We start from the raw sequence: 71,249 nt of genomic DNA on the forward strand, positions 1-71,249 counted from the left end.
GGGTACCCCATCAGACTGGGAGCCCGGAGTCCCCACTCCTGACACGTTCAATACCACCTCTGTCCCCCCTTCCCCAGACCCAGCCTCAACCAAAAAAACCAGTCAGCAGAGGCAGTGGTTCCGCTAAGAACACGTGCACTGGACTCACATGCCAACCTATGTTCTGACCCTGCATGGAACTTGGGCTAGGGTGTGCAACCAGAGCCCCGGTCCATACTCACAAAACAGGGTTGAAGACCTCTGGAGGCTTACAACAGTGAATGACACCGGCATAGGGCCGGGCCTGCTAACCTGCATCTGTCTCCACCTGGGAGCAAGCAGGAGCCTCAGGAGACACGGGTGGATGGAGGACGGGGCTGGGGAGGCCGAGCACCCATGCTCTCAGAGGAGCTCTGAGCATGGGGGCCCTGAGGGCTGTGTGCAGCTGCCTGGTGACCTTGGACAGCAAACCCGGGCTGGGGCAGGCACCTCTTCTGGCCCTACTGCGGGGCACTCACCACCTTGTGCCAGAACCCTGCGTCTCCATGCCAGGACAGAGCATACGTTTGACAGCCTCTTCACGTATTCAGTGACTTACAGGCACTGCAGCCCATTTCGTAGAATGGGGAACTGAGCTGGGAAAGGGGAAGCAGCACGTCTGGGGTCATGGAGCTGGAACAGTCAGAGCCAACCAAACCTCAGAATGCCTGGCTTGGGGGCCCACTCTGCACACTTTATTCCACCTCCTGGAGGTCTGCTCCAGCACCAAAACTAAAGCATGACACACCTTCCCCATCAAATAAGAACCATTATCACTGCTCATCTAAGATTACAAAAACAATGACAGCAGAGGTAGGACTTGACCCCAGGCCTGTCTGCTTCCAGAGCTCTCCACTAATCCACTACAGGTGTCCTCCCACCGACAAGAGAATTTAGATTAGGTAACTTTCTGTTGGAAAAGGGATCAGACATGCATTGGTATCAGTGAGAATCAGGTCCAAATGTTCACCCTGCGGCTAAAGCAGGAAGAACAGAGGAAAACGTACGTTTAGCCAAGAGGCTGAGGGTCTCATGGAGCAGATAAGCCCAGATAAACGGCAAACCCAGGACTAAGGCCAAATGTCTCCCAACAGGATCCCTAGCACTTCCCAACAGAAAACCGGGCAGTAACACTGAGAAAACAAACGATGTCACCCCTTTCCAAAACCCTGACCGTCCCCTCTGGAGTTTGCTAGGTCAGCTGTCTCCTCCCTGGAACTACGTATCAAGTTTTTGGCCACCCCGGGTGGTGACTGGGTCCGGATCTGCGTTTCTGCTCCTTGCTTCTGTCCCTGGTGCCCAGCACAGAACCTCGAACTGGACAAGCCCTGTCCACACTCGCCGCTGAGAGCTTGCCCGCGGATTTAAGCAAGGGGCCTTCTCGCATCTTTACAGACTGGGGTGTCTTTGACCGTCCCTCCCAGACCAGGAGTGGCAAATGGAAAATACACGGGCGAGGCCTCAAAACACTGACTGGGCTCCGGCCGCTGTCCTCGCCCGGCCCACAGGCCACGCGACGGCTGACCTTGGCCCGCTCCCTTCCCTCCCCGGGGGCGCGGGAACGGGAATGAATGAGCCTCCAGCCCGGTCGAAGGCCACGCGGTCCGGGGAGACCACCGGCCCCAGGTTCATTTGAAAAGGAGCAGTCCGGAGGCACAGGGGCAGAGGCTGCCCCCGCGATATCGCAGTATCCAGTCAGGCCCCACTGGGGCCTCCACTTCCGGCCAAGGCCGGTGGACCGGGTAGGCGGTAACACGGGGGGGGGGGGGGGGGGCGCCGCAGTGGTGCGCAAGCGCACTCGCCAGGCCGAGCGCGCTCCCCCCCGCCACCGGGCCGCACACGCGCACTCGCGCTCCACAGACCACGCTCTGCGCGCCTGCCCGTCCCCCTCCCCCATGAGACGCCGCTCACAGACTGCCTCGAGCGCACGCTCCCGCCGGCCCCTTGACACGCGCACGCGCACTCAACCGCGCCGCCCGGGACGCGCGCCCACTCACGCCCCCCGGCCGCGCGCACGCGCACTACGCCTGCCCAGTCGCGCTAGCCCTCCCGCCTCCCCCCCCCAACCGGGAGCCCGGAGGCCCGAAGCGCGCTCCCACCTCGTCCCGAAGGCGCACGCCCCCGCCCTCGCGCCCTCCCCTCACCTCCTCGGGCCCAGGGCCGCCGCGCCGCGCTCCTTCTCCTCTCTCCTCCCTCGCGGATGGTGGCAGCGGCGGCAACGGCGACTCAGACCCTGGGGTCAGGGGGACGGGCGCCCAGGCCGGAAGTGACCTTCCCGGCCGCTTCCGCCCGCGCCGCTCCCCCCCACCCCGGCCCCACCGCCCTAGGAATGCAAGCCCGGCGACCCGGCCTGGCCACCTCTTCCCTCCCCCGCCTCAATGGATTGGAGCGGGTGCCTTGAGGAGCCACTTCCGGGTGCATCTAGGACACACGGCCTCCGTCCATGCTCTATGGCGCCTTGCGCCGAGGGGCGCCGGGCCCCGCCCCCTTCCAGGACAGGAGGCGCGGGCTCGGCCCGTTAGGCGGAGACTTCCGGGTGTTGAGGGAGGTGCCCCCCTTCGTCCCGGTGCGCCTCGCGCCTGCGCCTGCGCGGGAAGCTCCGGGCCCGGTGGAGGGGTGGAAATGGGGCCGCTCATGCCACGCCGGGTCCTCCCGTCGTCTCTATCATTGTAACCCCTTCCCTGCCGAGCTTCCTCAACAGCTGCGTGACCAGAGGAGTCCCTTCTCTGACTCGCGACCCGCGTCTCCATCTGTCCCCATCTCCCCCCTCTCAGCTTCAGTTTCCTCTCTAAAGTAGTAACACGTCGTGCTCCTCCTCGGCTTTTTAGATGCTGTGTGTGTACATTATGTCTGAATGGGCCCTAATCAATAACTTGTTCCCATGTTAGTGCATGGATCCTGATCAATAACCTATTCCCATGTTATTGAGTGGGTCCTGATCAATAACCTAGTTCCATGCCCGTGATCCATAGATCACGAGATACAGAGAGCCCAGGTCACTTAACGAAGTCCCACGGAGAATGGCAGAGCCTGGGTTTGAACACGTGGAGTCTGGCTCCAAATCCTTGTATTTCACCTTGACCACACATACTGCCTCCACTAAAAGAATATTGATCATAGCAGCTAAGAATTCACCTTCTCACCTCATGCTAGACACTGAGTAAGCACTCGCTGAATGTTGGGTATAGTATTATTGTACAAGACAGATGTTTAAATTATTGTTTACACCATAGTGTCCTCCAAGGCTGGTCCTTCCCCAATTCTCTGCTCTCTCTCACCTAATCTCACCTGAAGGGTAAGATGATTTGTCATTACTATTTATGGTGCAGTAGTTAAGAACTCTACTGCTAACCAAAAGGTTGGTGGTTTGAATCCACCAGACACTCTTTGGAAACCCTATGGGGCAGTTCTACTCGGTCCTATAAGGTCGCTATGAGTCTGAATCGACTTGACGGCAACGCGGTTTATAACTTTTATTATCATCATCGCTGAAACTCAATAAACTTGGGAGTCAAAAAAAAAGTGATCTCAGCTGTCAGCAATTACTTTAAAACAAAAATGAGAATGTAAGTAGGCAGGGAAACTAATGGAAATGAAACAACCAGAATGGAAATATTGAGAGCATTCACACATTATGAAGAATGTAACAAATGTCACTGAACAATTTGTGTAGAAATTGTTGAATGGAACCTAAACTGCTGTGTAAACCTTCACTGAAAACAATAAAATACTAATTAAAAAAAAAAGAATAGGATCTGTATGTCAGTAGTTGTATACCCTGGGCAAATGATTCCAACTTTCTCAACCTCAGTTTCTTATCTGTGAAATGGAAGCGAATAAGCTAATACATGTAAAATTTGCTCGAGCACAACCTCTCAATAAAAATGGTAGCTATTATCATAACTTAGTAGAATTATTTCTACCACTGTGGTGTCTGTATACACTCAAGTCTCAGCATCAATTGTAACATATGCGTTGTTGATTTAATAATACCTTTCAGGAGAAAAATAAAGTACCATATTTAATGTACATGTCAATAGTAATTTGTATCTGTGTCCCACCTTCAGAAATATCAAAAAGATAAATGTTTACATCTTAGAACAGAAGGAATGGAAGCATCAGTTCCTCCTCTGTTATCACCTACCTTAATTCTCCCTGTGCTAGCTAAGCAGTAAAACCTTCGAAAGTGGGAACCTGTGTAAGACAGAAGCTTGTCAGAGAAGGAAAACTCAAATATTTTCCATTAGTAGAGAGTGATACAAAAGTGGTAAGACTGCTTCCTGTCAAAGGTCAAAAAGTTTCGAGACCCAGAGAAACAAGGCAGTCCTGTAGAGTTCTGGTTCTCACAGGTTTCGCTGTATATTTCCACAAAATAAATTATCCCAAAACTTAATGACTTAAAACAACAGGCATTTATTATCTCACAGTTTTCTGTGGGTCGGGCATTTGGGAGCAGCTGAGCTGGGTGGTTCTGTCTCAGGTCTTTCATGAGGTTGCTATCCAGGGGTCCTTGGGGGCACAGTCATCTAAATGCTTGCCTGGGGCTGAAGGAGCCACTTTCAAAACGGCTCCCTCCGTGGCCGTTGGCCAGAGGCCTCAGTTCCTTGCCACATAGAACTGCTGATGTCCTTTCAAAATGGCGAGTGGCGTCCCCCAATGTGCAATATCCAAGGGAGAGAGGCAAAAGGTGCTATGCTTTTTATGCCCTAGCCTCAGAAGTCAGCTTCTGGATCCCATAATGTCCTATTGGTCACACCAACAGTTGTCATGAAGTTCTATTCCAACTCATGGTGACTGCATGTGTGTTAGAGTAGAATTGTGTTCCACAGAGTTTTCAATGGCTGACTTTTCAGAAGTAGATTACTGGGCCTTTCTTCTGAGGCACCTCTGGGTAGACTCAACCCTCCAACCTTTCAGTTAGCAGCTGAGCACTTAACCATTTGTGCTACCCTGGGACTGGCCACACAGATGACCCCTATTTAATGTGGGAGGGGACTACACAGGAGTGTTAATACCAGAAGGCTTGGATCATTGGGACTGATCTTGGAGACCAGCTATCACACTCCTCAACTAGATTGAAACACAAAAGTTCTTGAGTTTCTTTATTTGGAGGTGTTGTTGCTATGTGCCATCGAGTCGATTTTGACTCATAGGGACCGTATAGGACAGACTAGAACTGTCCCGCAGGGTTTCCGAGGCTGTAATCTTTATGGAAGCGGACTGCTACATCTTTCTCCACAAGCCGCTGGTGGGTTCAAACTCACCTAGCAGCACTGTTGAAGAAGGGCCTGGTGATCTGCGTCTGTAAACTTATAGTCAAGAAAACTCTATGGAGCACAGTTCTACTCTGACACACACGGGGTAGCCATGAGTCAGAATCAATTTGACAGCAACAGGTTTGTTTGCTTGTTTTTTACTTGCAGTTGGGTTTCTGTCATTTGTAACCAAAAGAGTCCTCAATCTCCCACAGCACTTGGCCGGTTGCAGGCATCAATCAGAGTTGAAAAGAGTGAATGAACATGGGGTGGAGGATGAAAACAACCAGATGTCTCTCCGGCAACATGTAAAGCCTTCAGTGTTGCTGCACTCGCGGCAATTCCCAGGCATGGAGGCCCAAGGACAGATCCCACTCTAAAGCCCTTTACAAGCCCCCTCATATTTTTCTCCTGATGATATTTTCTTACACTGAGTGGCAGGAACAGCTGCAGTGAACAAATTGGAGAGGGAGAGTTTACAGCTGTTCAAGTAGAATTGCTGAGAAGTCTCCTAGTACACACACACACACACACACACAAGCAACCTAACCCGTTGCTGCTTAGGCAACTCCAACTAATGGTGACCCCGTGTGTTACAGAGTAGAAATGAGCTGTATAGGGTTTTCATGGCTGGAAAAAAAAAAAAAATTTTTTTTTTTTTTTAATCAGTTAGCAAGGAGCCCTGGTGGTGCAATCATTAAGTGCTGAGCTGCTAACTGAAAGGTCAGTGGTTCAAACCCACCACCCGCCCTGGAGGAGAAAAGAACCGGTCACCTGTTCCCATTAATATTACAGCCTACAACACACTATGGGCAGTTTTACTGTGTCACGTGGGGTCGCTACGAGTCAAAATTCACTGGACGACACACAACAAAAACAACAATCAGAAGCCCAGCAAGTTAACTATTTGTACCACCCATATATACTCTCTTTGGAAAAAAAAAAAAAAATTTAAGCAGAAGTATGCACTTCTTCAAGAATGAAATGCTTTTCCCTTTAAAATGCTTTTCTAGCAATATCTGTTAAACAAGGAGTGTTGTTAGGTGCCTTCGAGTCGATTCAGGCTCATAGAAACCCCACATACAACAGAACAAAGTGCTGTCCGGTCCTCCACTGTCCTCACAATGATTACCATGTTTGAGCCTGTTGTTGGAGCCACTTCGTCAATCCATCTCGTTGAGGGTCTTCCTCTTTTTCACTGACCCCCTACTTTACCAAGCATGATGTCCCTCTCCAGAGGCTGATCCCTTCCGATAACATGTCCAAAATACGTGAGACAAAGTCTCGCCATCCTTACTTCTAAGGAATTTTCTGGTTGTACTTCTTCCAAGACGGATTTGTTCGTTCTTCTGGCAGTCCATGGTGTATTCAGTATTGTTTGCCAGCACTATAATTCAAAGGCATCAATTCTTTGGCTTTTCTTATTCATTGTCCAGTTTTCACACTCATAGGAGGTGATAGAAAATACCATTGTTTGGGTCAGGTGCACCTTAGTCCTCAAAGTGACATCTTTGCTTTTTAACACTTCAAAGAGGTCTTTTGCAGCAGATTTGCCCAGTGCAATATGCTCTTTGATTTCTTGACTGCTGCTTTCATCTTTATGAAAGGAGCCCTTGTGGTGCAGTGGCTAAGCGCTCAGCTGCTAACCAAAAGGTCAGTGGTGGTTTGAACCCGACAGCCACTCCTCTAGGGAAAATGTGGCAGTCTACTTCCATAAATATTACAGCCTAGGAAACCCTATCGGGCAGTTCTGCTCTGTCCTACAGGGTCGCTGTGAGTCGGAATCAACTCGACAGCAATGACTAACCTTTACAGGAGCAGATTGTCAGGTCTTTCTCCAGTGGAGCAGCTAGTGGGTTCAAACTGCCAATCTGGCTATTACCAGATGAGTGATTAACCACTGCACCACCCAAAACCAAACCCGCTGCTGTGGAGTCGAATTCTGACTCATAGCGACCCTATAGGACAGAACAGAACTGCTCCATAGGGTTTCCAAGGCTGCAATCTTTATGGGAGCAGACTGCCACATCTTTCTCCTGAGGAGTGGCTAGGTAGGTTCAAACCGCTCATTTTTTGGTTAGCAGCCGAGCACTTAATCACTGCACCACCAAGGCTCTTTACCACTGATCCATTGCTGTGGAGTTGATTCTAACTCCCAGGGACCCTACAAGACAGAGTAAAACTGCCCCATAGGGTTTCCAAGGAGCAGCTGGTGGATTTGAACTGCCGACCTTTTGGTTAGCAGCAGAGCCCTTAACCACTTCGCCGCCAGGGCTCCACTCTGCCACTAGGGCTCCTTAAACAACAAATAAAAATCCCCAAATCATGTTGAATTGGTTATACTTTGCACTTTCTGTTCTCTAAAACTCTTGACACACAAGGAAAAAAAGATGAAGAAACCAAACAGACAAAAGCAAACCAAAAGACCTCCTCAGCTATAAAGGTTATCTTCACTAAGAATTACATATGATGACCCCTTTAAACTTGAGGTCATGTCAAGTGAAACCTGTGTTGGCAATTACACAATGCCATGAGACAATTAAAGAGAGATGATTATAATTGGTATTGGCTGCTGTAACTAAACAAACTGTAAAACCTGTTAAACTTTTTTTCTTCAGGCGCCGTGTTCCTAGAGGTATAAAATCAGTACAAACTCCAAGTGGTTATGAGGAGCACTTCCATCCTTTCTCTTCCTGTTACTTCAGGAGTTCATTTCAAAATAAAAGTGATCCCAGGCAGGTTTCCTGGCATTATCATGAAACATAAAATGTGATGTTTCCACTCTGTGGCTCTGTTCTCTCTCTAAAGTTGACACTAAGTGGGGCCCAGTCTTAACGAAGGTAAAGGAGTAAGATGGCCTGGGTCAGAGTCTCGGCTCCCTCCCTTGAGGGCTTAAAAACTTGGTGGGGGAAAGCCTTTGAGTCTCTCCAAGCCACTACGGAATGAAGCTAAATAACACAACCAAACCAAACCAGTTGCCATTGAGTCAATTCCGACACACAGCAACCCCGTGTGTGTCACAGCACAACTGTGCTCCACAGGGTTTTCAAAGGCTGTGATCTTTTGCAAGTAGATCACCAGGCCTTTCTTCTGAAGTGCTGCTGGGTAGATTGGAACCAGGTTGGTGGTTGTCTTAGTTGTCTAGTGCTGCTATAACAAATACCACAAGTGGACAGCTTTAACAAACAGAAGTTATTCTCTCACAGTTTACGAGGCTAGAAGTACGAATTCAGGGCACCAGCTCCAAGGGAAGGCTTTGGAGGAAGGTCCTTGTCATCAACCTTCTCCTGGGTCTAGAAGCTTCTCAGAGCAGGGACCCCTGAGTCCAAAGGATACACTCTGCTTCTGGCTCCTCTTGCTTGGTGGTAATGAGGTCCCCCTGTCTCTCTGCTTGATTCTATTTTTTATATCTCAAAAAAGATTGAGACAAAATGCAACCTAATCCTGTAGATTGAGTCCTGCCTCATTAACGTAAACAACTGCCTATAATTCTGTCTCATTAGCATTGGTTTAGTGGGTTTAGCATTTTAGAGATTAGGATTTACAACACATAGGATACTCACATCAGATCACAGAATGTACTACCCCACAAATCGGGAATCTTGGCCTAGCCAAGTTGACACACATTTTGAGGGGACACAATTCAATCCATAACGGTGGTGTTGTTAGGTGTCATTGAGTAAATTTTAACTCATTGTGCCTCCATATGTGTCAGAGTTGAGCTGTGCTCCATAGGGTTTTCAAAGCTGTGGTCTTTTTTTTTTTTTTTTTAATTTTATTGTGCTTTCAGTAAGTGAAAGTTTACAAACCAAGTCAGTCTCTCATACTAAAACTTATACACGCCTTGCTGTATACTCCTAGTTGCTCTCCCTCTAATGAGACAGCACACGCCTTCCCTCCACTCTCTCTTTTCCTGCCCACTCTGCCAGCTTCTGACCCCCTCTGCCTTCTCATCTCGCCTCCAGACAGGAGCTGCCCACGTAGTCTCATGTGTCTACTTGATCCAAGAAGCTCACTCTTCGTCAGTATCATTTTTCTATCCCATGGTCCAGTCCAATCCCTGTCTGAAGAGTTGGCTTGGGGAATGTTTCCTGTCTTGGGCTAACAGAAGGTCTGGGGGCCATGACCACAGGGGTCCTTCTAGTCTCAGTCAGACCATTAAGTCTGGTCTTTTTACGAGAATTTGAGGTCTGCATCCTACTGCTCTCCTGCTCCCTCAGGGGTTCTCTGCTGTGTTCCCTGTCAGGGCCGTCATTGGTTGTAGTTGGGCACCATCTAGTTCTTCTGGTGTCAGGCTGATGTAGTCTCTGGTTTATGTGGCCCTTTCTGTCTCTTGGGCTCATAATTACCTTGTGTCTTTGGTGTTCTTCATTCTCCTTTGCTCCAGGTGGGTTGAGACCAATTGATGCATCTTAGATGGCTGCTTGCTAGCGTTTAAGACCCGAGATGCCAAAGCTGTGATCTTTTGAAAGCAGATCACCAGGATTTTCATCCATAGTGCTTCTGGGTGGATTCAAACCAACAACCGTTCGGCTAGTAGTCAAGAGCTTACCTGTTTGTCATTATTATTATCTAAAGGAAAAATCCACACCTGCCTGTTAGTTTGTTGTACTGTATGACTTACGTATTACTGTGATACTGGAAATTCTGCCTACCAGTATTTCAAGTACCAGCAGGGTCACCCACAGTGGACCAGTTTCAGTGGGGGTTCCAGACTAGAAAGAAAGGTCTGGTGATCTACTTCCAAAAATTAGCCAACTGTTTCATATAAGACACGGATATTTGTAACAAAACATTGACAAAGCCACACCATGACCACAAAAATAATTAACACCCCCTTTTCTTGACTGGACCCCTGATGGAGCAGTGGTTAAGTGTTCGGCTGCTAACCATAAGGTCAGCAGCTCAAGTCTACCAGCTGTTCCTTGGGAACACTATGGGCCAGTTCTACTCTGCCCTATACGGTCACTACGAGTCCAAATCAGCTCACCAGCAATGCTTTTTTTTTTTTTGATTTGTAGGAGCCTTGGTGGTGCAGTGGTTGAGGTGCTTGGCTGCTAACCAAAAGGTTGGCTGTTGTAACCCACCAGCCGCTCTGTGGAAGAATGATGTGACAGTTTGCTTCCATAAAGATTACAGCCTTGGAAATCCTATGGAGCGGCTCTATTCTGTCCTACAGGGTCACTATGAGTCAGAATCATCTCGATGGCAATGGATTTGGTTTTTTATTTCTCCTGACAAAGGAGTCTCTGGATGGCATGAACAGTTAAGTGCTTGGTTGCTAACCGGAAAGTTGGTGGTTTGAACCCACACAGCGACTCTGAAGGAGAAAGACCTGGTGATCTGCTGTTGTAAAGATTACAACCAGGAAAACCCTATGGGGCAGTCCTACTGTGTCACACGGGGTTGCTGTGAGTTGGTATTGACTCAATGGCACCCAAAAACAACAGTCCTACCTCTGCCTCTCTCTTGCTGCATCAGTTAAGGAAAGTACACTGACTTTCCTGAGCCTCATTCTTCCCAACTATAAAATGGGCTGATGCTTTGATGTGCTCTGCCATCCCACAGCATGGCTGTGAGAACGAAATAAGCTAATAGGCAGTGTGATCCTATCATTAAATGACCCATTCATTAATCTAATTGTTCATGTTCCCAAATACTCCCTGAGGCTTGGGGACTCAAGGCACAAGCTGATTGCGCAAAGCTGCTAACCTAAAGGTTGGTGGTTAGAACCTGTGCAGGAGTACCACAGAAGAAAGGCCTGGTGGTCTGCTTCTGTAAAGATTTGTTGTTGGGTGCCACCAAGTCCATTTCAACTCAGGGTGACCCCATGTGACAGAGTAGAAGTGACCCATAGAATTTTCTGGCTGTAATCTTTACAAAAGTGGATCGCCAGGTCTTTTTTCTGCAGAGTCACTAGGTGGGTTCAAACCACCAACCCTTCAGTTAGCTGCCAACTGCTTTAAGAACTGCACCATCAGGGCTCCTTTCCCTAAACATTATAGGAAAACCCTATGGAGCACTTATACTCTAACACACAGGGTACCATGAGTTGGAATCAACTTGATGGCAATGGGTTTAGTTTGGAGGACCCAAAGAGGATTCACATGCAACCCTAGGATCCCCCACAGTGGGGTGCAGAGAGACACCCCAGTCACTTATCAATTGACTCACCCCTTACGTGCCCACTCCACACATCCACGGGTTTGTCCATCACCCATTTGTCCTGTAAACACCACCTGAGCCTTCCAGGCACCAGGTGCTAGAGATCCAGAGGTGAACCAAACCCCGTTCCTGGCCCGGGGGCTCTCGTGGCTTTAAAGCATCACACAAAGAGAAATAGTTAATTAGTATTTTGAGTAATAATTATGGTGGTGCTACAAAGGACCCAGGCAGCTTCAGGAGGGTATGAGTGTGAGGTGCTGCCAGAGGAATTCTCACCCTCAGGCCTAGAAAGTCAGGTAGTAACAACCACTTTCCTTCCATTCTTATTTACCCATTAACAGGCAGAGCCCAAGCTCTGAGCGGAGGGATGGCTGGGAACAAGGCGTAGTCTCTGTTACTGAGTCTGGGGGCAGTCACAGAAAGATAGCCAAAGCACGAGATGGAGGGAGACAGAGCACTGTGGGAGCTCAGATGAGACACTTCATCCAGGTTTATTGGGAGGGGTGGTCTGGGAAGGCTTCCTGGAGAAGGTGACATCTGAATTGAGCACTGAGGGCCATTTCAGGGAATCATTTCTTTATTGCATTACTCGCTGATGTTTACGGTGCATTTACTGTAAACTAGGACCTATCCTTAAGGTCCCTAGGTGGTACAAATGGTTTGTGTTCGACTAACCTAAAGGTTGATGAGTCAAGCCCACCCAGCAGTGCTGCGGAAGGAAGTCCTGGTGATCTGCTTCCATTAAGATTACAGCCATGATAACCCTATGGAGCTCAGTTCTGTTAACACATGGTGTCACCATGAGTCACAGTAGACTCAACGGCAATGGATTCCCTTAGATCTTCATTTGGGCCTCCACATAATCTGTACATCCCCACTATAGGACATCAATTGGCCTGTGCTCAGCTCATGGCTAATCCACAAACCACCACCAGATTATTCCATAATCCACCCTCCCTCTATATCAGGTACCCAAAGATATCGGGCAGAGTTCCTGGGTGATGCGACAAGTTAACTAACACACTCAGCTGCTAACCAAAAGGTTGGATGTTTGAGTCCCCCCAGAGGTGCGTCAGAAGAAAGTCCTGGCAATCTCCTTCTGAAAATCACCGAAAACCCTATGGAGCACAGTTCTACGCTGACACACGACACTGACAGCAATGGGATTTTTTTTTTTTTTTTAACTGTATACTAGGCCCTATCCCGGAGTTCTTGGGTGACACAGTTATACACTGGACTACTAGCAGAAAATTTGGAGGCTCCAGCCTACCCAGAGGCAACTCAAAAGAACGACCTAGAGATTATTTCCGAAAGGTTACAATCTTGAAAACTCTATGGAGCAGTTCCACTCTGCACACATGGGGTTGCCATGAGTCAGAACTGAGTCAGCTGCAACTAACAACAGGCCCTACCCTGAATGCAGGAGAAACGCTGGTGGTGTGCGGATATTGCACAAATCATCAAGGTGATATGTACATAACTAGTTATTAACGTGTGCGACTCAGTGCAGAATGACAATGCAGGACCCATATTCATAAAGTATTAAGAATTTCAAGATGGCCACAGTAAACCATTAAACCAAGAGTGGGTTCCTTTTGAGCATAGGGACTCTGTGGCAGGTAGTCAAAACAAACAAACCCGTTGCCTTTGAATCAATTCCGACTCATAGCGACCCCTTACGACAGAGTAGGGCTGCCCCATTGAGTTTCCAAAGACCGGCTGCTGAATTCAAACTGCCGACCCTTTGGTCCGCTGCCAAGCTCTTAACCACTAAGCCACTAGGGCTCCTTGGGAGGTAGTACTCCCCCAATTCACAGAAGGTGAGGCCAGACAGGGCGGTGGCTGGTGCAAGTCCACATAGGCGGGGCCAAACTGGGGCACCCAGGTGTCCCCTGCGCCACTGCTCACTTCTGACAGTGCAGCCGCCTCCCATCCAGATCCCCTGGCACCAGCCTCCTCCCTTATTTTGTCCTGCCCCTATGCCGGAGCGAGAAGAGAAATACAAGCCGTTGTCAAGGGGACGAAACTCGCAGCTCCGGATTGGCGAACTCTGGCCCGCTCCCCTCCTCGCCAGGCCGTTCCTCGAGTTCCGAGCCTCCGTTACCTAAACGCCCGGCACTGCCCACCCTTCTCCGGTCTCCACGACAACCCCCACCAAGTCTCCTCCTCCTCGTGGCCAACGCCTCGCCCTTCGACAGTTTGCTCATGCCCGAGATCCATCGCGGGCCAATGGGAAACCGTCATCCCCGCGATGCTTCCTGGGAAATGTAGTCCGCAGTCTGGCGACCACAAACAAGGCCGAGCGGCGCGAAACCGATTGCACTGGCGACGGCCAATGGGAAGCCGCCCTTGCCGCAATGCTTCCTGGGAAATGTAGTAACCCAAAGTCTACCACCCGGCAGTGAGGCCCAGTGGCGCTGAGAGCCGTTTGCGCTAGCTAGGACCAATAGGCTGGTGGCAGCGCTTTCTTCTTGGGAAGTGTGGTTTTTGTATTTGGCGGAACCATTTGGGGGCGGGCGCATATCGGAGACCGTCCGCACCCCGATGTTTCCAAAGAAACGGAGTCCCTCGTCTGGCAACAGGTTATGACCCCGAGCATCGGTGGGAGACCACGCCCTTTGTGCCGGCGCAGACCAATGGGAAGCCGTCCGGGCCGCGATGCTTCCTGGGAAATATAGTTCTAGGTGAAGCATTGGGCTGACTGATGGGCAGACCTCGGTCGCTGTGTGGGTTGGGGGCGGGGCACGGAGGAGTTTGGCGCAAGGCCTGCCGGGGCATGGAGTCCCAGGGAACGTGGTGCGCATGTGCAAGGAGGCGAGGGGCCTCGGGGGGCCTCGCCTCGGAGTTTGAGGTGAGCGAGAGGGAAAAGGAGGGAGGGGTTGGAGGGGTTTGGGTGAGGGAGAGGCGAGTGAAGGGGCTGTGAGACGGGGCTTGTGTGCAGGAAGAGGGAGGGATAGGGGAATTGGGAGGAGGGAGTAGGAGAAGACTGGGGTGAGGGGGGGATGGGGACAGGAGAGTGAATGGGAGGTGGAGGAAGCGGAGGGTGGGAAGGTCAGGAAGTAGGCGGGGGCCTGTGGATCCCGGGGGTAGAGGATGCGGGAGAGGTAGGAGCAGGAAGTGGGCATAGGAAGTGGGAGGGGATAGGGGAGCTGGGGAGGTCGTTCGAACGCTGGGGGAGGGGGCTTCAGCAGGGGGCGGGGTACGAGATTAAAGCTGGGTGGTGGGAAACTGGACTGGACAAGGAACCTGAGGGAACCTGGATAAGACCCCTTCGGAAAGGTTTGCGAGGAGGAGTTAAGGGGACGGATATTACCATAGGTAAGGAGCCCTGGTGGCCCAGTGATGAAAACGCTGGGCTGCAACTGAAAGGCCAGCGGCTCAACCCACCAGCCGCCCTGAGGGAGAAAGACCTGCCAATCTGCTTCGATAAAGATTTCAGCTTCGGAAATCTTATGGGGCAGTTTTGCTCTAACCTATAAAGTCGGTATGAGTTGGACTCGACGCGACGGCAACGGGTTTATTGTCCTAAGTGTGCAGGTTGTTAGCATTGTGTGCTATTTTATACAAGTGCATTTGCACTTCATAGAGTTGTGAGATTCTTGAGGATAAGAATCATGACCTTGCTTTGCTTGTTTCTTCCTTGTTTACGTTAAGAGTACGTATTCAGGTTGTAAGGAGTTCTGGTGGCGCAGCGGTTAAGCACTGGACTGCTAATCTAGAGGTCTGCAGTTGGAACCCACCAGCCATTCTGCGGGGGAAAGGTGGTAGTCTGCTTCGGTTAAGATGACAGCCTTGGAAACCCTGTGGCGCAGTTCTTCTGTGTCCTACAGGGTCTTTGAGTCGGAATCCACTGTACAGCAATGGGTTTTACTCTCCTCCAGCAGCTAACGCTGGCGCTTAGACAAAGTAACAATAGTAGGAAAAGCTAACACTAGTTGAGTACTTAGTGCCAAGAGCCGTTCTCAGCGTTTTTGTTTTCCATGTATCTTTTGGAAACCCTGTTGTTACAGTGGTTAAGAGCGATGGCAGCTAACCAAAAGGTTGGCGGTTCAAATCCACCAGGCCCTCCTTGGACTCCATATGGGGCAGTTCTACTCTGTTCTATAGGGTTACTATAACTCGTAATTGACTAAACGGCAATGGGTGTTTTTTTGTTTGTTTGTTTAAATCTTTTAATTCTCAGTGCCACTTTTGGTTTGGTTGTTGTTGTTTTTGGTTGCTGTGGAGTTGATTCCGACTCACGGTGATCCCAGTGTGTACAGAGTAGGACTGTGCTCCGTATGGTTTTAAATGGCTGTGACCTTTCAGAAGCACATCACCTGGCCTTTCTTCCAAGGTGCCTTTGGGTAGGTTTGAACCCACCAGCATTTTGGCAGGTGGTTTAGTGCTTAACTGTGCCACATTTTAAAGCCAAGGAAATGGAGACACCATGTGTAAAAGGTGCAGTTGTACCTTGTCCAGGAACACCTAGCTGGGAAGTGGCAGAGCTGGTATTTGTTCCAGAGCCCTTGTGCTCTGAGTAAATATTTGTTAAGTGAACTCGGGCAGTTTTACCCCACCCCCTGCACCAAGGGAACGTGTGTGGATACATATTTGGTTGTCACACTGGGGAGGTACAACTCCCCTCTGGTGGGCAGAGGCCGGGGCTGCTGCTGAACATAGGACATTGCACAGGACACAATACAGAATTGTCCAGCCCCTTTTTCTTAAGTGTGTGTGCTGAGGTTGAGAAATCCGGGGGTAGACAAACAAGTCTTCATTGAGCACTTTCCTGTGCCAGACCGTTAAGGAGTTCATGGCAGTAACCCCTGGCAGGCAGCAACTATTACTATTCCTGGGGAGCCCTCGTGGCTCAGCGGTTAAGTACTTGGCTGCTAATCCACCAGCCGCTCAGCAGGGTGAAGATGTGGCAGTCTGCTTCTGTAAAGATTACAGCTTTGAAAATCCATGGGGTAGCTCCGCTCTGTCCTGTGGGGTCACTGTGAGTCAGAATCCACTCTACAGCCAACGGGTATTTAAAAAAAAGTTATTATTGAGTCAACTCTAACTTATGGTACCTCCATGTGTGTCAGAGTAGAACTGTGCTCCGTAGGGTTTTAAATGGCTGATTCTTTTGGAAGTAGGTTTGCGGCACCTCTGGGTAGACTTGAACCACCAAACCCTTCAGTTAGCAGCTGAGCACTTAACCGTTCATGCTACCCAAGAATGGAGAAATGAAGCTCAGAGGGGGGCAAGTCATATGTCCAAGGTCACGCAGCTGATAAGTGGCAGAGCTGAAAGTCATAGTCATGCAGCCGGTCATGCAGAGCTGAAAGCCATAGTCATGTTGTTAGGTGCCTTCGAGTGGCTTTTGACTCATAGTTACCCCATGCGACAGAGTAGAACTGCCTCGTAGGGTTTCCTAGGCTGTAATCTTTATAGGAGCAGACTGCCCCGTTTTTCTCCCACGGAGCAGCTAGGGGGTTGAACCGTCAGCCTTTTGGTTAGCAGCTGAACTTCTAACTGTTGCACCACCAGGGCCCCTTCCAGCATGTGTAGGTGCAGTGGTGTCACTAGAGTTAGTGTCACTTCCCTCCCTCCGCGGACATCCTCTAGTTCCAGACTGCACAGAATCATTAGTAATATTTTTTTGTACTAATGTTACTCTTAAGTCGTAATTCCTGTGTATCACTCCATCTTTTCCTTTGATTACTATTTCATTCTCAAAAAAGTTAATTGAAATAGGTTCACAAATACTAATTACCACAATACCATAGCTAAAACACCAGAAAATTGAAGAAGAATCAGTGACTATAAAGACACCGGTAGCAACAAAAACAGCAGCTAGTGCTTGTATCGTGTGCAGACAAAACCATGTGATTTGAAGCGTCACTGTGATTGGGTAACAATGACAGCTCTGACCAGAGTGCATTACACGGTTCAAAAGTAAATTAGCAGAGTTTTAGCCTTGTAGGTGTATTCATACATGTAAGGTGGGCTTACAAAAAGTGTTTTTGTTGTTATGACCAACGTTGTTAGATGCTATTGAATCAGTTCCGGCTTGTAGCGATCCTATAGGACAGAGTGGAGCTGCCCCCCAGGGTTTTTAAGGAGTGGCTGGTGGATTTGAACTGCTGACCATTTGGTTAGCAGCTGGGCTTTTAACCACTAAGCCTCTGGGGCTCCTATAACTAACTACAGGGATATTTTTATAAAAAATGATAATTTTCTGCTGAAACAGTACACAGAAATTTTATAGGCAGTCATTTTGGTGTTACCTCCTCTGACAGTGTCACCTGGTGCACCCCTGCGCTCCTGCACCCCCTTAGTGATGCCACTGTGTAGGTGCTGGATAAATAGTTCTACGGTGGAACCAACATGGGCTCTGGTGGCAGTTTTGGGTTGGAATCCTGACTGTCAATCTCTGAATGTCTCTTTCTCCCTCTGCACAGTGGAACTCAGCTCCCCAACTCACAGGGTGGTTGGGGAAGTTGGGCAGGGGAAGACAGTATAAGAGATACTGTCCAAGTTATCTGGTGCTGTTATCACAGAAACACAGGTGGGTTCTAGCACAGAAATACAATACAGTTTAGGAGGCTACCCAGAAAGACCCAGTGCCGTCGAGTCAATTCTGACTCATAGCGAAGAACAGAGAAGTCCAAATTCAGGGTGCTGGCTCTAGGGGAGGCGCTCTCTGTAGACTCTGGAGGGAGGTCCTTGTCTCTTGAGCTTCTGTTTCTCAGTGACCTGCACGTGGCTTGACATCTATCTTCCCCCATCTCTGCTTGCTGGTTGCTTGTGTTTAATCTCCTTTTTCATATCTCAAAAGAGATTGATTTACGACATACCTTACACTAATACTGCCTCATTAATATAACCCATTCCCAATGGGATTATAACTATAGGTGTAGGGTCAGGATTTGCAACACATATTTTGGGAGATACAGTTCAGTCTATAACAGATGCAGATCAGTGTCCATCTCTTGAGGCCTCCAAGTGCCTGGCTCTGGGCTGGACATTGCTACTCGGACACAGATGGCTAGAACACGGGGACAGCTGCTTTAATGGAGGTAGCACAGGTCACTGTAGCTGCCCCAAGGAAGCCTGAGCACTCAGTGGATTGTAGAGGTTGGTCTGGACAGTGGAGTGACCTTATTTATCACCAGTATGTTCAGGTCCCTGGATGGCGCAGTTGGTTTCCACTCGACTGCTAATGGAAAGGTTGGTTCAAACCCACCCATCAGTACTGCCAAAGAAAGGTCTGGCGGTCTGCTCCCTAAATGATTACCTGTTGCTGTCAAGTCAATTTTGACTCATAGTGAACCTATAGGGCAGAGTAAAACTGCCCCATAGTGTTTACAAGGTTGTAATCTTTACGGAAGACAACATCTTTCTCCTTTGGAGTGCTTGGTGGGTTTGAACAGCTGACCTTTCAGTTAGTAGCCGGGCACTTAACTGTTGTGCCACTAGGGTTCCTTTTCTTTTTATTATTTATGTAACTTTATTGAAGAAAGATAAAGTCATTACTAGCAGAGCTATTAGTTGGCCATTCATCCATTGACAACTCGTATCATTTATTCAGTGCTATATTAAACAGTGTATCGGAAAATAGATTAATAGTTCCAAGTCTCCTAACAATTCAAATGAAAATTACAAAGTGTTTGAGACCCTATTTTGGAATACAAAGGGTGTTTGACTTCCAATTTCCATTCTCTGTAGCACAGGATAGTGGTTAAGTGCTACAGCTGCTAACCAAAAAGTTGTCAGGTCGAATGCACCAGACGCTCCTTGGCAACTCTGTTGGACAGTTCTACTCTGTCCTGTAGGGTTGCCATGAGTTAGAATCGACTCAACAGCAATGGGTTTGTTTTGTTTTTTTTTTTGGTAGCACAAGAATAGGTTATTCCTTTATTGACGTGCATAAAATATATCACATCACCTGTTCTGCTGATGCTATAAATTCAATATCCGTTCTCCAGCCACACTAGGTATGACCATAAAGTGTATCATATAACCTCAAATCTCTAACAGTGGAAGGCTTAAACAAGAATGGATGCTGCTAGAGTAATGCTACTTCCTTTGATGTGACAACTGAGCATCCATCTCCTGCCCCCTCAGATGATTTCTTCAGGATGTGAGAACAGCGAGGAATGGTTTTAGTCTCATAACCAGGTTAGGGTAAAGACGTTGGCCACATAATACACACGCTCTGTTTTTAAGAAAAAAACTCTCAATCTTGGGCAACTGTTCTCTTGTAACTACTTTACGGTTTCTAAAAGCACTTATCGTCCTAAGCTGGAAGAACTTAAGTCTTCTGAGAAAAAAAAAAAAAAAAATTTTTTTTTTTTTTTTATGAGCATGTGGATAAATGGAGGGAGTTAAGCAAAAATAAAAATGGAACAGATGAGGTCTGATAGGGGAGCAGCCAGATAAGAAAATCAAAAAAAGGAACAGTAATTTAAAGTTTATTCCAGCTACAATGCAGGTTATTCTGACTTTAAGGTAGCATCACAGGGCATACTTCTGAGTCCATTCTTGAGATATTCAGTTGTACTTACCTTTGTTTTATAGATCTGTGCAGTCTCTGGCACTAGGGGGCCATCTGGGTTCGGCTCACATAGCAGTAAACAATTGGACAAAAGAACTTTAGAAATAGTTAAAGCAGGAGACCACTGTGATCTTAGAATATCAAGACATACTGCCATTACTGTTAATATTTGGATGATAAGTTCTTATAAATGCAACCTTAGGTGGTTTGAAGGGGTAGTCTGTAGAAAAATGAATTGTCAAAAAGAATATACTGTCTTGATACGGGCTGTCGTTAGGTCCCATAGTGGTGACTTGCCAATGAAACACAAGAAAAAGAAAAACTTACCATCCCCAAATGGACCTCCAGAACGTTGTGCTGGAGCGTCACGGGCCACATTGCTAAGTTCCTTATTAATCCATTTCAGCACCATAGTCTGTGGTTTTCGTCCAGCCCCGTGCTATCGTGCTGTGCAGTCAAAGGTCCATCAGGCCAAAACTCTTGATTATCTGGAGGGCTTCTTTCCTTAAAGGCTAACAGCCAGGAAAGCCTTAGGGGGCCAAATCTCTGTACCCCACTGGGGCCAAGAGTCAATGGCCACGTGTTTGGTGTTTGTTATTGTCATTGCCATGCCCCTGGGTGGTTCAAATAGTTAATCACTCCCTGCTAACTGAGAAGTTGGAGGTTTGAGTCCATTCAGAGATGTCTCAGAAGAAAGTCCTGGTAACCTGCTTCAAAAAATCAGCCACTGAAAATCCCATGGAGCACAGTCCTACTCCGACACATAGGGAGCCGCCATGAATGAGAACTGACTCGACCGCACAGGTTTTTAGTCTGGCTTCAGACCCTGTCCCCTTAACTGCCACCACCTGTCTCTACAGCGAGCGCAGTGGTGGTTCCTAGAATGACGGTGCTTGGCTCTCACCATGCTGAACTTTTTCCCTACAGGTGCCACTGACTGACACACCAGCCCCCATGGAGATCCCATCCCCCCAACAGGTCCTGGCGCCCCAGCATGTGAAGCAGGAGGACCCAGCCACCACTGAGGGCCTGGCCCTGGACTCCCCATGGCGCCGCTTCCGCCACTTCCACTTGGGTGATGCACCTGGTCCCCGGGAGGCACTGGGCCTGCTTCGTGCCTTGTGCCGTGACTGGTTGCGCCCGGAGGTACACACCAAGGAGCAGATGCTGGAGCTGCTGGTGCTGGAGCAATTCCTGAGCGCCCTGCCCATTGCGGTCCAGGCCTGGGTGCGCAGCCAGCGGCCCCGGAGCGGAGAGGAGGCCGTGGCCCTGCTAGAGGAGCTGTGGGTGAGCATGGCAAGGGGCCCTTGGTGCACCTGCACCTACTCCACCACCACCCCTGTGGGGTCAGACATAGTCTCCCCTTCTCTCCTTCTCAAAGCAGGGAGAATGCAGTCCACGTGCAAACAAGTAAATTGGTTGTCTTCAGTTGCTATCAAGCTGATTTTGACTCACAGTGCCCCCACATGTGCAGAGTAGAACTGTGCTCTCTAGGGTTTTCGGTGGCCTCTTTTTCAGAAGTAGATTGTCAGGCCCTTCTTCTGAGGCGTCTCTGGGTGGACTCAAACTGCCAAACTTCTGGTTAACCAGACGAGTGTATTAACCGTTCACACCACCCAGGGACTCCTAAAACCAAAACCAAACCAGGTGCCATGGAATCAACTCCAACTCATGGCAACCCCGTTTGTGCAGAGTAGAACTGTTCCCTGTAGGGTTTCCAAGACTGTGACCTTCTGGAAGCAGATCACCAGGCCTGTCTTCAGGGGCAACTCTGCATGGGCTTGAATCACCAACCTTTTGGCTAGTCGTCAAGTGCTTAACTATTTGTGCCACCCATCTGCACCCAAACAAGTAAATAGGATAAGGGTTTGCAAAGTACGATGAGGGGGTCCCTGGGTGGTGCAAACGGTTAACCGCCTGACTGCATAGTGAAAGGTTAGAGGTTTAAGTCCACCCTGAAGCATCGCAGAAGAAAGGCCTGGCAATTTACTTTCAAAAAACCCACCACTGAAAACCCTTTGGAGCACTGTTCTTCTCTGTACACATGGGGTTGCCATGAGCCAGAACTGACTACACAGCAATGGGTTTGATTTTGGATATTGCCATTATTGAGTCCCTGGGTGGTGTAGACAGTTAAATGCTCACCTGCTAACCAAAAGGTTGGAGGTTTGAGTCCACCTAGAGGCACCTCAGAAGAAAGCCCTGGCAGTCTACTTCCAAAAGATCATAGCCACTGAAAACCTTATGGAGCACAGTTCTACTCGGCACCCATGGGGTCGCCGTAAGTCAGAATGGACTCGACGGTTTGTTATTTGGGGGTTTTTAGTAGGTGTATAGTGGATCTCATTGTGGTCTTCATTTGGATTTCCCTAGTGATGTGAACCATCTTTCCATGTGCTTATTTGCCATCTGTATGTCCTCTTTGGGCAAGTGTCTGTCTAAGTCTTTGCCCATTTTCTAATTGGGTTGTTTTCTTACTGTTGAGTTTTGAGAGTCATTTAGTCTGTATACAAATCCTTTGTTGTATATCAGGTTTCAGTATTTTATTTAAAAAGTGCCCCAAGTGATTTGTATGCGTAGTGGGGTTGGGGATCACTGATGTAATATAATCCTGCCTTCTTCCAGAAGGTTCCATAGCATACGCAGTGGATGAAAGTATGGACTTTGGACATACTTGCCTGGAGTCACAGCCCAGCTCAGCAGAATCCTGGCGATGTGGTCTTGGGCAAATTACTTACCTCTGTGTGCGTCAGGGTCTTCATCTGACGACAGGGTCTATGGTAATAGTACCTTCTTTGTGGTAAGGTTGAATGAGTCATGGATGTAATGTGCTCAGGACAGGGCCCGACACCTAGGTGCCATGTAGGTCTTGTTGGATGCTGTCGAGTCATTATGACTCATAGTGACCCCACGTGACAGAATAGAACTGCCCCATAGGGTTTCCTAGGCTGTAACCTTTATGGGAGCAGATTGCCAGGTCTTTTTCCCATGGAGCTGCTGGGTGGATTCAAACTACCAACCTTTTGGTTGGCAGCCACGCACTTAGCCATTGCACCACCACGACTCCTTAAGTGCCATATAGATGTTAGCTACTATTATTACTCTGAGCTCATCATATGTACTTTTTTTGTTTTTTTTTTAAACGTCCTTTTGGGAAATGACTATAAAAATAGATAGTGGTTATTGCTTTTTAAAGTATATAATCTAGCAAATAAGATGAAATTCTTTCTGTGTGGGAGAATGGCAGGACAGGTTATTGGTTTCCTGGGTGGCGTAGGCTCACAAGCCTTCAGCTATTAAAGGAGAGGTTGGAGGTTTGAGTTCACTCAGAGATAGCTTGGAAAAAAGGCCTTGCGATCTGCTTCTGAAAGGTCACAGCCATAAAAACACTGTGGAGCACAGTTCCCTCACAAAAGGCACTGGGCCCCAGCAGTTCTATGTGTAAGTTCTGCCAGACCACCAAGGAACTGGACATTCCCATCTTTTATAAACTGTCCCAGAGCACAGAGAAAATGGGAAACCCCCCAACTCATTTTACAAGCCTGCCATCCCCTTCCAAGAGAAGAACAGCTCAAGAAAAGAAAGCTGTACAGTCTTGTGGGTGGCTTAACTCTCGGTTTATCGTGAGGTTGCAGGTAAGACATCACCTAGGGCTGCATTTGTCTGAAGCTCTACTGGAGCTGGAAGGTCCACTCAAAAGATGCCACACTCTCATGGCTCATTGGAAGCTTCAATTCCTTGCCACATGGATATCTCCATAGGATGGCGTCTTAGTTATCTATTGCTCCTATAACAGAAACAGCACAACAGAAATTAATTTTCTCACAGTTTAGGAGGCTAGAGGTCCTAATTCTATTATTTATTTCTGTGGTTACTGGTCTCTTGAGCAAATTTATGTTTCCTAAGAAAACTGTCAAGGAGCCCTGGGGGTACAGTGGTTAAGCACTCGGCTGTTAACTGGGAGGTTGATGGTTTGAACCCACCCAGTGGCTCTGCAGACAAAGACCTGGCAATCTGCTCCTGTAAAGATGTAAAAAAAAAAAAAAAAAAACTTGTTACTGTCAAAGTTGATTAGGACTCATAGAGACCCTATAGGACAGAGTAGAACTGCCTAACAGGTGCCAAGGAGTGCCTGGTGGATTCCAATTTCTGACCTTTTGGTTAGCAGCTATAGCACTTAACCACGACGCCACCAGGGTTTCCTTGTAATTATTATAGCCTAGAAAAACCAGTGGGGCAGTTCTACTGTCATACGGGGTCATTATGAGTTGGAATGGACTCGACAGCACCCAACAACAACAGAAAACTGTGTATTTCATCTACATTTCCAAATGTTACGTTGTGCATGGTTTTCTCAGCAGTTGTTAAATCTCCTCGATCCCTAGGGCTGTGCCAGTTTTCATCGTTGATGTTTATTTGTGCCGTCTTGTTTTGTTCCTAGTCACTTGCTAAAGGTTTACACTATCTTGTCATTCTCTTGAAAGGGTGTGTTTTGGGTTTGTTGATCAATGCACTTTTGCTTTTTCATTCATTTCTGCTCTTACACTTAAGAGTTGTTGTTGGGTGCCATTGAGTCCATTCTGATTCATCGCGACCCCACGGGACAGAGTAGGGCTACCCCATATGGTTTTTTTGGCTGTAGTCTTTATGGGAGCAGATCGCCAGGTATTTCTCCTGGGAAGCTGCTGGGAGGATTCGAACCACCAACCCCTCAGTTAGCAGCTGAGCACTTAACGGTTGCATGACCATGGCTCAACACTTAACAGTTTCTTGTTGAGTGCCATTGAGTCGGTTTTAACTTGTGGTGACCCCACTGACAGAGTAGAACTGTGTTGTAATCCCTGTGGGAGAAGATTGCCAGGTCTTTCTCTCCTGGAGCTGCTGGGTGGGTTCAAGCCACCAGCATTTCGGTTAGCAGTCAAGCGTGTATCTGTTTTGTCACCAGGGCTCCTAAAATAACAGTTTGTTGTTGTGTGCCATTGAGTTAGTCTGTTTGACTGGTAGCAACCCTACAGGATGGAGTAGAATTGTCCCATAGGGTATCCTAGGCTGTAATCTTTGTGGGAGAAAAGATCGCTAGGTCTTTTCTCTAGTGGAACCGCTGAGTGGGCTCAAACCACCCATCTTTCGCTTACCAGCTGAATATTTGACCGTTGTGCCACCAGGGCTCCTAGCCTTTGCTTTTCCCTGCACTTCACCCTGCCTGTGAAGTTCCAGGATTTCCTCTGGGATTCTGATCTCTGAGATACAGCCCGGCTTGGGCATTTCCTGTTATGCTAACCAAGTGATGGCTGGGCCCGCCTGTCCCCAGGACTTTGCTCGTCTACCAACCCATCAGCTTTTCTTGGGGTTCCCTAAGCTGGCATGTGCCCTGCCCCCATGCTCTCAAATGATCCCCTCTGGCTATTGTGCCTCTGAGTCTGGATGCTGAGTATGTGTAGCCCATTCATTTGATCTCTCTAGGCCTTCTTCCTTTACCTGCAGAACAGATCAGATTCCCCCTAAATAGAGGTGAAGAAGGAGGTGGTGCCCTGCCCTCCCTGTATCAAGCCTTATATTTCAAGGCAGGACAAGAAGAGGCCTGGGGAGGGTTGTACATCTGTTCCATAGCTATAATTTATTGAGCACTTATTATGTAACCATAAAACCCTGTTGCCATCGAGTTGATTCTGACTCATAGCTACAGCTACCCTATGGGACAGAGTAGAACTACCCCATTGAGTTTCCTGCAGAGCACCTGGTGGGTTTGAACTGCCAGCCTTTCTGTTAGCAGCCAAGTACTTCACCACTGTGCCACCAGGGCTCCTTTACCGTGTACCAGGCACTATTATTCTAAGCACCCAGGACCCGTCCATAAACCAGAAGATAAGGCCCTTGCCCTCATGGAGTCTACACTGTAGTTACCAGTATCAGTCATCACAGTGAATTCCTAGCCCTACACATACCATAAAAAAGTGAGAAACAATTTCTTGACTTTTGGTTCAGAGGTGGCCTAGGTGCAACTTTCTTCAGTCGTTCAGTATGTGGGTTCTTCCGACATCTGCCACCACTGCCATGTCGCCCAAGTTCATCCCTGATGAGATCAAAGTTGTGAATCTGAGGTGCATAGTGGTTTGGGGTATGGGACTGGGTAACAACAACAAAAACCCAAGCCAGTTGGCCTTGAGTCAATTCCGACTCAGGGCAATCCCATGTATGTCAGAGTAGAACTGGCGCTTCATAGGATTTTCAATGGCTGTAATGTTATGGATGTAGATCGCCAGGCCTTTCTTCTACTGTGCTGCTGAGTGAATTTAAACTGCCAGCCTTTTGGTTGTTGTCATGTTAGTTGCTGTCAAGTGATTCTAACTCATAACGACCTCGTGTGTCAGAGTAGAACTGTGCATCATAGGGTTTTCAGAGGGTCTTACCTAGTGGGAGCAGATTGCCAGGCCTTTCTTCTGAGGTTCCTCTGGGTGAGTTCGACTGCCAACCTTTTGGTTAGTAGTTGAGTTCTTAACCACTTGTGCCACCAAGGGACCTTTCAGGGCTGGGTCCAAAAAAACCCAAACCCATTGCCATCAAGTTGATTTTGACTCATAGCAACCCTATAGGACAGGGTAGAACTGCCACATGAAATTTCCAAGGCTATAAACTTTTTAAAAAATTTTTATTATGCTTTAAGTGAAAGTTTATAAATCAAGTCAGTCTCTCATACAAAAATTTATATACACCTTGTTATATATTCCTAATTGCTCTCCCCCTAATAAGACAGCCCGCTCCTTCCCTCCACTCTCTCTTTTCGTGTCCATTCTGCCAGCTTCTGACCCCCTCTGCCCTGTCATCTCCTCTCCAGATAGGAGATGCCAACATAGTCTCAAGTATCTACTTGATCCAAGAAGCTCGCTCTTCACTGGCATCTTTTCCTATCCCGTTGTCCAGTCCAATCCCTGTCTGAAGAGTTGGCTGGGGAATGGTTCCTGTCTTGGGCTAACAGAAAGTCTGGGGGCCATGACCACTGGGGTCCTTCTAGTCTCAGTCAGACTATTAAGTCTGGTCTTTTTTTACGAGAATTTGGGGTCTGCATCCCACTGCTCTCCTGCACCCTCGGGGGTTCTCTGTTGTGTTCCCTGTCAGGGCAGTCATCAGTTGTAGCCAGGTACCATCTAGATCCTCTGGTGTCAGGCTGATGTAGTCTCTGGTTTAAGTGGCCCTTTCTGTCTCTTGGGCTCATAATTACCTTGTGTCTTTGGTGTTCTTCATTCTCCTTTGCTCCAGGTGGGTTGAGACCAATTGATGCATCTTAGATGGCTGCTTGCTAGGGTTTAAGACCCCAGATGCCACTCTCCAAAGTGGGATTCAGAATGTTCCAAGGCTATGAATTTTTATGGAAGCAGACTGCTACATCTTTGTCCTATGGAGCTGCTGTTGGGCTTAAACCACCGACCTTTTCATTAGCAGCTGAGCGCTTAACTACTGCTTTACCAGGGCTCTTTTTTGGGGCTGAGTAGGGCAAGAGAAACCCATCAGGAGACTGCTGTGGTCATGGAGGGAGAGATGGCAGTGGCCTAGACTGGCTGGTGGCCTAGATTGGCTGGTGGCTCTGATGGTGTGAGAAGTGGACAGATTGCAGGGCTACGGAATTGATGATTACTTAAAGGTGGTAGGGGGAGAAAGGGAGAAAAACAGTGGCTGCTGCTGAGGTTTCTCAATCCAGAATGTGGTCTCTCTTGTTCCAGGGACCTACGGCCTCTCCAGATCGGTCATCAGAGACAGGGGTACCTCATGATGTGACGGAAGGCTCCGGACTTTGCGTGGGGAAAGAAGGTGGCAGGATGATTCCTGTAGGTGAGCAGCTGGCACCCTGTCTCACACTGCCCTCACCCTCCCCAGCATCCAGGGCAGCCCTAGGGGGAGGTCACCTCCTGCCTGCCATTCATTTGCTCCATGAACGTCTCGTTGCCCCTGTCACGTACCAGGCCCACCTGGGCACCAGGACTGACACTCCTGCCGTTGAGGTGCTCACGGTATCATGGTCAGATTTAGGACAGCAGCTAAGCCACTGGGCAGTGAATGTGCCATGAGTATCAGCAATTGATATGTGCCAGGTGCCCTTCTACCAGCTTTTTGAGCATAATGTCCCTTTGATATAAATGGCATCGTGTGCGTGTTATAGTTGCTGAAATGGAGGCGCAGACAAGGGAAACAACACGCCCATGATCAAGTGTCGATAGAGCCAAGATCTAAATTGGGCAGCCTGACTCCAGAGCTTCTGTGCTCCAGTACTCAGCTATCATTGGCCTCCTGCAGCCACACAAAGGTCCCATGGCTGCATCTCATTGGCTCTGAATGGGTCATGTGCTACTCCCAACCCAATCACTGTTGGCTGGGGATGCAGCATTCTGATTGGCTGGGCCTGGTACACAGACCCACCCCCGGGAGCTGGCAGTTGGGTTGGCTCCAGTTAACCCACACGAACTAGGGTGAGAAAGGGGAAATGACGTTGCCTTCATTAAAAGACAGGGGAACTATTATTAGTTTAAAAAGAAAAGAAAAGGAAATCTTTTTATGACAACTCTCTCTGTTTTTGAAGTATGCTTTAAATGGTAAGGTCACAGTAAGTAATTTAGCTGAAGTGTAATAATTGAGTTTCAAGTGTTATTGATATATTTTACTGAAAATAGCAACCTGGGGAGTCCCTGAGTGACAGCGCAAACGGTTGAGCACTTGACTACTAATCAGAAAAAGGTTGGCAATGTGAACCAACCGAGAGGCACCTCGGAAGAAAGCCCTGGCGATCTGCTTCCAAAAGGCCACAATCTTGAAAACCCTATGGAGCAATTCTACTCTGCACACATGGGGTCACCATGAGTTGGAATCGACTAGAGGAGAACTGGCCACTGACCCGGAAAGGTATTTAGAAAAAAAAGATGGGAGCAGATAACGAACAGCAAAAACCAAAGATCCCCTCCAGAGGCAGAACAGTTATTGAAAGATTATTCTGGTAGCTGGTGTGGAACCCAAAGGCCAGGAGACCAGGTGCAGTTTCTCAGGCAGGAGAGGAGGAAGCTGAACGGGCTTCCTAGGTTCCAGGCACATTGCTAGACATCAACAGATGTATTGACTTTTATTTATTTTTAATTTATTTTTTGTTGTTGAGAATATACAGTGCAGAACATACAGCAAATTCAGCGGTTTGTACGTGTGCAATTCAGGGACCTTGATTACATTCTTGGAGTTGCACAACCATTCTTACCTTCCTTCTTCCGAATGGTTCTTCCCCCATTAACATAAACTCACCAGCCCCTACTTTCCCTCTCTAACCTTTTGAGTTGTTGTCAGTTTGATCCCGTATAGATAGATCTTTAAAAGAACACAGTGCTCAAGGGAGACATTCTTTATGATTTTATTGTGCTTTAGATGAAAGTTTATAGCTCAAGTTAATTTCTCATACAAAAATTTATACACATACTGTTTTGTGACATTAGCCGCAATCCTCACAATGTGACAGCACACTACCCCTTTCCACCCCACGTTCCCTGTATCCATTCAACAAGTTCCTGTCCCTTCCTATCTTCTCATCCTGCCTTCTTGTGTATCTGATTGAACTAAGAAGCATGTTCCTCACATGTATTATTTTTTGTTTTATAGTCCTGTCTATGTCTGAAGAGTGGGCTTCGGGAATGGTTTCTGTACTGGGTTAACAGAGTGTCCAGGGGCCATAGTTCCTCCAGTCTTTGTCAGACTATTAAGTCTGGTCTTTTTACCTAAATTTGAGTTCTGCTGCCCTGCACTTTTCTCCTGCTCTGTCCGGGACACTCTGTTGTTTTCCCTGTCAGGGCAATCATTGGTGGTAGTTGGGGACCATCTAGTTCTTCTGGTCTCAGGCTGGTGGATTTTCTGGTTTATGTGGACCTTTAGTTTCTTGGGCTAATATTTCCCTTGCGTCTTTGGTTTTCTTCATTCTCCTTTGCTCCAGGTGGGGCGGGACCAATTGACGCATCTTAGATGGCTGCTCGCAAGCTTTTAAGATCCCAGATGCCACTCACCAGAGTGAGATGCAGAACATTTTCTAAATAAACTTTGTTATGACAATTAACCTGGATATCCCACGAAACTATGGACCCCAGGCCCCAGCTCAGCTGCTCTGTCCCTCAAGGTATTTGAATGTGTTCAGGAAACTTCTTAGCTTTTGTTTTGGTCCAGTTATGCTGACTTCCCCTGTGTTGTGTGTTCTCCCCTTCGCTGAAGATGATCCTTGTCTACTATCTAGTTAGTGAATTCCCCTCCCCATCCCTTCCCATCCTCGTAACCATCAGAGAATGCCGTCTTCTGTGTTTAAACCTTTTCTTGAGTTCTTATAATAGTGGTAAGGGAGACATTCTTAACAAGTTAAGCTGAAGTATGTGTTTTTTGGTTTAAAGGAGAATTCAGGAGATTTTTTGTTTTAAGGTTTACAGATATCTCAGGGCAGTAGTTTCAGGGATTCATCTAGCCTCACTGGTTCCATATAGTCTGGATTCCGTGAGAATTTAAAATCCTGTTCTGCATTTTATCCCCATTGATCAGGATTCTTCTATAGAACTTTTCTCAAAATGTTCAGTAATGGTACCATCCAGTTACCGGGTACCATCCAGTTCTTTGCTATTTTTATTATGCCTACTGATACAGAAAGGATCACTGGTGGTGCAGTGGATAAGTGCCCAAAAGGTTGGCAGTCTGAACCCACCACTTGCTCCATGGGAAAAAGATGTGGTAGTCTGATTTTGTAAAGATTACAGCCTTGGAAATCCAATGGGGCTGTCCTATAGGGTTGCTGTGACAGAATCAACTTGATGGCAATGAGTTTGCTTTTTTTCTTTCTTTCTTCCTTGGTTTATTCATACAGAGACTGTGAGACTGGTGGGGCGGCGGGGGACAGGGGTGGCGTACATACTGGGTTTACCCCAAAATTTAGGAGCTTAAAACAATAAACATTACCTCTCACAGTTTCCGTGGATCTCACAGTTTCTGTGGAGCAGCTTAGCTGTATAGATCTGGCTTGGGGTTGTTCATGAGTTTGCAGTCAAGATGTTGGCCAAGACTGTAGTCATCTTAGGGCTAGGCTGGGGCTAGAGGCCTTGCTTCCAAGGTGGCTCACTTCCATGACCATCAGGCTGTTGGTGGGAGGCCTCAAGGCTGCTTGGGTGTCCTCACAACATGGCTGCTGTTTTCCCCCAGAGGGCATGTTCCAAGAGAGCAAGGTAAAGCTGCAATGCCTTTCTTTTTTTTTTTTCAGATTACCCTTTACTGTATTTTCAGTGAAGGTTTACACAGCAGTTCAGGTTCTCATTCAACAGTTTCTACACAAATTATTCAGTGATACTGGTTACATTGTTGACAATGCATGAACATTCTCATTGTTTCCGTTCTGGTTTTTCCATTTCCATTAATCGTTTCTCTGTCCGCTTACATTCTCATCTTTGTTTTAAAGAAATTGTTGACCATTTTGCAGTGCCTTTTGTTGACTGACCGTCACTTCTGCAATACTCTCTTCCTTAGATGTGATTCAGTATCTCCAGTTCATGTTCAAGGAAAGGGTAGTTAAGTTCCACCTGAAAAGAGGAGTACCTAAAAATTGGTAGACGTATTTTAAAGTCACTTCAGAAGTATGTATGTATATCACAGATACATGCGTCTGAATGACCAGATTGGGGCTTTGGAAGCAAGAATGCTGAAAGGAGGGTGACCAGGTAACAGCAGTGGTCCCTGTGATGAGCCCTTGGAAACCCATAAAGGGTTAGTCCACTAAAGGAGCCATGGTAGCACAACTGTTAAGCGCTTGGCTGCTAAATAAAAGGTGGGTGGTTCGAACCTACCTAGCAGCTCCATGGGAGAAAGACCTGGTGCACTGTTCCTGTGAAGTTTATAGCCTAGAAAGCCCTATGGTACAGTTCTTTTCTGTCACATGGTGTTGGCTATGAGTCAGAATCAACTCATTGGCATCTAACAGGCCAGAGCTAAAGGAGTTCTAGACCAAGGATCTGAAATTCAGGTACCTGCAGGGACCAGGCTGGTCAGGGAGAGGGGACTGGATGTGAAGTTGCAGATGGGAGGGCGCAAAGGAGGCAGCCCCCGCTCTCCTCCAGCCTAGGTTGTCAGGGGAGAATGTGAGCCCAGTACATCTACTATTTTTCCTTAAGAAAAGCCACAAATGTGAATTTTTTTTTAATGTGCAATTGCCTCATTTTAAAATATTTTTCACATTTTTAAAAACACTTGTTGCAAGCCAAACAAAGGTGTTGTTTTACATCTCTTGGCCGCCAGAGGGCACACTTTGCTTTCTGGAGGCTCCTGTATCACAGAGGTGGAACCTGAGGCTCAGAGAGTTCAGGCAGCTCACCTGGGGTCACACGGCAAGTCAAGGCCAGGGCTAGGGGAAGGAAGTCCTTCTGCTCCAGTATCTTTCCATCCACTGCAGCATCTCCCCACCTCGGACAGGCCAGTGAAGGTCAGGACGCCTGCTGCTTTGGACCTGAGGGTTAGTAAGGGTGTGTGTGTGAGTGGGAGGCACTTCAAACCCTGGTTGTACTGGGAACCTCCTTTGCAAATAACACCACAAGGCAGAAGCTCTTGAGGTAAAACAAAGGTTGCTTATCTCCCTGGATTTCCATGGGATAGTTTGAAAACCAGCAGGAAACGGAAGTAGATGGTTCATCTGGCCATTGCATTTACCCACCTATGTCTCTGTCCAGATACCCACTCAGACGCTTGCCTGCTGCTCGTATATCATACCACCAACCCATCCATCCACCTACCCATGTACCTGCCATTCATCTATTACTCTACTTTCCCATCAATCTATTCATCTGTCCATCCACCTACCCACTCATCCATGTGTCTGCTTACTCAGACAGCTGCCTACCCACTCATACATCACCACCAACCCATCCGTCCGTCCCTCTATTCATAAGCCTGTCACACCTTCCCACTCAGCCTTGTGTCTACTTAGATACCCATTCAAATACGTGCCTGCCCTCTCATTATACCACTCACCCATCCATCCCTCCTTCCATTCAGCCATCATTCTACCCTCCTACTCATCTATTCTTCTGTCCATCCCTCCTATGCACCCACCCATGTTTCTTCCCAGTTATCAACTGAGACTCCTGCCCGCCCACTTGTTCACCATACCACCAACCCTTCATCCACCTGCCATCCATCCATCACTCTGCCTTCATGCTGGTCTGATCGTCTACCCATTTACACCCAACCCCCCCATCCATTCATCAGCCTGCCATTCATACATCACTCTACCTTCCTGCTGGTCTAATCATCTACCTGCTTACCCCTTCACCAGCCCACACACCCATTTACCCACCCATCCATTTGTCCATCACTCTGCCCTCCCACCCATCTATTCATCTGTCCATCCCACCTACCCACCCACCCATGTTTCTATCCAGATACCCACTGATCATCTATCCACTTAACCCTGCAACCCACCACCCATCCATCCATTCATACATAAGTCTACACTTCCACCCATCTATTCACCTGTCTGCTCACTTCCCAGCTATACTTACCCATCCATCTATGCATCCACCCACAGTCTCTGCCCATATGGAACCCACAGACCAACCTTCCTACCCCTACATCATGCTGGCTTTAAACATTCCCACCTGTCCCTGACACCATCTGGATTTTCTAAGTGGGTCCAGCTGCAGTCCCAGGCCTGCCGCTGCCCAACCTGAGCCTGCCTAGAGGTCCCCCACCTGACCCTGTGCCTTTGCCCGACAGGAGACACAGCACCAGGGCCTGAGGTGCCGGGGACAGGGGATGCCCAGGCCACCCAGCCATGCAAGCAGGAGCCCGTCAGCTCTCCGTTGGTCCCGCTGGCGCCCGGCTACCTGGCGGCCCCAGGCTCCTCGTCCTGCCCTGAGTGTGGCAAGACGGGCACAAAGCCCGCGCATCTGCAGCGCCACCGGCAGAGCCATTCTGCTGAGAAGCCACATGCGTGTCCTGAGTGTGGCAAGGCCTTTCGTCGCAAGGAGCATCTCCGGCGCCACCGTGGCACGCACCCTGGTGGCCCAGGCCCGGCGCTGCGTCCACTGCCCGCACGTGAGCGCCCGCATGCCTGCTGTGAGTGCGGCAAGACCTTCTATTGGCGCGAGCACCTGGTGCGCCACCGCAAGACACACTCGGGTGCACGGCCTTTCGCCTGCTGGCAGTGTGGCAAGGGCTTTGGGCGCCGCGAGCATGTGCTGCGCCACCAGCGGATCCATGGGCGGGCGGTCAACACCTCAACGGGTGCCTCCGGCCCTGACACCGGGGGACCTTTCCCTGCCTGGCCCCTGGGCTAGTGGGCCACCACACCAGTCTCGTTCCAGTGCTGCCCGCGGGCCATTGTCCATGGCTGTAGTTTCCTCCAGGTCTTTCTCTCCCTGTTTTCTCCCCCAGCTTCTCTCCCGTCTGAACCTCTTGATGCTCTGTTCTCTGTTCTTCGCCATAGCTCTCCCATTTCCTCCCTTCCCGATTCCTGCCTCTTTCTCTCCATAGCCCAGCCTCCCTTTCCCTTATTCTCCCCTCTCTCCCTTATGCTGATCCACCCGATGATGTTGGAGCAGATGAAGCCCCGGAGACCCTCAGGGGCCAGGTATGCCAGAGGCCTCGAAGAGGAGCTCAATAAGGAGCCATGGGCTGGGCACCCTTGACCAAAAGGAGGCCAAAGAGAAGGGTTAGCTCTTGTTGCTTGGAGCCCCCTCTCTCCAGGACAGAGTTGGAGATAGAAGAGGGTAGGGGGTGATGACCTGACCAGATGCATGCGGAGCTTGCCTGGGGGGGAACCCTCTGTCTCCCCTTTGCAACCCAACAAGGCATGGGGTGGACACACATGCCTGCTGGGGAAGCGAGTTGGAGATCATTGTCACCAGCATCAGCAGAGTAATAAAGCCACTGACCCAGTTTGTGCCAGAGTCCGGAGTTCTGTCCACACCCGCCGTCCACCAGTCATAGCAGAGGGCCTGGAGGGTGGGGAGGTGCTCAGTAAGGCGAGTTTCCTGGTCTGCAACTGGGACCTTTGCAGTGTGAGGGAGGCCTTTTACTTCTCCCATTAAAAAAAAAAAAATTTGGCTTTTAGTTGTGAAAATATACATCAGAAAACACCAAAACTCAATTTCTACATGAGTTATTCATAGTCTAGTTTTTACAGCCATTAAGGTTTACAGAAAAATCGTTTAGAAAGTGTGGGGGAGAAACCAAAAAAACAGTTACTGTTGAGTCTTTTCTGACTCATGGCAACCTCGTGTGTCAGCATAGAACTGTGCTCCATAGGGTTTTCGGTGAATGCGACTGAATCAGAGGTAGATTGTCAGGCCGTTCTTCTGAGGCGCCTCTTGGTGGATTTGAACTGACAACCTTTTGGTTAGTCTCTGAGCATGTTAACCATTCATGCCACCCTTGGACTTAGACATTGGCCAGCTCCTGTTTCCAGGGTGCTGAGAAGCTGCATCCTTGGCTCAGACTCATGGCTTGGGGTCCAGATTCTGGTGCTTTCTCTTTAGAGAGGAGACCTCCAGCTCCAGGAAGGGCAGTTGCTTGGCTTTGAGAGATGGGGAAGGAGTGCTCTGCCTGACCGATCCCCCCATGTGGATGTCCCACCAGGCCTCCTGTGTTGGGCTTTGCCCTGGTCTCCCTTGGCTTCAAGCCGCTGCTGCCTGAACTGCGCTAGATTTTTCACCCAGATCAGTGCTGGTGTTTGATTATTAGACCCAGGTTTCAGGCCCACTCCCTAGCTGCAAACAACTGCCTCCAGCTGCTGAAGGTTAGTGGTTCAAACCTACCCAGTGACTCGTTGAGAGAAAGTCCTGGCAATCAGCTCCTGTAAATATTACAGCCTAGGAAACCCTGTGGTGTAGTTCTCTGTTGCGTGGGGTTGCTAAGTTGAAAACAATAGTGGGAGGATCCCTGCATGGTGCAAACAGGTAATGTGCTGGGCTGCTCACTGAAAGGTTGGAGGTTCAAGTCCACTCAGATGCCTCGGAAGGAAGGCCTGGCAATGTGTTTCTGAAAAATCAGCCATTGAAAGCCTACAGAGCAGTTCTACTTTGACACATGGGGTCATCAATCTGTATTGACTGGTGGGCAACAATAATAATGGGAGGCTGGCTCCACCTTCCAAGACCAATAAGGTGGAAAGTCCCCAGACAGGAAGGAGGTTGAAATGCCAGCCATCTAAAAGAACTGCAGGTACATTGGGCAAACAGTTAAGTCTTCAGTGTCCCCCTTCTAAGACAAGGCTAATAATACTCCAGCTGGGAAGGACTGTTTGAAAATTAAGGGAGGCAATGGTGGTTCAGGAGCCCTGGTGGTGCAGTGGTTAAAGCACTCAGCTGCTAATTGAAAGGTGTGTGGTTCAAACCCTCCAGCAGCTCCACAGGAGAAAACCTGGGAATCTGCTTCCATAAAGATTTTAGCTTAGGGAACCTTATGGGGTAGTTCTACTGTATTACTTGGGGTTACTATGAATCAGAATTGACTCGATGGTGACATTTGGTTTAATGGTAGTTCATTGGTGGGATTCCCGCCTTCTACTGGGGGTTCAATTCCTGGTCAGTGCACCTGATGCGCAGCCACCACCTGCTTGTAAGTGGAGGCTTGTGTGTTGCCATGATGCTGAACAGGTTTCTGCAGAGCTTCCAGACTAAGATGGACTCGGAAGAAAGGCCTGGTGATCTTACGAAAGTCAGCCAGTGAAAACCCTGTGGATCACAATGGTCTGATCCACCACTGATCATGGAGATGAAGCAGGACCAGGCAACGTTTAGTTCTGTTGTGCATGGGGTCGCTGTGAGTTGGGACCAACTGGGTGGCAGCTACAAGTGAAAGCAAAATGCTTAGCACTGTGCCTGGCCCTTGTTGTTAGGTGCTCTCCAGTCTGTTTCAACTCACGATGACACGGAAACCCTATGGAGCACAGTTCTACTCTGACACATGGGGACGGCATGCACTGGAATTACCTAAATGCAACTGGTTTGGTTTTTAATAATCCAATGAGGCAAGTAGCATTGCTATCTTCATTATCCAGATCAGGAAATTGAGGCTTTAAGGCCATGGATTTGAACACAGATGGCCTGGCCCCAGTCCAGGCTCCTGCACAGTAAGTACTCTGTGATAATATTGACTGTAAGTCCTACCAGCACTCGGTACTCATCTCTTGCACCATCACCATTTCTGGAGAGCTTCACCAGCCAGGTACTTCACCATGTGCTGGGGATGGAGTCCCTGGGTGATGCAGTTTATGCCCTTGGCTGCTAACAAAAAGGTTGGAGGTTTGAGTCTACCCAGAGGCTCCTCTGAAGAAGGGTCTGGCAGTCTACTTGCAAAAGATCACAGCCATTGAAAACCCTGTGGAGCACAGTTCTACAATGACACACGTGGGGTTGCCATGAGTCGGAATCAACTCTATGGCAACTGGTTAATGGTGATGAAAGGGAATAAAATAATAAATGAACAGGAAATGAGCTTTGCACAGACCAATAACGATAACGAGCCTTGAACGGATGTGATGAGGTCAAACCTCTGCATCTGAAGACAATAATAAGCAAAACCAACAGTTGTCCCATCCCCCACCCCAAGTCCACCATGATGAAGTTAGGTGACACTAGAGTTATTCTAACACTCACAGGCCACCCTATCTATCAGCCCCTTTCATATCTATGATCCCTTCGATTTATCAACAGCACAAACCAGGAAATCTGGATTGTGGTTTTGGAGGCTGGAACTTGACTTTCTCCTTTCTTCAGTGGAAGAAAGATGAGATTGTTGCCTGTAACATTACAGAAACCTGCTAATGGTTTTGGTTTTCCATCTGCTTCCTCTCCTGTGGGTTTCTGGTGCAGGGTGCTCTGTCTGGGTTCAGCGGAGGTAAAATGATTATACTTAATCTCCCCTCGTGCTGTTGTTCCCCCATCACCCCTCACTTTGCCTCCAGTTAAGGGCACCAGCCGTGGGGTCAAATAGACTGGGTTCCCACTTGTAAAAAATAATCAAAACCCAAAATCATAAGGTTTATTCTGAGCAATTATTCTATTTGCACATAGGGAGACCATTCTGATTCCAAAAAAAAGCAAATGGCTCCAGGTAGGCTAGTTACAATGAAGGGGAGGAAGAAGAATAGAAGATCAACCACTGGCTAATCTTATCGTGATCGATTGCACTCTGCCTTTTCCCTTTTGGATCCCTGGTGGCGCAGTGGTTGAGGGCTTGGCAGTTTGAATCCACCAGCCGCTCCTTGGAAACCCTATGGGGAGGTTCTACCTTGTCCTATGACATCTCTATGAGTTGGAATCAACTCAATGGCAACGTTTTTTGCTTTGTTTTCCTCCTTTTATTAGGATCAGTTTATGAGGTTACTAGGTGGCTCTGGTCCTGGCTGCTAAAAAATTTGGCCTTCCACCCACCTGCAACCATGAGACCTTTAAATTACTTTTATTGTGCTCTAAGTGAAAGTTTACAAATCGTCAGTCTCTCACATGAAAACTTATATACACCTTGCTACATATTCCCAGTTACTCTCCCCTAAAAAAAAAAATTTTTTTTTTTTTTTTAGTGAGACAGCCTGCTCTCTCTCTCCACTCTCTTTTCGTGCATGAGACCTTTTGAGATTTAAATTAGGAAAGCCTAGAGTCTTTTTCATTAGATCAGGAGGTAATGTTTTTGTTTCAATGACTGGTCTTTTCTAGCAAGAAAATAGATTTACATTGCTATAGAGCAGCTTCTGGCAGAAACAAAATCAATGTTTTTGGAGTTTGGGTCAGGCTTTTTAGGTTAATATTTGGTTTTGTGAATAAGAAAAACCTTAAACCTTAACTGTTACTACTGTTACTACTTTCTTTTGTCAGCACACCCCAATTCTGCTTTTTATCTGCCCTGTGAAGAGGTGAAAGACAGGAGCCTTCTGGCCCAAGCTCCAGCGCTCATGTGGTGATGGCTAACTGGTCTCCTGTGTGGAATCAAATTTGTGCTAAAATGGATATTTTAATTTTATTTCAAGAGGCCTTTTTTTTTTTTTAATCCTCAAAGTTCCTAACCCAAAATTAATTAATCCACCAGCATTTTTTTTTTTTTCTCACCTTTCCTGGGATAAAATCGCCACAAAACTATGGGAAAGCAAAAAGAAAGGTTTTATTCAGTGTATTTTCTTAGAGGCAAAAGTGCGAAACAGAGAAGCATGCTGCCAGAGCCATGTCTCTCGGAGTCCAAGGGATGTTACAGAGTCATCAGCATATATTACATTACAAATGACAAATGGGTAAAATCACTGCAAGCTTCACCTTTTCACAGATTGGCTGGAAACTGCAAACTCACTGTGATTCCACACCCTGAACTGTCCTCCCCAACAATTGATCATTGGTACTGGCCCCAGCAACGACAGCCAGGACGGTCTTCATTGGTCCAACAGATCTTACTATTTACTAAATATTTTTAACTATAGGGTCGCTATGAGTCGGAATCAACTGGAGGGCAAAGGGTAAAAAAAAAAAAAATAAAGGAATAGAAAAAGAAGTGGAGCCCCGGTGGTGAAGTGGTTAAGAGCTCAGGCTGCTAATCAAAAGGTTAGCAGTTCAAATTTACCAGCCACTCCTTGGAAATCCTATGGGGTAGTTCTACTCCTGTAGGGTCACTACTAGTCAGAATCGACTCTACAAGTACCATGCTGCACCCCTACCAACACCCTGTAAATGCTTCTGCTAAGATCTTATTGCCTTTGGGTGAACTTCATCATGTTTGGCCTTTCTCACCTTGCTACCCCCAACGCCTTCCACCCTTTCTTTTTTTGTAATTTTTTAAATTGTGCTTTATGTGAAAATTCACAGCTCAAGTTTTTTTTATTGTGCTTTATGTGAAAATTCACAGCTTAAGTTAGTTTCTCATGCAAAAATTTACATACATATTGTTATGTGACCCTAGTTGCTATCCCAGTAACATGGCAGCACACTCCTCCTTCCCACCCTTGATTTCCTGTGTCCATTCAACTCCTATCCGTTCCTGCCTTCTCATCTCGCCTCCGGACAGCAGCTGCCCATTCAGTTTCATGTAGAAGCACACTCTTCATGACTACCATTTTATGTTTTATAGTCCAGTCTAATCTCTGGAGAGTTGGCTTTGGGAATGGTTTTAGTTCTGTGTTAACAGAGAGTCCGGGGCCGTGTCTTCTGGGGTTCCTCCAGTCTCAGACCCTTAAGTCTGGTCTTTTTACAAGAATTTCAGTTCTGCACCCCACTTTTCTCTTGCTCTGTCAGGGACTCTCTGTTGTGTTCCCTGTCAGGGCGGTTTGGTGGTAGCCAGCCACCACCTAGTTCTGGTCTCAGGCTGATGGAGTCTCTGGTTTATGTGGCCCCTTTTGTCTCTTAGGCTAATATTTACCTTGTGTCTTTGGTGTTCTTCATTCTCCTTTGCTCAGGCTTCCACCCTTTCTTGGAAGTAATCTTTACGGAGCCAGATGGACAGGCCTTTTTCCCATGGTGCCACTGAGTGGATTTGAGCCACCAACGTTTAGGTTAGCAGTTGAGCTCAAGCCATTTGCACCACTCACTGGAATTCTTCTTCCCCACAGTCTACACAAAGAACACATCTTTGCTGATAGTAGATTTTCAACAAAAAGATATCATTCAACAAAAAGATACGCTGAGTAAAATAAGTCACAAATACTGTATGATCCCAATTATATCAACTCTCTAGAATAGGTAAGAGTATAGAGACCAAAGTTTCTTAGTGTTTACAGAGGGTGGATGGGATGGAGGGAGAAAGGACGACACAACCCTTAGGGGACACCGAGCTTCTGTTACGGGAGATGGAAAACTTTGGGAATGGTGCATGGTGATGGTTGAACAACATGGTGAACATATTTAACGTCACTGAACTGTACATGTGAAGAAGGTTGAAATGGCCAATGTTTCGTTACCCATATATTTACCACAATAAAAAACAAAACAAAACAGAGAATACAGATAAAGTCAAAACAATATATAGAATTTAAAAAAACAAAAAAGAGTTCATAATGTATAATTTCACTTGTATAAAATACATAAGAATTGAAAATGATCTATGCTGTTAAATATCAGAATAGTGGTTACCCTTGAGAGTAGTGACTGGGATGGAATACAAGGAGGCAAATTTAATGTACCTTTAATATTTTATTAATGTACATGTAATATTTAATGTATTTAAATATGACCAGAATTTTTTTTTTAGATTGAGAGAAGGTGGATATGTTAGTGTTATAATATTTGCCCTTATGTTGTCAAGGTGGAAGTTAAAGATATTAAATACCTTGATACTGTGATCAGTTTTTAAAAGTATGCTGTAATTTCTAGGTTAAAATCTAAGAAAACATTAATATTCAAGCTCCACAGAAAAGGGTAAAATGTAAAATTACTTAAAAAATAATCCAGAAGAAGATAGGAAAAAATAATAAAATGGAGCAGGTATCAGGAAGAGCCCAAAAACAAATTGACAAATCCAATCCCAAATATATCTGTTATAACATTAAACATAAATATACGAATTGATCTTGTCAAAGTCAAATATCGCTTGACTATATTCAACTGGATATATTTTTCAAGCAATACAATACAGCTAAAATAGAAAGGTGAAAGTGGAAAAATGACAAATGCATCCTATGTAATTTTAACCAACTGATCAGCTAGCATGGTGATATAGATGTCAGAGAAAATCAACTCTAGGGTTAAAGTAGTTTATCATTGTTGGAATTAGTATTATTTTTACATTTCATACTGGGAAATTTTCCAGTGTTATTGCTTGATGAATTAGAAACCTAATCTGGCCGAAGTGCATATATACCCCCCACACTTATATATATCCAAATACACGCGTGTGTGTGTGTATGTACACCACCGCTCTTGTAATATGATTGCTTCATATGTGCTTGGATTCTGTGTGAGGAATAAACAAACAACTGAACCTTGTACGAAAACATGATTAGATATTTCTGATAAGATGAGGGGATTTTGTCTTCCTTATCTAGGCAAAGCAGAGCCTGGAGACACTGGAGTCCCGGCTCATGAGAACAAAGGGGCTGACAGTTGGGAAACACACAGCAATTAGTGTAGAGATGTTCACCAGCTACCAACTGGGTCATTAGAAACAGCCACAAAAATGCTCAAGGTGGGGGAGAGTGTGTAAAAAGATAAGAAAGTTCTTACCAGGACAAGGATGGTTTGGGTGACTCTGGTCTCAGGGGAGGATCTGGCAGAGATGTTGTTCCCATGAATGTGTTGGACCTGCTGCTTGTGTCTGTACAGGATGAAAACCGTGGAGCTGCTGGCCCAGATCATGAGCCCCAAAGACACAACATCAGGGAATGATAACACTGCATGCAGTGAGCCTGTGGTTTTGTAATGATGAACAAAAGTAATACTAAAAAGTCTTCTTTGTGATGTTCTTATAGCTCCAATTGCTAGTCACATACGTAGGAAAAATGATATTAAACAGCATGTACAGGATCCAGCACAGGAAGATGGAGAAGCCGATGTACACCTGGAGTTCCTGGGGCTGATGGTGGTGACTTGGAAGATGCTTAAGAGGCTGGTGCTGCTAATGGACACTCCCTTGCCCACTCTGTGAATATAGAAAACAAATTTGCATCCAAAATAATTGAGGAAATTTTTCCACGCAAAAGCTGCGATAATCTCTGGGATTCCTCTAGAGATAATGAAAAACGATTTGGCTACAGTCAGGTGCCTGAGAATCAAGTCTGTGGACCTTAACTTGCATTTAGTGAAGTAAATAATGATATAATGGTAAAAAAGACAGAAATTCCCCAGGGTTCCAACTGTAGCCTGTAGTAAGATCATTGTCAAATCCCTGGTAGCCATTCTTTCAGTTTCCAGTGACTGATATTTGTCTTCAGAGCCAGAAGGTCCTGCACGGGAAGGGGAGACATGGGCCACATGGATCACGTTAGCCGAAATCCACTGTTCTCCGCCTACCACTAATTCCCAATTAGAAATGTTGACTTACAGTTTTTCTTTCATCAAGAGTTGGATGTATAACCTTTAAAGAGCACTTGGAACGTATGCTATGAAGATCATACACATGGTAACTTCATTCTTCTTCACTAACCTATGAGACAGGCACTACTATAATTTTCATAATAAAGAAAAGGAGAATATAGGCACACAGAGGTTAAGTGATTTGTCTAAATTTAGGGGCAGAGTGGGACTTGAACCTGGCTGAGCTGGATGCAAAGACAATGCACTTAGCCACCACGCTCTTCTAACCAAGTATGGAAAATGGTGTGGAGGCAGAGGTATCTTACCTCCTCTAACCTCATGAAGGGGGAGATTCACCATCAGCATCAGCCCAAGGCTGATTCCTATGAGGTATAGGTCAGAAATACCTCCTCTCTGCAACCTTTTTACCAATTTTGACACCCGCTGTCCACCTCCCCCCGCCCCCATTGCACTCTCTACTTCTCTGCTGGGTTTGATGATTCTTTGCAGTGGCCACACAGAACTCACAGACCATACTCACAGTTATGGGACTTACTAGGGAAGTAACAGGCTACAACTTGGAATCAGGATCAGTAAGGATGTAGGCAAACTCTCCCTTCTTCAGTGCAGGCCTGTCCTCTCAACTCCTTTTGACCGTGCAGGGCTTTTCCCAGCTCCCTCAGGACATTCTCCTCTTGGCCCCTCAGGACAGGCTCCTCTCGGCCCTCAGACCTTAGCCTGGCCCCTGCCCTTCTTGGGCAAGTGTTACAAAGCTCTTTCACTTATTGGCAGAGGCACCCCACTCTGCCAGCTAGCATTCTGCTTGAAGGCACTGGGCTCTCTTGCTCTGTGGATTGGCATGCAACCTGTAGCCTCTTTGCTCAGTGGGTCAGGAAGCCCCTGCAGCCATCTTGCGTTGTCCTCTTGGCTCTGTTGCTGCCATTTCTCTGCCATGCTTGTCACTGCTTGTCGATGTCTCCAGTGTTACAGCTCTCTCTGTCTCCTGGGTCTAGGGGGTCCTCAGAGCAAGGACTCTGAGTCCAAAAGATGCACTCTGCCCCTTCCTCATCCTGGGTGGTAATTAGACCCCCTCAGCCTCTGGAATTGGCTCCCTTTAAACCTAGCAGGATGACAAAACTGCCCAATCTCTACAAGGGGTCATTACACATTATTTACATTAGCCACTCTTACAAGGGTTCCATGCACCTTATTTACATTAGTAGCAGGCTGTCCAATTCCCTTGGTGGTCCACACACACCTTATTTGCATAGTCCCACCCACTCATTGTGGGAGTTAACAAGACGATGGTGAGACAGGCCATAAAAAAGCAATTCATCACACAGTACCAAGCTAGTTAACTGTATTCTTCCAATAATCCAGTTCTGTACTTAGTTTTGCATTGACACCTTGTCATTTTAACTTACGTTATTGATATTTTATAATGTTGGTTGTAACAAGTTTCCATTGATGTGTAATAATTTATTCCATAGGCCAATATCAATTATGAATAAAGCTTTAAAGGTTTTAATGAGAAACAGATTTACTGATTGTAGTAGAATACTACAGGCAACTGCCTCATGAGCAGGTTGGCTTTAATGAATCCAAGATTGGCTCAATATTAGGCTAGCAACAGAATGACACATTTGCTTCTATGCCAGGAACAAAATACAATGCCACCTATCACAGGAATTATTGAACAATCTCATATTGTGCCCTAAACTATGGGGCATGAAACTCTAATAAGTGATAAAATAGTGGAGAGTAGAAAGTAAACCACTGCTAATCTCATTTTATGTACTCATCAACTAATTCATACATAAGTAAAAGTATTAGCAGTGAGGTGAGATTTGTGAAAGATACTGAGCATTGGCCCATTTGGCAACTGATATTGTTAAGGTTGTGTGTTAACTTGGCTGGGCCATGATTCTCAGTGGTTTGGCTGTTATGTAGTTTGGCAGTTACGTAATGATGTAATCACCTCCATGATGAGATCATATATAATGTAATCACTTCCATGTTGCGAACTGCTGAGAGCAGCCAGTCAGTTGAAAGGGAGTTTCCTTGGGTCTGTGGCCTGCATCCAATATAGGTGGACATTCTGGCAAAGCTCTCTGGCTTTTGCTTACTCTGGATCCTGCAACTGGTTCCTGTTCACCTGACATCTAGTCTAGTTCTTGGGACTTGAGTTAGCAGCTTACCTGCTAATCTTGGGATTCATCAACCTCCACTGCTTGTGAGCCAGAGGCCTGCTGTTTGATCTGATAGTCTTGGGTTTGCCAGCCCCTGCTGTTATTTGAGTCAGGAGACACCTCCAGTCTGACCCATGGACTTGGAACTTTCTAACCTCTACAACTGCATGAACCATTTCCTTGATATAAATCTCTCTCTATATATATTTATACCCTTTACTGGTTTTTCTTCTCTAGAAAACCAGCCTAAGACATTTGGTACCAACAGTGGTTCTAGAGAAACAAAATTGTAAGGATGAGTTTTCTAAATTGATTCTCAGGTTTGGTTAGTCTTAAAGATGTTGGTGACTCTGCTTCCAGTAGTAAAGAGGGCATTGCTAATCCATGGTATGAGATTGCAATAAAAATACACAAAATGTTACCACAAGTAGATCAGATATTGGTGAAAGGCGAGGCTCTGGGTGATCACATGTTTGATACCTTTGTACAATATTGTCATAATAAGAAGTATAAGGAAACTTGTTCATTGGTCCTACTTTTACTAGACAAAGTGGTGATAGAAACAAGCTCAGGGCTTCAGAGTCCAGCTCAAGTGCTGCATAAATGACCTCAAATTTTTACTTGTGCCTTGAAAGAAAGACTTATTTCTTGTAGTAACAGAGCCTATATTGCTGGAAAAAAACAAAAACCCAGTCTTATTTTAAGAGCGGCTGAATTACAATGGTAATTGAATTCCCAACCTTGAATGGTGTCTGATGTTAAAGTGAGGGCATTGGTTGGGAAGAAATGGGATCCTGAAACTTGAGGTGGGTACATAGGGGCAGATAATCAGCAAGCTGGGGACACTGAGCCCTTAAATTCCATTGAATCACTCCTGCCAACAGAACCAGCCCTCTTACTCCCATCTGAAGAAATTATCTATCTTTGTCTGCTAAGCCACTCTCTCCAGTAAAACCATTAGCTCCTCCACTTCCATTTGATGAGATTAACCCAGCTGTGTCAGAAGAGCCTTTGTCTGAGCTATCCTCTGGGGAGGCATCTGAGTCATTGTCTGGGGCATCGCCTGAGGCAGATGCCTTACAAGATGTTGCTGAATGTTCTCAGAACACATCCTCACCACCCATTTTTGCTTCTAGACCTATAATTAGACTTAAGTCCCAGTGAGCCTCAAAATGTGAAGTACAAAGCATGACCTAGAAGGAGGTACGCTACACTCCAAAAGAACTGCTTGACTTTTCTAATATGTACAAACAGAAACCTGAGGAATATGTGTGTGAATTAAGGGTGTGGGATAATGGTGTAAGGAACATAAAGTTGGATCAGCCTGAGTTTATTGATATGGGTCCGCTAAGCACAGATTTTTCATTCAACGTTTCAGCTCGAGAGGTTAGGAAAGGGTCTAATAGTTTATTTGGTTGGTTTGCTGAAGCAGGGCTTACACAGTGGAATACACTAAACCAAGCAGAATTACCAGACCTGCCTTGGTATACTGGAGAAATAGGAATTCAAAGGCTTAGGGAAATTGTCATGTTAGAGTGGAATTATCAGGTCAGACCCTCAGACCCACACATGGAGTGCCCAGAGGACACACATTTTACCATAACTGTGAGGAAAGAATTTGTGAAGGGAGCCCCAGCATTCTTGAAGACCACTGTGGTTTCTATTTTATGAAAGTCAGATTTGACAGTGGGAACTATCCTAACTGAGTTAAGACACCTAACTATAATGGGGCTGATTGGACTCCATGGTGGTAGGGGCCAAGTGGTTGCACTCAATCAACAAAGACAAGGTGAATGTGGCTACTATAGTGGACAGCAGTCAAAGCAGTATTCAGAATAGTCTGACTCATATGGACCTATGGCATTGGCTCCTTAGTTATGTTGTCCCTAGGAGTGAAATAGATCAGAAATCTACTAAATATTTAATTGATCTGTACAAGCAGAAGAATTCTAGTTCAAGTGAACAGCAGTCTAGCTCGAATTGCCAGAATAGAGAGTCATGACCCCTAATCAAATCCCAGACTTGAGCCAGTTTATAGACCCACAACCCCTTGAATGACAGGGAAGCTGGTTCCTTTGAGGAAGGAACCCACTACACTGCCAAAAATTTATACTGTTAATCTTTCTCTCAGCCTTCCCCAAAGGGATCTATGGCCTTTTATGACAGTGACTGTTCATTGGGGAAATGGAAATAATCAGACTTTTCAAGGATTACTAGATACTGGCTCTGCGCTGACTCTAATTCTTGGAGACCCGAAACATCACAGTGGCCCATCAGTCAGAGTGGGGGCATATGCAGGTCAGATTATTAATGGAGTCTTAGCTCAGTTTCAGCTCACAGTGAGTCCAATGGGTCCCCAAACTCATCCTGTAGTGATTTCCCCAGTTCCAGAAGGACAATTAAAATAGATACATTCAGCAACTGGAAGAACCCCCACAGTGGATCTCTGACAAGTGCAGCAAGGGCTATTATGGTAGGAAAAGCCAAGTGGAAGCCATTAGAACTGCCCCTACCTAGGGAAATAGTAAACCAAAAGCAACACTGCATTCCTGGAGGGATTGCAGGGATTACTGCCACCATCAAGGACTTGAAGGATGCAGGAGTGGTGATTCCCACCACATCCCCATTCAACTCATCTATTTGTCCTGTGCAAAAAACAGAGGAATCTTGGAGAGTGACGGTGGACTATCCAAAACTTAACCAGGTGGTGGCTCCAATTGCAGGGGCTGTTCCAGATGTGTTTTCATTGCTTGAGCAAATTAACGCATCTCCTTGTATCTAGTATGCAGCTATTGATCTGGCTAATGCTTTTCTCTCCATACTTGTTTTGAAGGACTACCAGAAGCATTTGCCTTCAGCTGGCAAGGCCAGCAATACACCGTCACTGTCCTGCTTCTAAGCTATATGAACTCTCAACCCTATGTTAAATTTAGTCAGCAGGTAAAGAGTTTACTGTTTGCAGCCCAATATTAGATGCTACGAGAAGGAGAACTTCATATGAAGTTATTCTTCTAGCCAATAAATGTTGAGTTAGGGAGGAATTTAAAATAGCAGCCATCACATGGGGAAACAAACACATCTAAAATTTTCCCAAGTACAACATTACTAGTGACTTCCACCAACAGGGAAGTCGTGGCAAGTATCCTCTGGTTATTGGATCTAACTGTAAGCTATAGTATCCTGTGGGTTGCTACTGCTCCTCACATGTCTGGGTGAGGGCCTCCAAATAATTTCCAGCTGTTTCTAAGGTATATAAGGAAAAATTTAATTTATAATTGGGAAATCTTAAAGCTGAGGTAGTGAGAACAGACTCCTTTTACTTAGAGGCAGTGTGAATACCCTTCTCAGACAACTGAAATGGGTCAGGGGTAGGCCCCTTTAAAAACTGATATCAAGGCTAAGCTATCAGGGACAAATTAAGGATCCAGGCACAATAGTAGTTGTTGTTAGGTGCCGTTGAGTTGGTTCTGACTCATAGCAACTCTACGTACCACAGAACGAAACACTGCCCGGTCCTGTGCCATGTTCACAATTGTTGTTATGCTTGAGCCCACAACAGTAGTTACAAAACCCTAAAAACTCTCTCAGCTGTTTCTTTGCTAAAATCATGTCCTTTTTCTTTGGGTTTATGGAAACTCCATGTGCTGAGGTACTGTCCTAGATATTTTGCTAGCAGTAAAACCAATTGTAGTTTTTCTTTGGACACCTTATGCCCTCTAGTGGTCAAATTCTGTAATAGCAAAACCCTATCTTGTAAACAGATAATGATAGGGAACAGACTAACAGGTCATCCATGTACTGTGGGAAAATTTGAAAAGACTGTAAATCAGCATGCAAAGCCTGTGAAAAATAACTGGGACTTTCAGTATACCCTTGAGGTAAAACTGCCCAGGTATATTTTTCATCATCCTGCATAAAGGCAAATAGAAATTGGCTTTCTGAATGAACCGGAATACTGAAAAAAGCACTACATAAATTTATTACAGTAAAATGAGTAGTTTCAATGGGAACATTTGATAAAAGTAGATGGGGATTGGGTACCAGAAGAAATCACAGAATAATAATGTGGTTGATGGTGCGTAAATCATGTATAAAATGCCATCCTTGGTTCCCAGATTTTTTTCCACAGGGAAAACAGGGGTATTGAACAGACTAGTGCAGGGGATAATGAGTCCTTTCTTCACAAAATCTCAGATTATTGGGGCTAATCCTTTTGGGCCTCCTTCTTTTGGGGATATTGTAAAACCCAAGGCAAAGGTTTGGAATGATCTATTTGGATTTTAATAGGTTCCGCTGACACAACGCTGCCAATGCCTGTGAATGAGCTGGCCTGTAGACTTTCCAGCACTTTAGAAAGACAACCTAAAGGAGGCATAGCTTTTTGAGACTTAGAAACTTGTAAGGGGAAAGTAGGCACCTGAAGGTGGCACAAGGGTCAGTAAATTTGATATCACACTTTCATTTAGTTAAAAAGTCTCTGCTCAACAAATTAACAGGGGTATCTGAGCTCAGAAGGAAGGGGTGTATGTATTCTATGGGTCTTAAGGAAACGGGGACAGGTTGGGAATGTACTAAATCTGTTCTTTATTAGGAACCCACCCCCCAAGCTTAGAGGTTTTACTACTCTAGGGTAGAAGCTTGTGTAAGCATGTGGGGTTAATAGGCGAAAGAGTCGCTCCCATATCCACAAGGAATTTTCAGGCTTTGACGTTAATTCTAATACTAGTTTCTCCTTCTGCATCTAGGGTGACCGTTGGAAAAGCCTCTATTTTGTCCCTGGAGCCCCTTCATTTGAACTTGAGGGTGTCATCATTAAGGTTTTATGTCAACTTGATGGGCCGTGATTCTCAGTGGTTTGGCAGTTATGATGTAGTTTGGCAGTTGTATAATGATGTCACCTTGAAAACTAAGGTGTGCCTGACTCAAGCCATGGTATTTTCTTTCTTTCTTTCTTTTTTAATAATTTTTATTGTGCTTTAAGTGAAAGTTTACAAATCAAGTCAGTCTCTCACACAAAAACCCATATACACCTTGCTACACACTCCCCATTACCCTCCCCTCAAGGAGACAGCCTTCCTTCTCCTTCCACTCTTTCTTTTCGTGTCCATTTCACCAGCTTCTAACCCCCTCAACCTTCTCATCTCCCCTCTAGGCAGGAGATGCCAACATAGTCTCAAGTGTCCAACTGATCCAAGAAGCTCACTCCTCACCAGCATCCCTCTCCATCCCATTGTCCAGTCCAATCCATGTCTGAAGAGTTGGCTTTGGGAATGGTTCCTGACCTGGGCCAACAGAAGGTCTGGGGGCCATGACCACCACGGTCCCTCTAGCCTCAGTCAGACCATTAAGTCTGGTCTTATGAGAATTTGGGGTCTGCATCCCACTGCTCTCCTGCTCACTCAGGGGTTCTCTGCTGTGTTCCCTGTCAGGGCAGTCATCGGTTGTAGCCAGGCACCATCTAGTTTTTCTGGTGTCAGGATGATGTAGTCGCTGGTTCATGTGGCCCTTTCTGTCTCTTGGGCTCATAATTACCTTGTGTCCTTGGTGTTCTTCATTCTCCTTTGATCCAGGTGGGTTGAGACCAATTGATGCATCTTAGATGGCTGCTTGCTAGCGTTTAAGACCCCAGACGCCACTCTTCAAAGTGGGATGCAGAATGTTTTCTTAATAGATTTTATTATGCCAATTGACTTAGATGTCCCCTGAAACTATGGTCCCCAGACCCCTGCCCCTGCTACGCTGGCCTTCGAAGCATTCAGTTTATTCAGGAAACTTCTTTGCTTTTGGTATAGTCCAATTGTGCTGACCTCCCCTGTATTGTGTGTTGTCTTTCCCTTCACCTAAAGTAGCTCCTATCTACTATCTAATTAGTGAATGCCCCTCTCCCACCCCCTCCCTCCCCCGTCTCATAACCACAAAAGAATGTTTTCTTCTCTGTTTAAACTATTTCTCAAGTTCGTATAATAGTGGCCTTATACAGTATTTGTCCTTTTGCAACTGACTAATTTCACTCAGCATACTGCCTTCCAGGTTCCTCCATGTTATGAAATGTTTCACAGATTCCTCACTTTTTTATTGATGCGTAATATTCCATTGTGTGAATATACCATAATTTATTTATCCATTCATCGTTGATGGGCACCTTGGTTGCTTCCATGTTTTTGCTATTGTAAACAGTGCTGCAATAAACACGGGTGTGCGTATATCTGTTCGTGTAAAGGCTCATTTCTCTAGGATATATTCCAAGGAGTGGGATTGCTGGATCCTATGGTAGTTCTTTTATGTTTTTATATAGTTTTTTTTTTATGGTAGTTCTATTTCTAGCTATTTAAGGAAGCGCCAAATCAATTTCCAAAGTGGTTGTACCATTTGACATTCCCACCAGCAGGGTATAAGTGTTCCAATCTCTCCACAGCCTCTCCAACATTTATTATTTTGTGTTTTTTGGATTAATGCCAGCCTTGCTGGAGTGAGAGGAAATGTCATTGTAGTTTTGATCTGCATTTCTCTATGGCTAATGACCGTGAACATTTCCTCATGTTTCTGTTAGCTACCTGAGTGTCTTCTTTAGTGAAGTGTCTATTCATATCTTTTGCCCATTTTTTAATTGGGTTATTTGCCTTTTTGTAGTTGAGTTTTTGCAGTATCACATAGATTTTAGAGATCAGGCGCTGATCAGAAATGTCATAGCTAAAAACTTTTTTCCCAGTCTGTAGGTAGTCTTTTTACTTTTTTGGTGAAGTCTTTGGATGAGCTAAGTGTTTGATTTTTAGGAGCTCCCAGTTATCTAGTTTTTCTTCTGCATTCTTAATAATGTTTTATATACTGTTTATGCCATGTATTAGGGCTCCTAATGTTGTCCCTATTTTTTCTTCCATGATCTTTATCGTTTTAGATTTTATATTTAGGTCTTTGATCCATTTTGAGTTAGCGTTTGTGCATGGAGTGAGGTATGGGTCTTGTTTCATTTTTTTTTGCAGATGGATATCCAGTTATGCCAGCACCGTTTGTTAAACAGACTGTCTTTTCCCCATTTAACTGTTTTGGGGCCTTCGTCAATTATCAACTGCTCATGTGCAGATGGATTTATGTCTGGATTCTTAATTCTGTTCCATTGGTCCATGTGTCTGTTGTACCAGTACCAGGCTGTTTTGACTACTGTGGCAGTATAATAGGTTCTAAAATCAGGGAGCGTGAGGCTTCTCTCTCTGTTCTTCTTTTTTAGTAATACTTTACTTATCCAGGGCCTCTTTGTTCAGAAATTTTTTTTTTTTTTAGTTAGTATATGGTTTTGTGCATTGGACAAATTTGCTGCAAAGGACTTCTTCAAGGTGTTGAAGAGCAAAGATGTCACCCTGAAGACTAAGGTGCGCCTGACCCAAGCCATGGTATTTTCAATCATATCATGTGCATGTGAAAGCTGGACAATGAATAAGCAAGACCAAAGAAGAGTTGATGCCTTTGAATTGCGGTGTTGGCAAAGAATATTGAATATACCATGGACTGCCAAAAGAACGAACAAATCTGTCTTGGAAGAAGTGCGGCCAGGATGCTCCTTAGAGGCAAGGATGACGAGACTTCATCTTACATACTTTGGACATGTTGTCAGGAGGGATCAGTTCCTGGAGAAGGACATTATGCTTGGCAGAGTACAGGGTCAGCGGGAAAGAGGGAGACCCTCAACGAGGTGGGTTGACACAGTGGCTGCAGCAATGAGCTCAAGCATAACAACGATTGTAAGAATGGCGCAGGACTGGGAAATGTTTCGTTCTGTTGTGCATAGGGTAGCTATGAGTCGGAACCGACTCGACAGCACCTAACAACAACATGGTTTTGTGGGTAAGAAGAACCTTAAAATCAAAGTGAGATGTCTGTTATTAATTTTTCTCTTCAACAAAGACAACAAATTCAAAAAGAAAACTAAACAAAAGAATACAAAAACTGAATTAGAGATACCTCATGCAACAATATTGGAAACTTAGTCCAAGAAATGTAAATAAACGTAATAAGGAAAAGAAATTAGCAAGATGCAGTAAGAATAAAAACTCATAAAAATGAATGCTGAAATATTAAGAAAAACACATTGTAGCTAAAAGGAAGGTGGGGCATATGGCACAATAGACAGAGAAGGAGAACAAATTAAAGAGTTGGAAAAGTGGTTGGAGAACTCTCCCAGAAGGAAGCAAGAAAGTATCAATAAATAAAAGCAAACATCAGATAACAGAATTCTTGAAAGAAGAGGGGGAAATAAAAACAATAAGAGGGAACATTTGAAGAAATAGTGAAGATAAGGTTCATAGGTTTAAAGGCAAAAGTAATGAGATGCTGGGCTCTTAAATGTCAAACCTACACCTAGACCTACATCTGGACCTAGTCCAAACCCAAAAACCAAACTTATTTCTGCCGAGTCAATTTTGGCTCACAGTGACCCTATAGGACAGAGTAGAATTGTCCCATAGGGTTTCCAAGTGGCACAATGGTTAACAGTGGTAACCACTGTGGTGGCACAGTGGTTAACAGCCTGGCTGCTAACCAAAAGGTTGACTGTTCAAATCTAGCAGTTGCTCCTTGGAAACCCTGTGGGGCAGATCTACTGTGTCCTATGGGGTCTGTATGAGTTGGATGGGTTTTTAATCTTTACTGAAGCAGGCTGCCACATACTTCTCCTTCAGAGCAGCTGGTGGGTTTGAACCACAGACCTTTTGATTAGCAGCCAAGTGCTTAACCACTTCACCACTACAGCTGCTTGAAACCTAGTCACAAGGGTGAATTTAAAAATATCTAAAACAAAGACATTTCTTCCTTTTGTCTTAGCTGCTCCACGTTCGGAAGCAAGTTTCAGAGTCTCCTCTGACATCCATTTGGTGTTTTCTTTCTTTTCAATGACGTCTTGCTTTCTTCATGTATGATGTCTTTGATGTCATTTCACAAACCTGTCTGGTCTTCAGTCACTAGTGTTCAACGCATCAAATCTACTCTTCAGATGGTCTCTAAATTCAGGAAGAAATGATGAAGTAAAACAACTGAACAGAAGATTTCAAAGGGTGGCTTGAGAAGACAAAGTAAAGTACTATAATGACGTGCAAAGAGCTGGAGATAGAAAACCAAAAGAAAAGAACATGCTTGGCATTTCTCCAGCTGAAAGCACTGAAGAAAAAATTCAGGCCTCAAGTTGCAATAGTAAAAGATTCTATGGGGAAAATATTAAATGATGCAGGAAGCATCGAAAGAAGATGGAAGGAATACACAAGAGTCATACCAAAAAGGATTAGTCGATGTCAAACCATTTCAAGAGGTGGCATATGATCAGGAACTGACAGTACTGAAGGAAGAAGTCCAAGCTGTTTTGAAGGCATTGGTGAAAAACAAGGCTCCAGGAAATGATGGAATATCAATTGAGATGTTTCAACAAACGGATGCAGCGCTGGAGGTGCTCACTCGACTATGCCAAGAAATATGGAAGACAGCTTCCTGGTCAACTGATTGGAAGAGATCCATATTTATGCCTATTCCCAAGAAAGGTGATCCAACCGAAGGTGGAAATTATAGAAGAATATCATTAATATCACAAGCAAGCAAAATTTTGCTGAAGATCATTCAAAAATGGTTGCTGTAGTATATCAACAGGGAACTGCCAGAAATTCAGTCTGGTTTCAGAAGAGGATGTGGAACCAGGGATATCATTGCTGATGTCATATGGATCCTGGCTGAAAGCAGAGAATACCAGAAGGATGTTTACCTGTATTTTATTAACTATGCAAAGGCATTTGACTGTGTGGATCATAACAAATTATGGAAAACATTGCGAAGAATGGGAATTCCAGAACACTTATCGTGCTCATGAGGAACCTTTACATAGATCAAGAAGCAGCTGTTTGGACAGAACGAGGGGATACTGATTGGTTTAAAGTCAGGAAAGGTGGGTTTCAGGGTTGTATCCTTTCACCATATCTATTCAATCTGTATGCTGAACAAATAGAAGCTGAACTATATGAAGAAGAACGGGGCATCAGGATTGGAGGAAGACTCATTAACAACCTGCGTTATGCAGATGACATAACCTTGCTTGCTGACAGTGAAAAAGACCTGAAACACTAATGAAGATCAAAGACCACAGCCTTCAGTATGGATTGCACCTCAACATAAAGAAAACAAAAATCCTCACAACTTCACCACTAAGCAACATCACGATAACTGGAGAAAAGATTGAAGTTGTCAAGGATTTCATTTTACTTGGACCCACAATCAACAGCCATGGAAGCAGCAGTCAAGAAATCAAAAGATGCATTGCATTGGGTAAATCTGCTGCAAAGGACCTCTTTATAGTGTTGAAAAGCAAAGATGTCCCTGAAGACTAAGATGCGCCTGACCCAAGCCATGGTATTTTCAATTGCATCATATGCATGTGAAAGCTGGGCAGTGAATAAGGAAGACTGAAGAAGAATTGACGCCTTTGAATTGTGGTGTTGGCGAAGAACATTGAATATACCACGAACTGCCAAAAGAACAAACAAATCTGTCTTGGAAAAAGTACAACCAGAATCTCCCTAGAAGCAAGGATGGCATGACTGCATCTTACATACTTTGGACATGTTGTCAGGAGGGATCAGTCCCTGGAGAAGGACTTCATGCTTGGTGAAGTAGAGTCAGCGGGAAAGAGGAAGACCCTCAAAGAGGTGGATTGACACAGTTGCTGCAACAGTGAGCTCAAACATAACAACAGTTGTTATGTGCAGGACTGGGCAGTGTTTCATTCTGTTGTGCACAGGGTTGGTATGCGTCGGAATTGACTTGATGGCACCTAGCAACAACAACAAAACAAAGACAAAATAAAAAATACTCCACACAGAAAGAGCAGATCATTTTTCCAGGAACGCTAAGCCTTTCAGTGGCAAAGGATCTTCAACCGATCATGCGGATGGTGAAATACGGGTAGCGTTTCATCCTATTGCGCATGGGGTTGTCCTGAGTCAGGGGCTGACTGAAAGACAGCTAACAACAACAATTCACAGGGGTTTTAGTTGCTTTCCCAAAGCCAACAAGGGAGTCCTAGGTAGAAAAAGAGCAACTTATTAACACTGGCGACCAAAGTTTATCTCTGCTTTCATCCACTCATAGTATGGATGGTTTAAACAATTTTCATGCAAATTGAATTGTCACTGTCCTGGGGACATCCTTCAAGGGGCTTCCCATTGCAGTCAGAAAGTTCTTCAATACTTAACAGTCTAAGCCAAAAAAGCCAAACAAATTGCCTTTGAGGCAACTCATGGCGACCCCATCTATGTTAGAGTAGAACTCTGCTCCATAGGCTATTCAGTGGCTGATTTTTTGGAAGCAGGTTACCAGGCCTTTCTTCCAAGAGACCTCTAGGTGGGTTCAAACTACCAAACTTTTGGTTAGTATTCAGGTGCTTAACCATTAGCAGCACCCCATTACCCCTTGCCATGGAGTTGATTCCGACTCATGGTGACCCTGTAGTAGAACTGGTCCATAGGGTTTCCAAGGTTGTAATCACAGCTTCTAACCAAAAGGTTGGCAATTCAAATCTGCCAGCCACTCCTTGGAAACCCTATGAGGGAGTTCTACTCTGTCCTATGGGGTGGTTATGAATTAGAATTGACTTGATGACAATGGGTCAACGGGTTTAATTTTTGTAGGAGCCGATGCCACATCTTTCTCCCTCGGAGTAGCTGGTGGGTTTGAACCACCAACCTTTTGGTTTGCAGCTGAGTGCTTGCTTAAACATTGCACCACCTGGACTCCTTTAGCACCACCCAGACTTATTTAACAGTCTACAAAAAAAAAAAAAAAAAAAAAAACCATTGCCATCCAGTCAACTCCAACTCATAGCGACCCTATGAGTTTTACCCTATAGGGTAAAACTGCCCACAGGGTTTCCAAGGCTGTAATCTTATGGGAGCAGACTGCCACATCTTTCTCCTGTGGGGCTGGTGCTGGGTTCAAACTGCCAACCTCTGGGTTAGCAGCCAAGTGTTTAACCACAGCACCACCAGGGCTCCTTTCAGTAAAGATTATCGGTAGTAGTATGAACTGCTATCGAGTCAATGCCAACTCAAAGCAGAGTAGACCTGCCCCATAAGGGTTTCCAAGGAGCAGCTGGTGGATTTGAACTGTCAACCTTTTTGTTAACAGCCAAGCTCTTAACCACTGTGCCACCAGGGCTCCTCAGTAAAGATTACAGCCTCGAAAACCCTGTGGGACAGTTCTACTCTGTCCAACAGAATCGCTATGAGTCAGAATCCACTCAATGACAATGGATGGATTCAAACACTTCTGGTCTGTGATACCAAATTCACTAGACCAAAGTACTTTAAAAAGTCAATTTTCTCTTGGTGATGTTTCAGTGGGAAATTTAATCAACACTGATCATTTAAGCCAATCATGGGCTGATGAGACAACAGGAAGTTTCTCCAGCTCTATACAAATAGAGACATTTCAGACAAAGGCAGGCTTGAGAGCCAATCTCAGATACGAGGACTTTGAAGGCAAGACAGGAAGGAGGTGAATTATGGTCGTGGGTCTCTAAGGGTATTTAGGAATTAGGATGGATAGAGGTTGGAACCCTGGTGGTGGAGTGGTGAAGAGCTTGGCTGCTAACCAAAAGGCTGGCATTTCAAATCCAGCTAGCTGCTCCTTGGGAACCCTAAGAGGCGGTTCTAATTTCTCCTATAGAGTCACTATGAGCCGGAACCGACTCGACACCTAAAAGCAACAGAGGTTGGTTTCAGAAAGAATTGGGTTTATAGCACAATGCATTAGCTCTGAGAATTTCTGGAAGCAATGGGTCTCTCTTTTGCTTCAAAAGTCTCATCTGTGAAATGGGTGCAATGTTCACATACTCATGGTATGGTTTATACTTTAAACCAGGTGTCATGGATTGAATTACGTGCCCCGCACCCCCACCCCGGCCCCAAAATGTGTGTATCAACTTGGTTAGGCCATGATTCCCAGTATTCTGTGGTTGTCCTCCATTGCGTGATTGTAATTTTATGTTAAAGAGGATTAGGGTGGGATTGTAACACCCTTACCAGGTCACATCCCTGATCCAATGTAAAGGGAGTTTCCCTGGGGTGTGGCCTGCACCAGCTTTTATCTTTCAAGAGATAAAAGAAAAGGGAAGCAGACAGAGATTTGGGGACCTCATGCCCCCAAGAAAGCAGTGCTGGACCCGGGGTCCCTGTATGGAGAAGCTCCTTGTCTGAGGGAAGATTGATGAGAAGGCCGACAGAGGCAGAAAGCCTCCTCCTGGAGCTGACACCCTGAATTTGGACTTTTAGCCTACTTTACTGTGAAGAAATAAATTTCTCTTTATTAAAGGCATCCACTTGTTATATTTCTGATATAGCAGCACTAGATGACTAAGACACCAGTTTTGTTCAGCCTTGACACTACTGACATTTTTGGTTGGATAACTCTTTGTGAAAGAGCCCTGGTGGTGCAGTGGGTAAGCACTTGGCTGTTAACTGAGCGGTCAGTGGTTCAAACCCAGCAGCCACTTCATGAGAGAAAGATGTTGCAGTCTGCTCCCATAAAGATTAAGTCTTGGAAACCCTATGGGACAGTTCTACTCTGTCCTTTAGGGTCACTATGAGTCGGAATTGACTTGATGGCAACAAGTAGCTCTTTGTACTGAGGGGCTGTCCTGTATATTGTAGTATATTTAGCATCATCCATGGCCGATACCAACTAGATGCCAGTAGCACCTGCCAGTTATGATAATCAGCCTAGAAAACCCTACGCGGGCAGTTTTATTTTGTAACACTGGTTTGATATGAGTTGGAATCAACTCGACGGCACCTAGCAGCAACAACTCTGTGGCTAGAAGAAAAGCAGGGTTTTATTCTTATACACATCCTACAGGGAATAAGACAGATGTCTGGAGAATTTCACAGAATTTGTGCTTTTCAAAGCTAGCTTTAGGACTGTATGAAAACTTTTTTTTTTAAATTCCACTTCCTGAAGATTTAAAAGAGTCTTGGATTTTAAGTTCATTTTCTGTGATGAGATTCCAAACCAAAAACCAAACCCATTGCCATTGACTCGATTTCAACTCATAGCGACCTTATACTTGTTGTTGTTAGGTGCCGTTGAGTTGGTTCCAACTCATAGTGACCCTGTGCACAACAGAACGAAACACTGCCCGGCCCTGCGCCATCGTTACAATCGTGACCCTATACTAAGACTAGGTAAATCCATAGAGATAGAAAGCAGATTAGTGGCTGCCAAGGGCTGGAGGGAGGGAGAGGGACTGGGGACTAACTGCTTAATGGGTTGTTGTTGTGTACCATCTAGTTGATTTTGACTCATGGAGACTCCACGTGACAGAGTAGAGCTGCTCCATAGTGTTTCCTAGACTGTAATCTTTATGGATTACAGTGGTTAAGAGCTGTAGTGGTGTTGTGGTGGCACAGTGGTTAAAAGCTTGTCTGCTAACCAAAAGGATGGCGTTTGGGACCCACCGGAAATCCTGGTGGTGTAGTGGTTAAGTGCTATGGTTGCTAACCAGAATGTCAGCATTTCAAATCCACGAGGTGCTCCTTGAAAACCCTATGGGGCAGTTCTACTCTGTCCTCTATGGTTGCTATGAGTTGGAATCAACTCGACAGCAATGGGTTTGGTTTTTGGGTTTGGAACCTGAAGTAGAGGAAATACATTTCTCCAGTGTTTTAATATTAAAGTAGAGAGAATATATTTCCTTCTTTGTTTTAGTATACCTGTACAAGCTGTGATTAATCTCTAGCCTTTAGAAAATGGCACAAGCTCTGTTCAAGATATGGCTGAGCAGCTTGTTCTACTCTCAACATAACAAACACCCTAATACCTTACAACATGTTTTCTCCTATTCACAATGGGTGATTGAGAGCTTGACATGACTAACGCCATAATGATGCTCTAAGTAATCTCTAAACATTTTTTTTTATTGCACCAGCCTCTTCCAAAGGGGTGCGGTTCTCTCTCAGCTCCTGTGGCCTTGATCTCTCTTCTCTTCTTTGTTCTCTTGAGAAATGGCCTTCGGCCTGCAAGACAGCAGCTAGAAAAGCTGACATTTTTAATCTGCAACTTTCTTTCTTGCTCACTATCTCAGCCACAGTGGACTTGGCAGAAGAGTTCCACTAGCCGAGAGATTCTTAGGTGAGTTTTTTTTTCAGCCTGTTACAAACATACCGATTAGAGTCCAGATGTCTGACATGCATATCTTTAGTTTAATAAAGAGTTTCTCGTAGTTGTTTTGTGATGTATGAGATCATCTGTGGGCTATGTGCTTAAAAACATTAGGTAACCCTAACCTTCCCCCTATAAAACTCTTCCACTAGCTCTTTAAAATTAGACAGAATTTGGGAGAAATTTAACCCCCTTCGTCTCTTGAATACTGGTATTCAATAAAGCCCTCTTGTTGCTTACCTCCTCGCGTCTCAGTATTGGCTTTGCTGCAGGCGGCTTGAATCCACGATTTGATTTGCGGTAACAAATTCTGGTGCCCAACGTGGGGCTTTTTGCTGTTTGAGACTCGGTGACCCCGGGTGGGGCTTGGACCGGCCAATTAACCCTTAAGCGGCCACCAGAGGTTTCTTTTTTTTTTTTTTTTTTTTTTTACCTCAAAAGGGAAACATTACCCGGTCCTTATTCTCGCCACTGCACCGCCAGTCCCTAACCGCACAGAAATAAGGTAAGCAGGGAACAAGACAGGCTAAAGGAAAAACCCCGGGGCGAGTCTGCAATTCCTATTCCTGTTGCGCTCAGGGCCAGGGCAGATAGAGCAAGCCCAGGGCGGGGGCTTAGACTCTTGGTTTCTGAAGCGAGTGTTGCTTCAGATGACTGACCCTGTGAGTAGGCTTGCATAAGGGACTCTTGGTGGCTCTAGAGTCTTGGTTTTGTTTTTGGGGTATGTGAATGAGGCAGTCAAGATCACCTCTGTCATCCTAGGGATTATCTGAGAGATTGAGGCTGCCAAGGTGGTCAAGATCACCTCTGTCATTCTGGGGATTGTCTGAGAGTTTGAGATTGCTAAGGGTGAATGTAAGGCTGGCCACATAGCTGAGTGTGTATATGTGTGATCTGTGTGCATACCAGTAGAATTGTCCATGTGAAACTGAAGAGATCTCGCATCATCTTCATCATTGCGCTAACCCCTATTTGTACAAAACCTGTTGTCCAATTCATGAATATTTTTAGTCCCAGTTCTTTAATAGTGACAATTGGTCCCATAGGTCACCAGAAGTCTACCATGCCCAAGGTGTCTTAGACCAGCATCTAAGAGATAAGGGGGGTTCTGGCTGAATTAAGCTTAATTAGAAAAAAAGTAGACTTCCATGTAGACCGTGCAATTCACCATGATCAGGTCCAAAAGGGAAGAATTGGCCCATTAATAACTACTAAACATTTGAAAATAGCACCCAACATGGCGGGGAAACTCATCAACCCCTGCTAAATCCCTTCTGGGGTGCATCCTAACAAACTAGAAAATGCAGAGCCATGAACCCATGATTATTAATAATAATAATCATAGTGTTTTTATACAATAATGTTTGGCATTAATATCAGCTAAAAAACATCAGGAATGTTGGTCACACTATGGTTCCTTGATTTTTGGTATGGTTTTTCAGATTAATTTATTTTGTAAAAGACAAAAAAAAAAAAAAAAAATGAGCTGAAGTCCCCTATGTTCAAGCTTTTATATCACTATATCAGAATATAATCCCATTTTTTTTTTAACCAAGTTCTTTTTCAGGGCGAACGGGAGCCGAAAGTGCTTCCTGATTCTTCCAGCAAGGACCCCTTGCCGGAGTGATGGGCTCCAGTTTCGGCTACAGCTCCTCCTCCTCCTTATGGCGGTGGTGATGCCACTGCTGGGAGAGGACAGGGTTGGAGGAGAATACACACTTCCCTGCTGGAGCTGGAACCAGACTCTCGTACTAGTCCGTCGAGGGGAGCCGAAGGGGGAGACACGGAGGAGATGGACGGTGGAGATGCGGCTTCAGGTATGGTTTCCCCTTCTCGGACCTGGCAGGGTACAGTTTTCAGTGAGAAAGCCCCCGAAAACCAGGCAGCGCAGTATTCCTTGAGAGAAGTTCCAGCCAGAGTAAACGCTGAGGGGCGACCACGAAGACAGATGCTAGTCGCCTTTAAGATCTTTAATAATAGAGACCAAGGAGCAAAAGCAAAAAGATTGGATGAGAAAGTGATATGCGGGGCTAGAGGGGAAGAGAATAAGTGAGAGAGAGAGAGACAGGTGAAACTGGATAGAGTTCTAAAGAGTGAGGGTGTGAGAAGAGAGACAGAGAATGTGAAGAAAAGAACAGTGTGGAACCAGGAACCAGAGAATACTGATTTGTGCAGGATCTGAAGAGAATTAACCAAATAGTACAAGATGTACATCCAGTAGTCCCAAATCCCTACACCCTCATTGTCACCACACCCAGCCAGTGTTAATGGTTTTCAGTGCTAGATCTAAAAGATGCATTCTTTTGCATTCCATTGCTTCCTGACTCTCAACAATTATCTGCTTTAGAATAGACTAATGCAGCTACTGGGGTGAAACAACATCTTACATGACAAGTTCTAGTCCGGGGATTTAAAACTTCTCCCACTATTTTTAGAGAAATTCTGACAAGGGATTTAAGGTTATTAAAACTGAATCGAGGTCCGATTTTACAATATGTTGATGACATTTTGGTGGCTAGTTAAACTAAAGAAGACTCTGATCAAAATACTGTCTTAGTTTTAAATCACTTGGCGGAGTGTGGGTACTGGGTATCTGAGAAAAAGGCACAAATTTCTCTCCTACAAATTAAATATTTGAGATTCCAGATTTCCCAAAGACAGCAGGATGGTCTCCCAGATCCACGGGAAGAAACCATGCGAGTGACAGCCCAAAGCGACAGCTAAGAGGATTCCTAAGAATGGCTGGGTTTTGTCAAATCTGGATCCCCGGGTTTAGAGTCTTGGCAAAACCCCTTTATGAAGCCCTAAAAAGGGAAGAAAGAGAACCTTTAGTATGGACTAAAAGAATGTCAATAAGCGTTTAAAAAACTAAATATAAGTTGATGACGGCCCCGACTTTCGGGTTGCCTGATTTACAAAAAAGTCTTTTGAACTGTTATTGTACATGAGAGGAAGGAGATTGCTGTGACAGTTCTGACTCAGACTTTGGGCCCGGGCTCGGCGCCCAGTGACATACTTCTCAAAGCAATTAGACACTGTGGCTAGGGGATGGTGACCGTGTTTGCGGGCAGTGGCCGCAACCTGCGACTTGCTCCAGGAAGACAAAAAATTCACACTTGGCCAAAAAGTGACTGTAAATACCCCACATACAGTTCTTCCTCTCTTAAAACAAAAAAGAGGTTCTGGCTTACCGCGGGCCACGTGCGGAGCCCCGCGCCCCGGAGGCTCCGAGAGCCGTGCGGGGGCGACAGAGCAGCAGCCCTCTGCGGGCCTTGTCTTCTCCTGCGGTGGCGAGAAGCGCCCGGAGAGGGAGCGGAGAAATGGCCCTCCGCAGGTGGGCAGTAGGCGGTGACAGCCGCAGCCGGCTAGAGCTTCGAGAGCTGCTCCTGCGCCAGGGCGAGCTGCTGCCCCTGGGCGGCCACCTAAAGGAAGCGCTAGAGACATACTCCGTGGCGCTGCGCCGCCCGGGACCCCCCTGGACAGGCCCGAGCGCCTCCGCACCTGGATAAACCGCCTGGTGCTCAGCTGCCGGCTCCGCCGCCGGCTACACTAGAGCGCGCCCCAGCTGCGGGCGCTCAGGCTGGCGCCGCCAGGCTCCTGGGCTGCCTGGGCTGCCGGGGCTTCCTGAGCGAGCCGGTGACCGTGCCCGGTGGCCACAGCTAGGCCGCCTCTGCCGGGCCCGCCTGCCAGCCGCCACCACAAGGCCCGCGTCGTTCTCAACCGCCTAACAGAAGAGTGGTTCCCAAGCCTGAGTGAGAGAGAGGGCCTGGGCCGCTGGCTTAGAGAGCTGCTACAACAGGGGCGCTACCGAGAGGCCCTGACCGCCAACTATTTCTTCAGTGCTTAGCCCTTGATAAAGATTACAGCTGGAAAGCTAAAATTGAAGATTTTTTTGTAATTTATTATCCCCGGAAAATGTATTAAAAAAAAAAAAAAAAAGGCCTGAAAGAGTCTTCCTAGAGTTCATTGCCATCTATTAAAAACAAAGCTTTTGGTTTATCACATAATATCAGCTCTATATGAAAGCACTCATTATGGGAGGGATGCAAGTCTTGAATGGATTCAACAAATAGTTGCAGGACCCAAGATTCTTAAGACAGTATGCGAGGTCTCTAAAAGATGCCTGCTGTGTGTTAAAAACAACCCAAAGACAGTGCCACACCCAGCAGAAAGGGGGATCCAACATCATGAGAGAAGATTGACAAGTAGATTTTAGGGTGATGCTTCCAAACACCTGGAAACTTCAGGTCGGGCCTGCCTGGACTGGAAAAGAGTCGAGCCAGGCTTCTACTATTCTCCAGTCGAGAGGCACCTTCACTTTACAAGTGGGAGACACCCTGGCTCTCCCTTGTGTTCTCTCTTCTTTAACCCCTGTAGGTCCTGTTAAGTAGATTCGGGAATCCTCAGGAAAACAGACTATATTTTTGAGAGCGGCTGGGGATTTTCCTCAAACTTCCCCTATAGCAGACACTATTCAGTTTAAAAATTGTGATTTTTCTATTATTACTCAGAATGTTACTCTAATACAGGAACATATTTCTGTGTGAAATAAAAAAAAAGATATCCCATCGATGTCAAAATCAGCCAGAGACAAGAGACTTGTGTGATTATTACTGGGAAAAATCAGGGGGTGTTTGTGCCATAATCGATAAGGGTTGTTGTACCTAGATTAACGCTTCAGGAGAAGTGGACATTAAATTAACATGGCCTAGTAGACCGTGGGATTAGATCTTGAATCTGTTCCCATCCATAACGTCTTGATTGGTCCCTCTTGTCACCTTGAGTTATAATTTTAATAGTGTGTATTTGTGTTCCATGTTTTCTGAAAATCTTTGTCAAAAGAACTGAGACCACCTCAAAGACAGAGAACATATTTGCCCTAGTTAAAAAAATATTTGCCCTAGTTGGCCAAGAGAATTCGCCAGGCAACCAAAGAGATGCTCACCATTTGATTCACTTAGATGCTATTGCCTTTCATGCTAACTCTACTTCTAACCTAAATCCAGTGCCAATGAGTTGATTCTGACTCATAGCGACCCTATTGGACAGAGTAGAACTGCCCCATAGAGTTTCCAAGGAGCGCCTGGCGGATTCGAACTGCCGACCCTTTGGTTAGCAGCCGTAGCACTTAACCACTACGCCACCAGCGTTTCCCTACTTCTAACATCCACCCTAAATAAACATTCCCCGACTTCATGCCCCTCTTCAGCAGGAAGTAGCCAGATTGAGCGGCACCCTGTTTCCCAAGATCGTGAAACCTTTGGAAAAAGGGGAGATTGACGTAGAGAAAATACATTTTCTCCAGTGTTTTTATATTAAAGTACAGAGAATATATTTTCTCGTTTGTTTTAGTATAGCTGTATAAGCTGTGATTAATCTCTAGCCTTTAGAAAATGGTACAGGTTCTGTTTGAGGTATGGCTAAGCAGCTGTTCCACTCTTAACAAACACCCCAATACTTTACAACATGTTTTCCCCAATTCCCAATGGGTGATTGAGAGCTTGATATAACTAATGCCATAATGATGCTGTAAGTAATCTCTAAACATTTTTTTCATTGCACCAGCTGCACCGGCCTCTTCCAAAGGGGTGCGGAGCTCTCTTAGCTCCTGTGGCCTTGGCCTCTCTTCTCTTTTTTGTTCTCTTGAGAAATGGCCTTCAGCCTACAAGAGGGCAGCTAGAAAAGCTGACATTTTTAATCTGCAACTTTCTTTCTTGCTCACTATCTCAGCCACAGTGGACTTGGCAGAAGAGTTCCATTAGCCGGGAGATTTTTATGTGAGTTTTTTCAGCCTGTTACAAACATACCAATTAGAGTCCAGATGTCTGACATGCATATCTTTAGTTTAATAAAGAGTTTCTTGTAGTTGTTTTGTGATGTATAAGACCATCTGTGGGCTATGTGCTTAAAAACATTAGATAACCCTAAGATCCCCCCTATAAAACTCTTCCACTAGCTCTTTAAAATTAGAATTTGGGAGAAATTTAACCCCCTCTGTCTCTTGAATACTGGTATTCATTAAAGCGCTCTTGCTGCTTACCTCCTCCTGTCTCAGTATTGGCTTTGCTGCAGGCGGCTTGAATCCGTGATTTGTGGTAACAAATCCACCAGACGCACAGTGGAAGAAAGAAGTGTCAGTCTGCTTCTGTAGACGTTACAGTCTTAGAAACAGTGTGGGCAGTTTTACTTTGTCCTGTATAGGGTCGCTATGAGTCGGAATCGGCTTGACGGCTCTGGGTTTGGTTTGGTATATGGTTGCTATGAATGGATTTGATGGCAAGGAGTTGTCCCCCTCTCCGGCCTTTCTCTCACAGAGCTGCTGGGTGGGTTGGAACCACCAACCTTTTGACTAGCTGCTGAGTGCTTAACCGTTGTTCTGCAAGGACTCCTTGCTTAATACACAAGCAATTCCTTTTCGGGGTGATGAAAATGTTCTAGAACTATATAGTGCTGACGGTTGTACAACACTGTGAATGTGCTGAATGCCACTGAACCATATGCTTGAAAAGGGTTAAAATGGTAAATTTCATGTTAAGTGGCTTTGACCAAAACAAAATAATCTGTTTAGGAGCTTAATTCTCACATTATTCTTTTTTGCCCTCCCTTCCCTGGAGCAAATGAGTATCCTGGGGTCAGTAAGGGAAAGAACCAAAAACCAAACCTGTTGCCATCTAGCTGATGCAGAGTTATAGCGACACTATAGGACAGAGTAGAACTGTCCCATAGGGATTCCAGGGCTGTAAATCTTCATGGAAGCAGACTGCCACATCTTTCTCCCTCAGAGCAGTCGGTGGTTTGAGAAACGCTGACCTTTCAGTTAGGTTAGTAGTTGAGCAGTTAACCAGTGTGCCACCAGAGCTGGGAAAAATTCTTAAGTTAATATTTCCAAACGTTATTACTCCGCATGGGGTTCTCAGGTTGCACATACTTCTTTTCTGTATCTTTCTGCATAATTGTATCTAACGAGGCTTTGCCTTCTATGTTGTCTTACTGGGGAGACATAATAACTGATATTTGTTCTTTTTTTTGTGAATAAACTAAAAATAATTTTTATTTTAGGTGTTTTAATGATGATCTGTTTCGTAGCAGTCACTTTAACTTTCTCCCCAACAGTTTTGATTATAGATGTTAAAAACAATTTGGAAAAAGTGATTTTTAACATATAGCTTAATATTTTTTAATAAAAAACTTCAAACATAAAGAATCACATAGAGAAGAGCGCAATGTGACATTTAGTCTTTTTTGTGTGTGTGCTTTCTTCAGGTTTGCTTCTTTTTTTATTGTGCTTTAAGTGAAAGTTTACAAATTAAGTCTGTCTCTCGTACAAAAACTTATACACACCTTACTATGTAACCTCAGCTGCTCTCCCCCTGATGTGACAGCACACTCTTCTCCATCCTGTATTCCCCGTGTCCATTTAGCCAGCTCCTGTCCCCCTCTGCCTTCTCATCTCACCTCCAGACAGGAGCTGCCCACATAGTCTCATGTGTCTACTTGAACCAAGAAACTCACTCCTCATCAGTATCATTTTCTGTCTTATAGTCCAGTCCAATTCCTGTTTGAAGAGTTGGCTTCAGGAATGGCTCCAGTCTTTGGCTAACAGGGGGTCTGGGAGCCATGACCTCTGGGGTCCCTCCAGTCTCAATCAAACTATGAAGTCTGGTCTTTTTACAGAATTTGAGGTCTGCATCCCACTGTTCTCTCTCTCCATCAGGCATTCTCTGTTGTGTTCCCTATCAGGGTAGGCATCGGTGGTAGCTGGGCACCATCTAGTCCTTCCAGTCTCAGGCTGATGGAGTCTCTGGCTTATGTGGCCCTTTCTGTCTCTTGGGCTCATATTTACCTTGTGTTTTTGGTGTTTTTTATTCTTCTTTGCTCCAGGTGGGTTGAGACCAGTTGATGCATCTTAGCTGCTTTCTAGGGTTTAAGACCCCAGACGCCACTCACCAAAGTGGGATGCAGAGCGTTTTCTTAATACATTTTGTTATGCCAATTGACCTAGATGTCCCCTGAAACCTTGGTCCCCAGACCCCCGTCCATGTTACTCTGGCCTTCAAAGTATTCGGTTGTATTCAGGAAACTTCTTTGCTTTTGGTTTAGTCCAGTTGTGCTGACTTCACCTGTATTATGTGTTATCTTTCCCTTCACCTAAAATCGTTCTTGTCTACTATTTAATTAGTGAATATCCCTTTTCCTCCCTCCCCACCCTTGTAACCATAAAAAAATATTTTCTTCTGTGTTTAAACTTTTTTTTATGAGTTCTTATAATAGTGGTCTCATACAATATTTGTCCTTTTGTGACTAATTTCACTCAGCATAATGCCTTCCAGATTCCTCCATGTTATGAGATGTTTCATGGATTCATTGTAATTCTTTATTATTGCATAGTATTCCATTGTGTGAATATACCATAATTTGTTTATCCATTCATCTGTTGATGGGCACCTCATTGTTTCCAAGTTTTTGCTATTGTAAATAGTGCTGCAGTGAACATGGGTATGCATATATCTATTCATGTGAAGGCTCTTATTTCTCTAGGATATATTCCAAGGAGCAGGATTGCTGTATGGTATGGTAGTTCTATTTCCAGCTTTTTAAGGAAGCACAAAATGGATTTCCAAAGTGGTTGTACCATTTTACATTCCCACCAGCAGTGCGTAAGTGTTCCAGTCTCTCCACAACCTCTCCAACATTTATTATTTTGTGTTTTTGGATTAACGCCAGCCTTGCTGGGGTGAGATGGTATCTCCTTATAGTTTTGATTTGCATTTCTCTAATGGCTAATGATTGTGAACATTTCCCCATGTATTTGTTAGCTGCCTGAATGTCTTCTTTGGTGAAGTGCTTGTTCATATCCTTTGTCCATTTTTCAATTGGGTTATCTGTCTTTTTGTTGTTGAGTTTTTGCAGTATCATGTAGATTTTAGAGATCAGACACTGATGGTATTTGTTGTAGCCAAAAACTTTTCCCCAGTCTTTAGGTTTTTTTTTTTTTTTTTTTTTAGGTAGTCTTTTTACTCTGTTGGTGAAATCTTTGTGTGAGCCTAAGTGTTTGAGTTTTAGGTGCTCCCAGTTATCTAGTTTCTCTTCTGGTGTTTATGCATTGTTAGTAATGTTTTGTATATTGTTTATGCCATGTATTTGGGCTCCTAGTGTTGTCCCTATTTTTTCTTCCATGATGTTTATCATTTTAGATTTTATATTTAGGTCTTTGATCCATTTTCAGCTAGTTTTTGTGCATTGTATGAGCTATAGGTCTTGTTCCGTTTTTTTGAAGATGGTTATCCAGTTAGGCCACCACCATTTGTTAAAGAGACCGTGTTTTCCCTATTTAACAGACTTTGGGACTTTGTGACTTTTATTCTTAAAACAGATTTAGAAGCTTCACGTTCACTGGTAAAGGCACTATTGGGTAGACTTGAACCTCCAATCTTTTCCCATTTGCACACCCCAGGGACCCTTATTTGTTCTCCCACTTGCCATTGAGTTGACTCGTGGTGACCCCATGTACGTGAGTCAAACTGTGTTTCATTGTGTGACCTTTTGGAAGTAGGCTGCCAGGCCTTTATTTCGATGTGCTACTGGGTGGGTTTGAACTGCCAACCTTTTGGTTAGCAGCCCAGTGCTTAACTTTTTGAATTACCCATGGCCTCCTGGAAGAATAACAACAACAACAACAAAAACCCCAAACCCATTGCCATCAGTCAGAGTGACCCCATATGTCAGAGTAGAACTGCCCCATAGGGTTTCCAAGGCTGTAACCTTTATGGAAACAGATTGTCAGCTCTTTCTCCCAAGAAGCCCTTGGATGAGTTTCAACCGCCAACCTTTTGGTTCAGCTGGGCACTTAACCATTGCACCACCAGGCCTCTTTGGAAGAATAATATCCTGTATTAATTTCCACTGTAATAAATACAGTGCCAGTGAAGAATGGCATGTCTTATTGGGCTGAGGAATTTAGAGGGGAGCAGAGAGAGAAGTGAGGTGTTGTGTCCCCTCAAAATATGTGTTGTAAATCTTAATCTCTGCCTATGGTTATAATCCCATTTGTGAATGGTTGTGTTCGTTATGATAATGAGGCAGGATTAGGGTGTATCTTGAGTTAATCTATTTTGAGATATGAAAGATACTAAACAAGCAAGACAGAGAGCAGAGATGGGAAAAGAGATGCCAAGCCACACGAAGTTCTCCCAGCAGCAGAAACTGAAAGAGGCAAGGACCTTCCCCAGGGCTGACAGAGAAAGCCTTCCCTTACAGCCAGCTCCCTGTATTTGGACTTCTAGCCTCCTAAACTGTGAGAAAATAATTTTCTGTTTGTTAAAGCCACCACTTATGGCATTTTTGTTATAGCAGCACTAGATAACTAAGATATAAGGTCAAAATAATCTGGCTCATACTTTTTCTGTTTTTAGACTTCTGAATCCAAGCTGGGAATTTATTACTGAAGAAGACCAAAGTAGACCCCTTCATATAGGTCTCAGTTAATTATTGGCTTCTTGGAGAGCTCACTCAGTCATATAGAAAACACTAAATATGGCTGCTGACCTGACATCTTCATGGAGTCATGGAAAACCTGGTGACAACCCTGGATCAGAGCCTCCACAGTTTGTGTCTTCCCAAGGAACCGATCTTGGAGAGAAAGACTGTAACCATGTGAACTTCAGAGCATTTACGTGCTTGGATGAGGCTGACCCCATCAGGGATCTGAAGAGACTTTGTGAGCTCTGCCGTTTATGGCTGAGGCCAGATCTTCACACCAAGGAGCAGCTTCTGGGTAAGCTGGTGTTGGAGCAGTTCATGATCTCCATGCCGCTGGACCTCCAGGTCTTAGTCAAGGAAGGTGGAGTGGAGAATTGCAAAGACCTGAAGGAGATGCTGAGAAATATCAGGAGACCCAAGACATGGGTAAGTAGAAACTTCATGATTGGTGTGGGAATTG

The 71,249-nt window shown here is 45.6% G+C and overlaps 3 protein-coding genes and 1 pseudogene across 6 annotated transcripts in view; 2 read left to right on the forward strand and 2 right to left on the reverse strand.

Annotated features, from left to right (window-relative positions):
- The window catches only part of ZNF787 (zinc finger protein 787), a 25,020-nt gene extending 22,462 nt beyond the window's left edge, over positions 1-2,558 (reverse strand). The window contains exon 1 of one of the 2 annotated variants that reach the window (XM_064293432.1): positions 2,163-2,558. The gene's annotated coding sequence lies outside the window, so the exon portion shown is untranslated. The remainder of the gene's footprint in view (positions 1-2,162) is intronic. The other variant, XM_010586629.3, reaches the window with a different exon arrangement.
- A 10,893-nt stretch (positions 2,559-13,451) lies between these two features.
- ZNF444 (zinc finger protein 444) lies at positions 13,452-34,889 on the forward strand. Of its 3 annotated transcripts, XM_010586630.3 has the most exons (4): positions 14,178-14,289; positions 20,893-21,252; positions 27,684-27,792; positions 33,724-34,404. In XM_010586630.3, the coding sequence occupies exons 1-4, from the start codon at positions 14,215-14,217 to the stop codon at positions 34,284-34,286; spliced, it is 1,107 nt and encodes a 368-aa protein (XP_010584932.3). In that variant the 5' UTR covers positions 14,178-14,214; the 3' UTR covers positions 34,287-34,404. The 3 variants fall into 3 exon arrangements, with proteins under 3 accessions (XP_064149504.1, XP_010584932.3, XP_064149503.1); XM_064293434.1 differs by lacking the exons at positions 14,178-14,289; positions 27,684-27,792 and adding an exon at positions 13,452-14,122 and having other exon boundaries at positions 33,724-34,889; XM_064293433.1 differs by lacking the exons at positions 14,178-14,289; positions 27,684-27,792 and adding an exon at positions 14,360-14,756 and having other exon boundaries at positions 33,724-34,889.
- Positions 19,822-20,504, reverse strand: LOC111749573 (ubiquitin-conjugating enzyme E2 D3-like; annotated as a pseudogene).
- Positions 34,890-70,843: 35,954 nt separating the features above from the next.
- The window catches only part of LOC100654290 (zinc finger and SCAN domain-containing protein 5B-like), a 7,188-nt gene continuing 6,782 nt past the window's right edge, over positions 70,844-71,249 (forward strand). The window contains exon 1 of the mRNA XM_023544120.2: positions 70,844-71,215. Within this exon, the coding sequence (XP_023399888.2) occupies positions 70,844-71,215 (372 nt within the window). The remainder of the gene's footprint in view (positions 71,216-71,249) is intronic.

Source organism: Loxodonta africana, chromosome 11 (assembly GCF_030014295.1).
Source record: "Loxodonta africana isolate mLoxAfr1 chromosome 11, mLoxAfr1.hap2, whole genome shotgun sequence".
In the NCBI taxonomy this organism is placed as follows: domain Eukaryota; kingdom Metazoa; phylum Chordata; class Mammalia; order Proboscidea; family Elephantidae; genus Loxodonta; species Loxodonta africana.

Coding starts and splice junctions, on each gene's coding strand:
- ZNF444 (XM_010586630.3), top strand. CDS start 14,215: ATGGAGTCCCAGGGAACGTGGTGCGCATGTGCAAGGAGGCGAGGGGCC. Junction 14,290..20,892: donor GCCTCGCCTCGGAGTTTGAG/GTGAGCGAGAGG, acceptor TTTTCCCTACAG/GTGCCACTGACTGACACACC. Junction 21,253..27,683: donor CCCTGCTAGAGGAGCTGTGG/GTGAGCATGGCA, acceptor CTCTTGTTCCAG/GGACCTACGGCCTCTCCAGA.